Below are 72,089 nucleotides of genomic sequence, written 5' to 3' on the forward strand. Positions count from 1 at the left end.
CTCAACTTAGCAAACCTACCTATTTTAGGGCACCTATTTGAGTGAATCCTCTCAACAACTTATCCAATTGGCAACGTATGTTTATCACAAAATTATCAATTCTAACCTTGTTTTCAATTTATCTTCCCTAGGGAACCCGTTTGAGTGAATCCTCTCAACAGCTTATCCAATTTATAGTATATTTTCATCACAAAACTATCAATTTTGGCCTTTTAAGACATAGACACGATTTTGTTGATTCCTCTTGAGTCAGTCTTTTTCTTGCGTGACCTTGTCATCCTGTCTTGTCAGTCATTTCTAGCCTTTCTTTCTTATTGAGAGATTGTTTGTGATCTTTTCAAACATTTTCATCCAATCTCTCGAGGGGGCATATCATTCCCATCATGGGGCTTTGTATCAATTTATCTTATCTTCTTTGAGCCAACGCGACAAGCTGCATTGTCTCAAAGAGGGGAAAAATGTAGACACCTAAAATTGTCATGTCTAATTAAATAAATATTTTTATTTATTTAATTATTTTATCCTAAGTCTTCTATTAATTAAATAAATCAATATTTATTTGAATAATTCATTAATCCTCTTCTAAGTCTTTCCTCATTTAAATAAATACTTTTATTTATTTAAATTGTCATTTTCCTAAATTAAATAAATATTTTATTTATTTAGTTGATCTCACTTCCTCCATTAATTAAATAAATCTTTATTTATTTAATCAATTCACTACCTTTTTTTTACCATGACACATATCATTCATCTCTTAATTATTCTCTTACCTGCCTCCTTTATCATTTAATTATTTCCTCTACCTACCCTTTAATCCTAGTTGACCATTTATCCTCTTCATCTTTTAATCTTATCCCTCCATTTCTTACAGTGTCTTCTATATAATAACTTATTTATTATCAACCCTAATAACCCTAATCATCAAATCTCTTATGCAATCAAGCCTTATTGTGATCAAGCTATCAACCACATTTCCATTCTTTGTTGAGCTCTTGTGCACATATAAATTTGAGAGCAAATATATCAAACAAGATCAATGGAGATAGGAAGAAATGGATATTGAAACCCTACTTGAAATGTGAATGGATTGCTTTATTTTGTTGATTTGCACAATCTCAGGTATCTTCATTTGTGTATGGTGGATGCTTTTCATTATTAGGCTAGGGTTTTGTGGTTGGATCTTTGTTAGCATTTCAATATTATTGTTTTCATCATCCATTTTCACCATATACAAATGTCAATAAGGTAATTGAATTAATTTGTTCTTAAAGATTGATTTAATCTAATAAATGATTGTATTTTAACTAATGGTATGATTTTAACCTAAGCTATACTAATGAGTAATTCCTTCTGTATTATTAGTGGCTTGAGGGGAATAATGATTATTTTCTTATACCATTCATATGCATCCTCTTGATACCCCTTAAGCCATTCTCTTAAAACTTCTTAAGAAATCATCTTTCCTAGGTTTTGAAACCATACTTTAATCTAATTTGTTGAGTTGTGCATTTACCCTAGATCCTTAAACCATCCTTTAATCCCCTTAAGCCATCATCTAAATCCCAGGTCCTTAAACCATCATATAATCCCCTTAATCCATAATCTTAAAAATCTCCTTAATCCATGATAAATATGACCTATTGTAATACAAATTAAAAATCTCAAGCCCTACTTGTATCCATTCTCCTTCTTTGTAACCAATTGGGTCATGGTCTTTGTAGATGTAAGTGATATTGAGTATTTTTTGTATGGAAATGGCTCAAGGTTCAAATGACAATTTAAATTTAGTGACCTGGGTTGATTTGTATTTGGAGCTCTATCGCCCTTTGATTGTCTCTTATAAAATCATTACTAAATCTCTATGCTATATACACACCTAGTTTCAAGTCACAGTTTCTAGATTTCATTTTGGTCAAGTCCTTTACTCCTTGATTTGTGGGCATGCCTTTGCAGTGTGCATCATTCAAAGGGAAATATTACTACTATTTTTTCCTCTACCCTATATGTAATTTTCACATGTTTGTGGTTTTTTCTTTTATAATATGACAAGCTCAATGCACACCTACTAAATATTACAAACATATGTAGCACACACTTGTTTCAATTGGCCTATCTTCTAGGTTCTAAAAAATCTATTTTTAAAATTTATTTATTGATAATTTTCCTACCTTGGTATGATTATTAATACAAATTTCCACACACATCAAAGTGGGAAAAAATGTAGAGGACAAAGTGCATGTACCTTACACCTTAATTATCATTTTATGCTATTTTGTGTGGTTGTATTAACATACGGTTATAGCACCCAATTTGACTTTTTGGACACACACTATTTAACCTTAATATTAAGCCCATCACTTTGTTGTACCAAATCCTTTATTTTTTATTTACATTGGTCTTTTTCCCAAGATTGCCTTCCTAGATATTGATATGTTTACATTTTCTACAAGGCTTGATTATTGTCGAGGGACTTGATTCTCATTGACAACTCCATGTGCTCACTTCTATCTTCTACATAATGTTGGTAATGATATTTCAATTAGTTATTGTTCTTGTTTGAACAATATTCTAACTCTTATTTACCATTTCCTTTTGCATTTCTATTGAAAAAATATTGGTGAAGTTATCACCACACTTTATCCTTTTTGATACACTTAGTTTATCAATCCTTGTAGACCTAGGATTGGATAGTCAAAGCTTTATTTTGATTTGAAATTCTTATTCCTAGATGTACATAGGATAAGATCACACAACATTATGATCTCTATTATATATATAACTATCTATGGAGGTTGAAATGCAAAATTAGGGGCTTGACCATTTGTAGTAAGCTCCAAAGTATTCGAGAAACCAATTTTATTTTTCTAAATGATATTTGGAAGACTAAAACTATATGGACACTTCAATCTCTCTCTTCCTTTCTCTTACATTTTTTTTTTTTCATTTTATATACTTAGTTTAACTTTATTTCTAAATTGTTTGGCCTTATTGGTTTGTTGTGTTTATTGTCTCGATTCTTATTGTGTGGGTGGATTTGGAATTTGGTGAAAGTTTTAATGTTTTTAAAATTTCAAGATAATATCACAAGGCTAGGATGATGGTGCACATGTTAATCCATTTTTATTATTTATTGTTTTTAATTCAATTTATTGATTCTATATTCTAGTCTCTTTTAAATTAACATTTGCAACCCAAATCACATATAATGTAAGGTGGAATTTAAAAACCTAATTTCACCTTTAGAAAAACGAACCATAAAACTTTTATTTTTTATTTAAAATAAAAAAGAAAATACAAAAAATAGAAACAAAAGCAGAAAAAACTAACCTAAAGTAGTTGGTGGTTGGATTGAGCACTACCAATCGGGATCCCATTTGCTTTCTCAATCATTGTTGGAAGAAAATGACCTCGTAGTCATTAATACTTTTTTGAAATGGGATTTATTTAGTAGCAAATGGGATCTCGTTCGTACTGAAAAGGATCTTGTTTTGTACTAAATGAGATCTTGTTTCGTAATCTTTGGCTCAATATCCTGCCACAAAACAAGATCCCGTTTTAAATTTTGACTTGTGATATCAAAGGGAAATGGGACCTTGTTTCATAAAAAGTGGGATCCTATTTTGTACAGCCCGATTAGGAGTTTTTGCATAAGTTTGAAACTTCCATGCTAAGTGAACTCAACTTTGTGCATTTACCCTAGGTATATATTTTACGAGTTTAATCAAGAATCCTATTACATGCATAAATTTGGGGGATGTATAATACAAGTAGCCTTTTAATTGAAAAGAATGTGCATAAGAGAGAATAATCAACCCACTCCATCAACAAATCAATAAGATTATAATTTTATTATTCTAAAACAAAAATTTCAACCATTTTAACTCCACAAACCAAAATTTGAAATGGCTAAATCCATTAATAACTACTAAAATAAACAACAAACATTTCCTTCATTAAAATGAAGAAAAATGATGAGCTTTGGGCTATATGACAATGATCTTTGACAATTTAGCGTTTGGGAGCTTGATCTCAACAAGAGAGTCTATTTTTCTTTATATTCTTCATACTATAAAAATTGAAGTACACCTTAGGTCAATTTCTAGGTGATTTACTAGTACTTTATAACGATCATTGAACAATTCAAGTAGAGTGATTAAGCTAGCTACTCTAACAACTAGATATATGTGTGAAACACCTCCAAACCTCTTATAACTCTTCCGAGTATTTATAACAGTAAGCTAGTTATTCCCTTTGCTCTTAACTCATTTGAATTTCTTGACAAAGTGAAGTAATCTTCTCTAATACGAGAGCATCCAAGGGTGTAGTGCAATCATGCATTTCCTTGGAAAAATATTGGTATTTTTATTCTTTATTATGATTGGGTGGTTAAAAATAAATGATAGCATTTATGGGTCTCCATGTACTTGGGAAAGTATCTAAGGGGGCATAGGGAGTTGAAAATGTTCAATATTTGTAACCTACGTGTAAAGGCAATCGTAATTTAAAAAAAGGGACACCTTTTTCTATCATTTATAATGATGAAATCATAAAAATACCCTTTCGGACATGGGAACAAGGAAGGGGATGAGTCATGCACTCATATTTATTGAATTGTTACATAAAAAAAGAGGGAAAAGACACCTTTTTAGCCCACATAGGAAAATTCAAATGATACCTCTTAGAAGCCCTCCCAAGGAAGTTGAAGATTTATCTATTGGTTATGTGTTTCATTTATTAATTGTCAAATTTTGTTCATCAAGGAGGGGAGTGGGATTTCCAATATGCACAAGAATGTTATAAGAGGGTTGCTTGGGCTAGTTGTTTAATCATCCAAAACTGAGTGGATTATTGAGAGTTGATCCAAGGTTGAAGCATCATATAGAGAGGTGTGGATCATTTGAAGTGGAGTGATAATTTGAATTTGAGAAGAATTATTTTTCATTTGAGAGTTGAATTGTAGTTTTGCTTGCATGATTGGTAAATCCCATGAGGCCAAGCATTGTAATTTCTAAAAAATTGTGTTTCTTTATATTGAAGAAATATAAAATCAATTATTTCTATTCTTGTAATTTCTATGCAATTTTATTTGTTATGCTATACATGAATCTTGGGTGGAGTAGCCCTCATATAGTGTAAAAGAGCATGTTTTTTTGGTGTGTTGGGAGAGTCTCCTAAATCAATGGTATCAAAGCTAGAGATCTTGAGTGTGTAGATAGATCATCAAATGTGAGGCAATCTACACAAAGAACTTGGGTTAGATGAAATGTGTATGAAAGTATGTTGGTTGTCCTCCAATCTAGAGATTGAATATGGGTAGAAGGTGCACATAGTTCCTCCACTAAGAGAGAGGGGGTAGAGGAAGTGAGACGTGTGTCTTTTAGAAATATTTGTTGGGTAGAGGCTAGGTGTGAATGTGAGTTTTGTTGTAGGTTGGAAATTGTATTTGAAGATGAAAAAGAGGAAGAGTTTGGGGTTGGTTGTGGTAAATCCCTTAGGAATTTCAGTCTTTATTAAGAGAGAGAGAATGTACAAAACTGAAATGAGGAGCATGGTAAAAAGTTTAAGGGAAACAAGAGAAACAATAGAAAAGAGAAGAGAATATGAAAATGTGGGTATGAGGGAGTCCCATTATTTTCCTAACAAAGATGCATTTATAAATGAATTTAAGTACAGAAGTGTGGAGGAAAGAGGAAAGATTACAACAATATTCCCTAATAATGGCATGGAGAAAGAGATAAAAGGTGAATATGTAGAGGTTGAGGATGAGAAAGAGGAGAATGCAACAATACATGAGAGTCCTTTGGAGGACATAAAAGTATTTGAAAGTCCGACTGAGAGAAAAGAAGATGTTGCATCAATGATAGAGAAACAGTAACAAAGATGAGGATGTCATATTAGAGAAGATTCAAAGAATAAATAGCTTCTTAGAAGCTGAATATGAGAATAAGGTGGAAGAGATCGCAACAAAGACAAGTCTTTGTGAAGGCTTAAAAATATTGATAGAAAACGAGGAAGGTGAAGAAAAAGTTGTAGAGATGGATGATATTTCAGTACTCAAGGAAGTATGTCTCACTTTGATTGAAGATAAAGGAGCATGTCTTTGGGAAGGCATGAAATAATAAAAGAAAGAGGTTGCAACTATGGATGGTGTTGTGAAAGATGAAGATGTAACAAAAGTTGAGAAATGTCCTTTGGAGGACATGCAAATGATGGAAAGTGTGGAGGAACCAAGCAAATAGAGGTTGTTCGTGAAGAGAGAGGATGCTAGAGAGATGTATGTTGAGGTGGTGAGTGTAGAAGAGGTTGAAAAATTCATTTGGTGGTGGTGGTCGAATGTTAGTGGGTTAAAATCCACAAAGAAGAGAAGAGGAATTTTGAGCGGTGAGATGAAGAGTAATGTTGAGTGGAGAAACATTTGGTGGATGAGGCCGAGTTATGGTGGAGCTAATTCCACATCGAGGAAGACAAGAACATAGAACAATTATCAAAGGATGATGCTCGTTACAACTAGGTTTTGTAAGAGGAGAAAGAAGAACTAGTTGGAGGTACCAGTTGCATTGATGAAGTTTAGTGAAAATTGTTGGCAATATGAAAGGGTAGTGTATACACCTAAAAATGGTCTGAAGATAGTTAATTAAATACATGGTTATTTGATTATTTCCCCTTCCCAATTAATTGAATTCACAAGCAATTTAATTAATTTATCTATTCATCTACTAGTAAATAAATCTAAATGATTTATTTATATAGTTCATTTCATATCCCCCTTTGATTAATTAATTCTAAATTAATTAATGTCTCCCCTTATTAATCAGTTCTTCTAATCTCTAATTAAGATTAACAAACTCAAGTTTGTTGAGATTAATTACCATTTTCCAATTATTTGAATTTCTAAATTCAAATGAGCACATGGCTCCTAACTTTTAACCACCTAACCTAACCATCCCCTAACTTAACCCATTCAATCTAATATTGGGTCTAACTAACCCTATCCCATCTTGCACATTCTAACCTCCTTATCCTAACCTCCCATGGTGTGGATATTCTCTCCTTGAGACACATGGCACTTTTGTCACATGTCTCCTCCCTTGGACACTTGCCCTCTCATGAGCAAGGCTCCTTGACACTTGTCACCATAGAGATGACAAGTGTCCCTTCCTCCAACCTCTTCTCCAACTTCCTCAATCTTGCCCCTTGATATCTTCAGATCAGATCTAGATCGTCGATTCCTGCCACCTCAGCTTTTGCCTTGGAATTCCTATAAATATCCCCCATTTTGGAGTAATAAGGATCTCCATCTCATATCAATTTAGGCATCATTACTACAGGCAATTTGCATTTCCAATTATCTAGTAATTAGCTTTTGGATTAATCATAGCATGTTAATCTAGTTTCTTAAATCATGCATTTCATATAATCTTCGTAGCCAATCATGATCAAGTAGCTACTCAACTCTTGAGTTGTCGCTTTGGAGGTCATTGCTCCGTTGAGAGCCCATCAATCCAACACCTTCAAGGTCCTCAAGAATAGAGGAAAATGTGACATTTCAAGGAAGGCTTATGGTTTGCATTTCTAATTTAGTTTTCAATCAAACTTTTCAATTACATTTTATTGTCTCATTATATGTGTATGCCTCCTATATACCACATTTTTAGCATCACAGGTAGTTCTACCATCCAACTCCATTTTGTGAGACCAAGCTCACAATATTTTCCTACCCCAAGTGTTTGATGTAGGAGCATTTAGGGGTGTAGGGCAATCCCACAACTCCCAAAAATATTATTATTTTATTTTCTATTATGATTAGGGGGTTAAAATTAAATGCAATCATTTATTGGTCTCCATGTACCCATGAAAGTATCCAAGGGGGCATAGGAAGTTGGAAATATTCAATATTTGTGGCCTTTGTGTAAAAGAAATTTTCAATAAAGGAAAATTTGTTTTTGTCATTTATAATGCTAAAATCATAAAAATAACCTTTTGGATGTGGGAAAAAGGAAGGGGAAGATTAATGCACTTATATTTATTGAACGGTTACATAAAAAATGGAAAAATACACCTTTTTAGGAACCTAGTTAGGAAATTTGAAAAGACACCTCTTAAGTACTTTGGAGAAGTTAAAGAGTCATCTATTAGCTATGCATTTCATTTCTTAAATTACCATGTGTTGTACATCAAGAGGGAGAGTGGGATTTCTTATAGGCACAAGAATGTTATAAAAGGGAGGTTTGGGCTAATTTTTTAATTTTTAAGAGTTGAGTGGATCATTGAGAGTTGATCTAGAAGGTTGAGTAGATATTTAGAGCGATGTGGATCATTCAAAGTGGAATGATAATTTGAAGTTGAGAAGAATTCTCCTTCATTTGGGAGTTGAGTTGTAGTCTTTCTTCTAGGATCGGTAAAGCACACGAGGCTACGCATTGTAATTTTTTAGTATTTGTGTTTCTTTATATTGAAATGATAGAAAATCAGTTATTACTATCATTGCAATTTCCATGCAATTTTATTTGTTATTCTATGTATGTATCTTAGGTGGAGTAACCCCCATATGGTGTAAAAAAACATGTTTTTGGTTGGGTTAGGAGAGCTTCCTACATCATAATTATATGGTTTTGAAACCAACACTGTTTAAAACACCTATTTATATATTTTAAATTCTTGATAATAGTCAAGAACTTTCATTATAAATTATCTTTGATTGGAATCTCAATTGTGTTTGACATTAATATTGGCCTTCCCCTTAAGTCCAAGCACACCCAAGGTTACCATTCTAATGGTGTCACTACTAGTTATTTTGAATATATTTTTAAGTTTTCTCTTTATTATTGTCCTAGCATATCGATAATCCTTGAATCATTGCTTCACGTCTTTTACCATCTATTATTCCCATCAAATTATATGGACAATCATCTTAACCTATAATCAACAAATTCACCAAGAGAATAAAGATTGAAGAGATTTCTAATAATGACAATGACCCCTTCGTCTATTTCAAAGGAATAAGAGGATTTATCTTTGTCCAAATGTCTTATTAAATTGAAATGATTTCACAATTAATGGATTTTTTTTGTAAGAATTCAATATCGATTTCATTATAATAATTTTAATGTACTTTAGGATCCCTAAAGGATTTTTGATGCTAATTCCAAAACATCATTGCTTTAGTATCTAGGAATTCACCTCTTGATGCAATCCAAAACTAGAAGTGGGAGGAATTAATCTCAAATGTCTACATAATTGCTTATAGTCACAAATAGAGAAAATTGGCCACTTCAATTATTTGCAAGAAGTTCTTTTTATTCATTGTATTATCTAAAAAAGTGTTAAGACTCCATGTCTTTGAATTTGACTTGTGACTTTACTTTAGAATGTAGTTAATTTTCTAACTCAAGTGCATTATTTAATCATTGCATTAATTTGCATCATCGAGTCCCCCTCCATCACATTTTTCTTTATTAAATTTTCAACATATAATTTGAATCCTTTTGTTAGAGCCAACACTTATGCTTCATCATTGGTTGCTTTCAACAAAAAGAATTCATCTTATCTAAAACAACCATTTTCTTTTCTAGAATACAAATCAAATTGAAGAAACCATTTGAAGGTATTCTCATCCACTTTTAACCTTTTTAGTCTATTACCATATTATTAGAGACAAGTATGACAACTTTATGCTACTCCAATTCTATGAGAAAACTAATGTGTCACTTTACATGACACACATTAATTGAAGCATATATATACAATAACAAGGGGATTTTGTATTGATTGAAACATTGAGGTCATGATACACGATTTCATCTCTCTCCTTATAGTGAAGTGGATGAAGAAAAGAAGTAGGAAAACGACAACACTATATTACATGGTTCATTATGACTTATGAGCATTGCAAAAAAGCATAAATAAGGGTTGAAAAGAACTAGAGATAAAAGACTGTCGTAGCTCAACGAAGGATTAACTCCCAAATGCCCATATGTGGGACATGCAAATGAATGATACATAAGGAAGAGTAGGAAGAGAGGGTTTATATTTTTTTCATCACAAGAATGGTAGAAAATGAGGAACATTTCATCATCTAACATCCAAGATATGTTAGTATCCCAATTTAATAAAAAAAACACGAAGAATTGTTTCTTTTGTAAAATTATTTAAACAAATATATGAAAAAAATTGCTAACTCAAAAAAACAAAAAACAAAACAACATTTAAAAAAATATTCCTTGGTTTGTTGGTGAAGTCAATAGGCCCTTGGTCAGTTGGTGAAGTTGAATGGTTCTAATTGAACCCACCAGAGATCAAGTCTTGCTAAGTGCAAGACCCCGCATCATAAGGGATGAGGTTGATATTGTGCCTTCTTTTTCAAATAGAATTTGAAATTGATATATAAAACCCCCCATTAAAAAAAACAAAACACCCATTCTATGAACCCTTAATTGATTAAAATTATCACAATCTCAATAAATCCCCTAATCCCTTAAAACTTAAGATTAAATGGATGACACATCTAATCTATGAGAACCCCACAAAATAAGCACCATGGAAAAATTCCATGACAATGGAGAGCTATCTCGATTCATCTTTCTATAAAATGATAAGGTATTTCACACTGCTTGTAAAGAGAAGTAAAAGACCTACACATGTATACAACATTTTAATCTTTTTTCATCAAATTTGAAATACATAACCGCAATGGATAATTGTTGTAAACTGATTTACATGTCAAGGGGCTTCCTATGTATATTCTTTTAAAACCCTTATTTGAGGTATATTATACTTATATGGATTTAGTCACCCCTTTTAAAAGTCCAAGCACACCCAAGGTTACCATTCTAATGGTGCCACTACTATTTATTTTTGAATATATTTTCAAGCCTTCTCTTTACTGTTGCCCTAATGTATGGAGAGTCTTTGAACTCTTGCTTCACATATTTTACCATCTATTATTTCCATCAAATTATACAAACAATCATCTTAAACGTATAATGTTACTTCAACATATCTACAAAAAAATAAAAGATTGAAGAGAACCTTCTAATAATGTCAGTGAGCTTCATCATCTATGTCAAAGTAACAAGGGGATTGATCTTTGACCATATATCTCATCAATACATTAGTTAGCATGTGAGATATAAACTTAAAACGAATTCACAACTAATGGATTATTTAAAAATTGGAAGAAAGCAATATCAAATTCATTACAATAATGCTAATGTACTCCGTGATCACTAAAGGGTTTCTAAAAGGATTTGTTATGCTAAAGCCAAAACATCAATGCTTTAGTAGTTAGGAATTCACCTCTTGTTGTAATCCAAAATCAGAATTGGGAGGAATCCATCTAAATATTTACCTAATTTTTTATAATTACAAAAAAGAAAATTGGCCAATTGCATTATTTGCAAGAAGTTCTCCTTATTCGCTGTATTATCTAAAAAGTGTTATAATTTCAAGTCTTTGAATTTGACTTTTGCCTTACTTAGAATGTTGCTAAATTTGTAGCTCAAGTACCTCCTTTAACCATGACATCAATTAGCATAATTGAGTCCCCTCCATCATAATTTTCTTTATTATATTTCCAATAGACAATTTGAATATTTTCATTAGAACCAACACTTATGCTTTTGTTGGTTGTTTTCACCAAGAAGAATGCACATTCTCAAAATAAGCCATTTGATTTACCACTCCAACACAACTCAAATTGAAGAAACCAGTTGAGGGTATTCCCATCCACTTTTAACCTTTCCAGAAATGATTACCCCTATTATGAGAGACAAGTCAAATAACTTTCTATTACTTCAATTCTACTAGAAAACTCGCGTTGTTTACACATGACACACATTACCATAACAAGTGAATTTTGTATTGATTGAAACATTCAGGTCACAATACATGATTCATCTGGCTCTTGAAAAAATAAACACAAAGACATTTAATTTTATGTGAATTAAAAGTTTAGAATAGTGAAGTGGATGAAGAAAACAAGTAGGAAATGGTAACACTATATTACATTGTTCAATATGACTTAAGAGCATTGCGAAAAAACATATATAAGGGTTGAAAAACTAGAGAGAAAAATTGTGATAGCTCAACTAAGGCTTAGCTCCCAAATATCCATATATGAGACATACACATGAATGCTACTTAAGGAAGGGAATATTTGTATTTTTGGCATAATTAAAATGGTACTTTCATCCTTCAACGTCCAAGATTTGTTGACATCCTAATCAAATATAGAAAAACACTAAGAATTAATTCTTTTGTAAAATTATTTGAACATATATTAAAAAATTTAAGAAATCTGCTAAAAAAAATAAAAATCCTAAAAATATCTCTTGGTTTTCTAGTGAAGTCAATGGACCCTTGGTCTTCCGTTAGAATTGAATGGTTTTGATAAAGCCTAATAGAAATCAAATCTTGAATTGACATCATAATAAGATCCAAATTGTATGATGGGATGGATACTCCTTGAGTCTTTACTAAAAAAATTTAACTGAAATTCATCTAAATTTAATATAAAACCCTACATAAATTAAAAAATAAATAAAAATCAATCATAATATCAATAAATCCCCTAATCCCTAAAAATTGAGATTAAACGGTCGATATTTCTGATCTCTCAAAACCCCACAAAATAAGCACCATGAAAAAATTCCAGGACAATGGAGAGCTGTCTCAATTCAACTCTCAATTAAAATGATAAGGTATCTCAAACTGCTTGTAAAGAGAAGTAAAAGACCTACACGTGTATCTAAAATTTTCTGATCCTTTTTCGTCAAATTTCAGAGACATAACCTCGATCGATAAATGCTGTAAACCTATTTACGTGTCAAGGGGCTTCTATGTGTATCACTCTAAAACCCTCATTTGAGGTATATTCATTGTGTATCCATCCTCCATTCATTTACACACGCAGATAACAGGTACAGACAGGCAGGACCGATTGAATCCTTGACGGAAGCGATGGCTAATTTCAGAGGCGCTCCTACGCGTTATGGTTTCTTCCACTCGGTAAGGGCTGAAACCCTAATTTCAAGATATGTAAACATTGTATATTCCCATGCCCATGGAGTCCAACATTCATTCTGTTAGTCTTATTTTTGATATTTATTCACCATACCTATCTCGTTTTTGCATATATTCGTTGTGCGTACTCTCATTTTGACCTAAAATCACTCTGGCTGCGCCCATTTCGATCTTTTTTAGCTGTCTATTCTCACACATATTCAATGTATTTACTCATATCTTTATTTGTCTTGTATGCACCCGTTTACGATGTACATCATGTCATATACTATCCGTTAGCTTAATTTTACATCCTTTCTGCGTTGACGCATATTGGTTGCGTATACACACATTTCTGACATGTTTATTTGCATTGCCCTCTATTTGACATATATTCGTTGCATAGACTCATTTTGCTTAATTTTACATTTTTTCTGTGTTGTAGGCGTCGCCGCCAATGAGTGGAGGGTTTATGGATCAGGGCCCCCGCCAAATGAAGGGGGAGGAGGAAGAATCTCCGCCATCGCAGAATTTGTGGGTGGGCAATGTGTCCGCCGACGTTACGGAGACTATGCTGAAGGAAACTTTCGCAAAATTTGGAGATATTGATAACATAACGGCGTATCCTCAACGGAACTATGCGTTTGTGTATTTTAAGCATATCGAGCATGCAATAGCTGCAAAGGAGGGCCTGCAAGGTGTCCCTCTGGGCGGCAGCAATCTAAAAATCGAGTTTTCTCGGGCTGTAAGTCAATCAAACCCTAATTTGAATATGAATTACTCTGAGCCTTGTCTTGGGAAGAGAATTATTTTTTAATGTACATATATCTTTGCTTGCCTGGAGAATCAAATTTTTTAAAGATCTTTTAGTAACCTTTACCAAGTGCTTTCTGAAACATTATTTTTCTCCGAATTAAACGTCCAATTTATTTTCTGTTTGTGCTTTGGTAGATTATTATAGTTGTGTACCCTTTGGCTTAAAAGATGCTACAGATGGGTATCTCAACAAAGTTGTCCGAAACGTTCACTAAGGCTTTTATGTCGTACCCAGCAAGTAGGGTTTGGTAATTAAGGCTATAGTACGTTATCGTACTTAAGGCTATTTTAGTAATCTATCATCTTTTAGGGATTTAAACGTGGTGTTACACTATTTTGATACTTACAATATGGCATCAGGGGTTTGAACCCTGGAATCCACCATAATGTTCTCTATCATTTGGTTCCTTTAAAATCAACTTTGATCTAGTGTTCTTATTTAATTAATTTTAAGCCTCTGTTACCAGGTTGTGTTGGAACCTTCACCTAACTTGGTTGGTCGTGACCAGTTATGGATATCGGTTTGGGTTGGGGCTTGTGGATTTGGTCCAGGTACATGACCCTGGATGAACCTGGACTGGGTATGGATCTTGCTCCAGGTCTGCAGTTGCATGGATTTTCCAAGTTCAGCTGCACTGATATAGGCCATTTTGTTTTAATATAATCATTTGACAATTGACATGAATTATCAATATTCAGTTGCTGTCTGTATTTCATTCTGTACTTTATGTGCAAATTATGTAATAACTATAATATATATACATATGCAGATATATGTATATATATTTATTATTTGTGTATAATATTAATGGCCAAACGCATTTGTACGAAACCAAGGATTTGTTTGGGAAAGTGCAACCCAATCCTGAGCTGGCATCTTAGCTTTAAACTTTAGTTTGGCTAGGGAAATGTGTTAAAACTCTGGAATATGTGGTGTATCTTGGTGATTGTTTAGCCTTGCAAACCCTAATTTGTACGAGGAAATTCACTAATTTACTTTTGAATTGCTACCCTTTTTAGTATCTTTGAATTAATTTTATTCATTAAATCTTTTTTTGCCTGTTTTGCTTGTAGATCTTTGCTTTCTTTTGCTTGGTAGAACTGGGTTGATGTTATGGACAACTTTAATGAGTTGGTAGGCAGGCTTTGGCTATAATCATAAGATTTGTAAACATGGAAAATGTTTGAATGTCCCAATTATCACATCCTAAATATCTGTAAGCAATTTTATGTATTGAGTAACCCCTTAAGATTTGTAAAAATAACGTATGCTCAAGTTTACACCAGAATCTATTATTTTAGTTTTTTTATAAATGGATTAGTTTTAATTTTGAAACTTATCATTATGTGATAACCTTGTGACATGTGCACTGGACTATGATCCCACCATATATGGGGACTGGATTTGAATATGGTTCATGTTCTATGAGTTTGCCCATCAAAATTATGCTAAAGCATCCCTGGACTGTTGAATCTGAGTCTGAGTAAATTTATTTCAATTGTTATGCTGAAAGATAAATGTTATTGTTTGCAGTTACTCGAAGTGTTCTCAGGACAAACCCATACTTATGGTTTTTCTCTGTCATTTTAACTTAAAAACAAAATAATGATAATGAATGTTTTGATTTTCAGCTTGACTGGCATTTGCTATTACCATGCTAACTGATATCTTTGGTTTTTTGATGATTTAAGTGTCGTGCAACAGCATAGATAGGTTTTTAGAAGTATGGGAATTTGCTCGTGGGTTCTTAAGATGATGTGATTGTTTGGAGATGTTATGAAATTTTGTGATCTAGATCTTGATATAGTGAAGGAGAATTATAAAACAATATTCTGATATATAAAGGTGTTTGTTATGGAAAGACAAGTTATCTTTAAGTGTCACCTTCAAACTGACTTAACAATTTTAAAACTAACTGAACTAACTTACCCAGATAAAAAATTCTGCTATTAGTCAGATGGAAACAGAACCGTATTGAACTGGTATATCCAACCGAATCAGAGACGAGGTTGCCTCTATCGTTACCATGGTTTGCAGGAGTATCCAACTTGATGCAAAGGGTTCATGCAGGTGTGGAAGGTCATTTAGGAAATATTTAGTATATACAAATGAGAATCATAGAAAAATATTGGGAAGGTATGGATGTACATGAATTTGTGGAACATCCTGCAAGTACATTCTCTTAGGTGGACAACAGAACCTTTGACTAAAACCTCTTCCAAAACAAGATTGTTGAATTGGTCGGGTAGTAGAGAATGCTTGTGCATGCCATTTGAAAGTTGTATTTGGTATTTGACATTTGTAGAATGAGGTTGTTGAATGAAGTCTATAAGTATAAATATAACTTGTAAAGAAGGGTTCAGATCAGACAAGCCTGCAAGAATAAATTTAACTTGTAAAGAAAGGTTAAGATCAGACATGCCCGTGAGAATGTTGGCAATGGTATTTGTAGCTAATTTTGTCATCATCAAGTTGAAATTGAGTGGAAGATGTTTGACTAGGAGAAATTTGAAATATGACAACTATGTCTTATAAAATTATTTTTATCAACATCAAGTTGAAATCGATTGGAAGAAATTGGTTTATGAGTATTTGTTGAAATATGATGATTAGGTAATGTAAAAATAAACAGAGTCCAAAGGAAAATGGTTTAAGTAGCTTGCTTTTCACTTTTTAGGAGATTTGATAGATTGCTTTCTTGGTTAATGGTAAAGGCATTTAAAATATAGACTTCGAAGACATGCATTTTCAATGCCTTCACAACAGCTAATTTTTTTTAGTTTCTTTCATGCATAATAAATTGTAAGTGTAGTATGGTTACAACTTAGAATTAGTTTTGTTATGCCGAAGGTGTGTTATACTTACATATGGATGCAAAAATGTGATGTGACATGTTTGTGACACTTAAATGTATGAAAAGCAAAAAAACCTTTTTATTATAATTTTTTTAATTTCAATTTGTTTATCTATGCAATCAATTAACTTTGTAATTATCTCAATCTAATATTATTAATCGTGGGGGATTGAAATTGTCCCTAATAAAGTCCACTTTTTTTCTCAAGAATAAAGATAAGAAGGAATATAAAATAAAAATATAATAATAATAATTTGGTAGTATAAAAATAATAATATATTAAAACATAATATTATAGCCATATCTTAATAATAATTTAATATTAATCATAACATCATAATATAATAATAATAATTTAATATTAATTACAATATGATAATATAATAAATTTTTAAGTGGAATAATGAACAAATATGATATCTTTTGATGTACTTATATTTCTCTAAAGTTAGGTATGGTAGTTATAGTTATTAGTGTTGAAATATGTAGCTAGAATCGGATTCTAGTTTAAGTTATTCATGTAATTGGGCTGGGCCCCATTGTAACTTATAATAATAGGGCAGGCCCTATTTGGGCGTTCAACTTATGTATTATGTAATTGTTATGGGGCAAGACCTATCAAATATGTAGCTTGTAATTAGACCTTGACCTATATAGTTGTAACGTGTAAAACTCTTGGCATAATATTCTTGCAAGCCGACTTGGGAAAGTTAAAGGGCTAAGTCGCCTATAAATACAAGGCATCAATCATTATTCACATACATCATCTCTCACTCAGCGAATATATCCTATCAGTGAACTACTTCTGAGATCAGCGAAGTACAAGCAAGGTCAGCGAACTGTTGCATATACAAGTGAATTATATCTGCACTGGCAAAACCGTCTAAGGCAGCGAATTGGAGTTCTCAAGCTGGGCGATCATCCTCAAGGTTGAGCGAATACCATCATAGGCTGCCGAACTTGTTCAAGGGCTTGTGAAGTATGTCAAGGCTGCCGAATTCTGTCTCAGATTGACAGTGACCTGCATATACACTTTGTCTTCCAGATTGAGATAAGTTTTGATATATGCTCTAGAAGGGTTAAATTGTAATCTGGTTCTGCACCTATTAGTAATCGGATCTGAGTTATTCTTGCTGGGTTTTTCATCTCCAAGAGGGAGGTTTTCCCAGGGTACTGCTGTGTTCTTGTGTGTTATGCTGTTATGTGCTTGCTTTACCTTGCATTCTTATTTTCTGCTAATTTCTGCTAATCTGATTACCAAAAACTAACAATTAGAATAATTAATTCTTTTAGTCAGTCACCTTTTTAGTGGTTCTATTAATGGTCATTTAGTTAGTCATTTAGCTTTTTAGTTTGTTATCTTAGTTGTCGACTTATTTAGCTTTTTAGTTCGTTTAGTCTCTTAAGTGCAACTATTGTTTCTTTTATAAGAACGCATAGTTTGCTTTTTAGTGTTTAGCTTTTTAGCTTTATTTAGCGTTTTAAGCGTTTTAGCTTCATGTTGAAGCGTTAGATTAACAGTTCGTTCTTTTTAGAACACCGTCTTGTAATTCCTTTATATACGGTTCTATATTCGTGATTAATTTATCCGATTATTCAAACTTCAAAGGTCATTCAATTATTTTTCGTGGTATTAGAGCAAGTCGATGGGCTTTTTCAAAGTTTGGCATAGCCTCTTTACTTGGATATTATTTCCATAATTTTTTTTAAGAGATTTTTTTATGAAAAATATCTGAATTGAAGAGAAAATTGCGAGCTAGGGTTTTGGTATTTTTTTGCAGATCGTGGGCGGATTTTTTTGAGCCGCGAGCTAGGTTCGGGAGGATCTCTACGTTTTTTTATCTGAATTCTTGTTCGAGGGTTTTCTCTTTCAAAAATCACAGGTTTAGGTTACTATTTTTTCCATTGGCGGTGCGACAATCATCAAGGTTTTTCTGAGATTTCGTGGTGCCATTTTTTGGCTTTTCATGGGTTTGTAGTGTCGACATTTTTTGGCGTCACCTGAGAGATTTTTTTGTCATGATTTTTTCCTCGTTTTTGGTAGCTGAGCAATTTTGTAGGTCAGTTTTTTTTGGCGCCATGTTTTGCGCGATTTTCACGTTTTTCTTGAGCGCGACTGTCTGCTTCTTGCGATTTTCTTTTGACTAGGGTTTTCCAATTTTTTTTTCCCTCTGTGACTACACGATGAGATTTTCAATTTTTTTCCAGGCACAGAGCTCAATCTGCGCAACACGACAATCCTCTTCGTGATTTTCGTGATTTTTTTGTTGAATTTTGGCGTGCTGAGCGATGGAATTGCACGTTGGAAAGTTAGCTATGTGCCTATTTTTTTCTGACTTGCGTGACGGCTTTGTATTTCTGGCATTTTTTCTGGATTTTGTTGCGGCTTCCTATGCCCGTGTATGTTTTTAGACACTTGAGGGTGTTCTCTGTTTTGAGAGAGAAACTCTCGATCTGGCTTATTCTCTTCCACGTTTGTAGATTGAGGGGTGTTTATTTCTCTAGCGATTGGAAGAACCTTGTTCGCGATGGGTTTTGAGTGGATTTTATTACATGCTTTGTGGTCCCTGTTGGCTAGGGTTTTGGTAATTTTTTTTTCCTCAATTTTTTTTAATGGGTTTTTGTAACTTTACTCTTCAAAATTATTTTGGGTTTTGTTAATTTTTTACACAAAAAATCATCAGAGGGTTTTGCTTGATTTTCCCCTCAAAAATCAATGTTTTGCCGTACAACATTTTAGTGTTTTCATAATTTTTTCCTCAAAAATTGTTTTCTAGTTTTTACGATTTTTTCCTCAAAAATTGTTTGCAGGGTTTTTCAAAAATTGTTTGTTAGGTTCTCACGATTTTTTTCCTCAAAAATTGTTCATAGGGTTTATAATTTTTCCTTAAAAATTATGATATGTAATCTTGTAATTTCTTTATATACAGTTGTATATTTGTAATTAATTCATTTGATTATTCAACATCATTCAATTATTTTTCAATAGTTATATATATCATAATATAATATATATTACTGATTATAAAGTAATTAATAATGGAAAATAAAGTTTATCAAGATTTGTGTACTTGAGAGTAGAAATGTGTGAGGTGAAGAATTTTGATGAACACAACAACATCTATAGTACTCAAATTTAAATGAAATTGAAACCAAATGAGTTTCAAACAAAGCAATATTTTGCATTGTATTGGGATCCCCATGACATGGTTTGTAAGCATTTGAGGCCAAGTTAATTACATGTGGCAATGGCCTTGGTATTTTATGCTATCGATGAAAGAATGGTAGAAGGAAAAGAATAAGCATATTTGGAGTATGCGTTGAAGCGAAAATGGGACATTAATTTTGCATTGCATTTGTTAGGGTTAGAACATGGTTTTCCCTCTATCTTTGTGAAGAAGAATTTATGATATTTGTTTTCAATGTGGATTGATATTGTGTAATTTGAGGTATTTTTTTGTGAATATGATGACTGTGTTAGAGGTGTGTGGTATGCATCTCCCTTTGCAATGGCAAGTGAAAATAATGCAACTGACACATGTGATAAATGAGGCAATCGCAGTTACACAGAGGATACCAATGATGGAAAATACAACGATGTGGAATGGCGAAAAGCAATGAATGGATGAGATTTACAATCATCTTGCATTACTTCTCCTTAGCTTTTAACCCATTGATTTTAAATAATAGGTTGTTTGTTTCATATAGGGAACACCTTTGGTGTAAATATATAATAATGTTTACAAATGAAAGTACTAAAAAATAACATGTAAGTTTATAATATTTATCACACTTTTCATTGTTTTCAAATAGAAACAAAACAAAAGAATTAATGAAATAATGTACGATAGTTTTTCCAAAAGTAAAATAATGCATCAAATGAAAACAAATTAAATAATGCTGATAAAATAAATTAATTCTTAACCAAAAATTAAATTTTTTTCCCGTGTGTGTATGAAGTAATAAAATGGTTATAACAGTAAAATAAAATAGATCAAAACTAATATTTCTTGGAATTTTTTAGACATGTATTAAAGATATCTAGACCTTGGATTTCTTTCTAAGCTCTTTGAAGTCATTCTTAAGGTCACCATAGAATTGTGTTTAGGTCCATTTGTTGATCCATAAATAGGGTGCATACTCCATGTTCTAGTGCGCTTCAACATTGATCCTATTCATTATTCAACCTCAAGGTAAGTTGATTAAAAAAGTTATGATATTGTTATGAAAGTGTAGAAAAACAATCATATGGTAGCATGTCCAGCCGTATAAGTGTGCTTAGAATGCAATTAAGTATATAATGACAATTAAATAAGCATAAAAGTAAGAAACAACAACATGGACCCAAGAAGCTCAATTTGGGTGAGAATTGCAAAAGACTTAGTGTTAAAACTATACAAGTCACTATCTAAAGAGTTGTTACAAATGGTTCACCGTATTTTCAATTCCTTCATGATCACTCTCTCGCAAGAAAAGAAATGTCCAAACATGATGCAATTCCTCAGTCTGTTGTGACACTTTATCAATCACACTAACACCTCACTCTGATTGATAGGATGAAGCAGCAATAGATCGACCCAACCAATTTTGCAAGAACAATAAGAAATGTATTGCCATGTTTTTAACAAAATGACTTGCTTTGGAGGCTTATAATTATATAAAAAAGAGAAGGAAGGGGATGTAGAGAAGCAGCCAAAAAGATTTTGGAAATTGAAACCGAGGAATTAGGAATGCTTCAGCTTCCCAAAGCATCACATAATCTCTCGTTGTCCAGTCTAGGGTGGCAATAACAATATTTGAACCCATAAAGATATTAGAGTTTTAAGATTCTTCGATGTGTTGTCCCTCTTCAAATATGGCATTTTATTTTTCTGAGGGTTATGAGTTAGACCATCATGTTGTATGTTAGTTGCTGGTTTTGGCCTTTCAATACACTTGTTGTGGGTTGATTGTAATATCAGATTTTGATTTAATTTGTGCATCTTAAATCAACATAAATTTTCGATTTGAATAGGTAAATATAACATAATTGTATTGCAAGAATGTGTAGAAATGGTTATTTCTGCTAGTAATGTCTTGTCTTCAATTATGTTCATCACACTTCTCTTTTGTTAATTTCGATTCTTTTACCTGTGGTTGTTAGTTGGATGCATTTGGCTTTTGTGCACTTGGATGCATGTGTCTAGCCAAAGCTTTTGTCAACATATCAACTAATATGTTTCTGTTGGATTATTCCTTTTCAAATTTCTCTAGACCATTGTACACATAATTGGGTTCAACTCAAACGTGGGGGACCAATAACTTTTGACTCAACAAAAACTCGACGACTTAAAAATTACTTAAATTTATTTAAAACACAAAATTTATACAAATTTCAGTTACAAAATGTATCTAATGAATATCCAAAACATTGGGGAAGTCTTTTCTATTAGATTTGAATACAAATGAAGTCTGAAATTACATCATCGTGTGGATAGTATAGCTACCTAATAATTATTTTGAACCTATGATGATTGTTTTTGAAAATTATCATCATAAATTGCATATTTAGGTAGTTAAAATTACAAGGTAGTCTTGAAGGATCACCACAATCTGCTGCTGCTACTAAGTCTTCTTCATTTTGCTAGTCTGCAATCTTCTGCTTCAGCAGTTGGATTACTATTTTCTACTTCTCCAATGCTTGATGATCTGCAATTTTGCTGGATGTCCTGATTGGGTTGGTTCTATAGTCAGGATCATACTACAAGTGCACTTGCCGCATAACAAAGGTCAATTGCAGTGACTCTTAAGTGTTTTGTATTGCTGCAAGTTTCTAGTCAGGCACATGTTGCAAGTGCAGTTGCAGAAAAGAGGTCATTTGTATTGATTCTTAAGAGTATTTTGTATTATTGCAAGTGCACTTGCATCGAAGAAAAATCCCTCGACAGTATTGCAAGCATGTTGTTTGCCGCTGCAGGTGAATTGGTAACATTCTGATGGATATTTGGAATTTGTAATGCTCTGCCAAGCAACCCAAGAGGATATGAGCAAATTACACTAGGAAAACATGGAAATATTTTTTTTTTAAAAGTAATTAAGTGTGAACATTCATAACATAAGTAAGAATTAAGCTCTAACTTAAGATAAGGTCGGTTGATAAACGATTACACACAAGTGGAAGGCTTCAACATCTGAAAAGCCAAAGGACAAGGGTAGAGGTCTACCAAGCGCTAAGGAAGGGTCTAAGAGGTTTTTTTTAATCTAGCAATCTATATTATTTTGGGCAATTATGATTGCTGCCCATGAAACGCCTGTAAAAATAGTGTCTATTAAGTTTCCCATTAAAAAGCCTTCTTGTGGGATGTTTGTCATGCCAGGCAATTTAGAATCCCTAAGCCCAAAATGTGGTTGGCAAAGGATATTGTGAATTATTCACGTATTACTCATTTTTGAGATTTGATTTTGTCATGCCAGGCAATTTAGAATCCCTAAACCCAAAATGTGGTTGGCAAATGATATTGTGAATTAGTCACGTATTACTCATTTTTGAGATTTGATTGCACGTTTTATTTTTTTCAATTCTTACATCTTTGTCAGTTATTTAAATTATTCTAGTAATTTCATATGTTCAATTCACAAGTTATCTGTTGATTTGGTGTACTTTCCCCCTTGCACAACCTTTTTTGGTGGTGTTGGTTGAGCGGTTTTGTTGCTTGGTATATATTTTTTATGCATATGATCTTGGGGAGGGTTCATTTGTCTGTTTGTGGCCATGCTCTTGGCCTCTGCTGATACCTGAAATTGTTTTTGGGAACGGAACCAGGTTGTCTTGCCTTTTTTTTCCTCTCGTGTATAAATTTTGATCTACACCATTTCTTCTATTATTCTTTGATCCATCTTTTTTAAGCCTATGTAATGTCCCCTTTTTAAAATGGGATTATAATAATAAAAAAATAGAAAATAAAAATAAATATAAAGTAAAAATAAATATAAAATGTAATATAATTATAAAATTTAAAATTAAAGTAATTTTATCAAAAGTCAAGGGTCATGTGAATTGACTGTATATAAGAGACACCAAACAAGGAGAATTAATCACCATACGAATAATACATCTTTATTATCTGATTATTACTTATTTGTAGCAAGGAACTGGCGTCATGTCTCTGCAAATAAAAGGAATTGCAACTATATAAATAGGGTTGCAGCCACAAAACTCGGGTGATGACAGCAGGGCCTAGCCAAAAAAAAAAGAAAAAAAAAAGAGTACAAGAGCATTTCAATATGGGTAGTCAACCTGGATTAATGGAATTAAAAGTTGTAGCAGTTTAATTCAAAGTGTTGACTGAGATAAAGTGGGGGCAACATTTATCAAATAGCATATTAATTAAATAAACCAAGCAGTGGTTAGGGAGGAGCATTGACTCATTATGAAGGGCAGTTATTTCCTATGGAAGAATGCATCCATTTGAAAGAAAGGGATATGATCCCCTAGTGATAGACGGTATAAAAGGAAAGGAGTTTCGTTTGTGGAAGGCATTCAATAATGGATGGATCATGCATAAATGAAGAAAGAATGAAGGAATCAGAATTGAGTAAGAGCAGAAATAAATATATTATAGCAGCAACTAGATCAAAAGATAAATCTGTGAATATAGAATTATAGGCATATTTTTATATGTTCATGCCATAGAGATACTTGCAGATATTTTTGATCTTTATGAGCAATCTAAATGTTTCTTATTATTATAACATGTAATGGAAGATATGTATGGTAATCCATTCTGAATTTAGAGAAATAGATTGTAAATAGGAAGGATGGCCAGCTTTCAGAGTTCACAAGAGGTGAAGGAAGACTGGCTATCATGCTCTTATCGAGTATGCCACCCCAAGATGTAATGGATGACCAGTCTTGCATTCTCGTGGGCCAGGAGGTGGAATGGAAGAATGACCTTCCATGCTCTTGGGTTTGATTGAGGAGGACGGTCAGCCTCCAAGGTGACTGACAGATGGAAGGGCGACCCACCTTCCATGGTCTCGCAGTAGGTTGACTAACCTTGAGATTGTGGTTTGCAAAGGTTTCAACGAATTCCTAATGAGATATTATAGGAATCCACATTGGAATGGCTATAGATTTTAATATGAATAATGTTTATATGATATCATGATGCATACTAATGTTTAGTCAAAATAGAGGTTATCTTGGCCCATGAGTTAATATCAATTTCCAGTGACCAAGACCTAGACTGGGATTTCAATAATAATGGTAAATTTATACTTTTAAATGTATTTCTCTTCTTATTTTAATTAGAATTGTGGTTTTAGGGCGAAATTTAGGAATATCCGAAAAGGGGACATTACAACTTTGGTTCATTTAACCTTGAGGTCAAAACTCCTCATGGCAGGAATTGAAGGATGGAAACTCACAATTTCTCAACAGTGATTTCACACAGAAATTACCATTGTGCTATGTTGACTGATCTTCTAGTGGGTATTATTAAAATTTCAATTTAATAAATTTGTTATTTATCACTAAATCTGATCTCTATCTTTAAGAAAGATATTTAATTGTGCAAATTCGATTATTCACTAGAAATACCAAGCAGGAAAAAGTATATTTTTCTAGTGTATATATTATTTTACAGAAATTAAAAATTCAAACAGGATATTATAGCTTATAATTCAAACAGGATATAGGATAGGTATTAAGAATTCAAACAGGATATTATAGCTTATAATTTTACATCCAGTGCCCATTTTTTGAATAGTTGCTTAGTTACCAGAATTGTGATCAGCTTCGTATGTTTATAGTTTTGAAAGGGTGGTGAGGATTGCCTTGAAGGTATGAAATAGTGGTTTATGTCTTCATTATCCATCCTTTTAAGACGAGCACCAAATATTACTTCTCAACAATTTTTGATTGAAGGAAATTAAAATTTGACATTTGTTATTTTTGCACTACCACAAGGGATTCTGATTTTATAACTTATTAGTTTCTGCAGTCCAACTTATTTGTCAAAGATCATATTGAAATCCCAATCAGGTTTTGAAAGTCATGCCAACATTGTTCTTATTCACCTCTTTTATATGCTGCAGGCCAAACCTAGTAAGCACCTATGGATAGGAGGTATAAGTCAAACTGTTCCAAAAGAACAGATAGAAGCTGAGTTTCTGAAGTTTGGTCCTCTTGAAGATTTCAAGCTATTGCGTGATCGGAACTCTGCACTTGTTGAATATTCAAATTTAGAGGATGCCGTGTCAGCTGTCAAGTTTTTAAATGGAAAACAGCTTTGTGGTGATTCCCTTCGAGTTGATTATCTGAGGTCTCAACCAGTAAAGCGAGTATGTAACTGTTTGATTCTATTTAAGGGCATTTCTCTAAAAGAACAATGGTCTATTATGACTGGGTATACAATAATATCTATTTTTTACAATTCCATGCGATTAGTGATGTTGGCTTTAACTATTTGGGTGGCTAGGATTCATGAATATTTATTCTGCTTAATTTTTTTAACTTGTTTAACTTGTTTGTTATTAGGAAAGTGTTACAAACTCTCATATGCATACAATAGAGGTAAGGAATGGCCGCTTCAATGACCAGAGAACATTTATGGGGTCTACAGATCTAGGACGAAGGAACTTTGACATGTTGATTTGTCCACCTGAACCTCCCCAAAGCATCTTGCCTAAAGTACAGGTGGTTCTTATATACAAGAGATTCAATTTTGCTGTTTTGTTAAGAATGTGCTAATGGTTTTGTGGCTCCAGGACATCAACCTTTCCGTTAATTGAATAATAGGTTGTCATTCAAAATTCTCATGTCAATGTTTATATAAGCCTCGACCATGATTTTGTTGTATTTAGGTGTTTTTTGTTTTACAGTGTCATACATTGTTTCAGTTTTCTGACTTTCTATTTGCACTGTTTGTGTTCCTCTTTATTCTGGGGAAGACTGCACATGGACATGATGGTGGAAGAAATCAAGGTGGCCAAAGCAATGTTTTATGGATAGGTTTCCCTCCCTCTGTTAAAGTTGATGATCAAAGGCTTCATAATGCTCTGATACTTTTTGGTGAGATAGAACGGATACAAAGTTTTCCATCAAGGCACCATGCATTTGTCGAATTTAGAAGTGTTGATGAAGCTAGGCGTGCTAAAGATGGGCTTCAAGGAAGGCTCTTCAATGATCCTAGGATACAAATTCTTTATTCAAACAGTGAGTTTATGCCTGTAGAAAGTACTAAAGACAGCGCAACATTAATGACTCCATCAAGAGGAATGCTCCCCCCTGATACTCTTTATAGGAATAGTTCACAATTTGGTTCAAATGAAAGCTTGCGACCCATTAATCCTAGTAATGCTCAAGGAATAAACATGCACGCACGTCCTGTTGGTCCATGGGGTTTTCCTGAGCAGCACACAATTGAGAGCAGAATTCCTTTGTCAAGGTCAGAGCCTTTTCACAAATTTTCAAATACTAACATAAATAGTCCTAGACTTGGTGGTGGTTGGAATAGACCACCCTCTCATATGGCTTCAGGTTTGAGGCCTCTTGGGCCCCTGCCAGGTGCTCGGGATGGATTTGATGGAAATGCTTCACTAAGGGAATCAAAGAGGCCGAGAGTCGATGAGGCTTATCCAGTAGCAGGACATTTAGATATTAGAAAACTGGACAATGATGCTACAGGGGCTCTTCCTGGTTATCATGGGACACAACCTGATAGAATAATCTCAAATTATATAAATACGAGAAACAATGAAGGTAATATGGGCTTCAGAGAAAGTCAAGGATCACCTGTAAATGGTAGCAAACAGGTTGTAGCAGGTCCAGGTCGTATGCAACCTCCACCTCCTTCAGCTAGAGCCGGGAACTCTGGAGGCCATGGAGAGCATTATGAAGTTGTAAGTGAGGATTGGCCATGGCAAGGTATAATAGCTAAAGGTGGAACTCCTGTTTGCCGTGCACGGTCCATATCTATAGGCAAAGGCATTGATGCTAAATTGTAAGTGGGGAACTTATATTTGTGTATTAGACATTATTGTTGTGTTGGATATTGAAGCTAAATCTGAATTTTGTTTATTTCTGCAGTCCTGAAGTAGTGAATTGCTCTGCAAGAACAGGTCTGGATAAACTCGCTGAACACTTTTCACAAGCAAGTGATTTTGGGTTGGTATGTTTTCTACCTGCAGGAGGCCAAGATGTACATACTTATCAAGAGTTTCTGTACTATCTTGGTTCAAAGCATCGGGCCGGTGTGGCTAAATTTAGTGATGGTACAACATTGTTTTTGGTGCCTCCATCAGACTTTTCAGAGAATTATTTGAAAGTTCGTGGTACTGATCGTCTTTTTGGTGTTGTACTTAAATTTCATCAGCTACCAAGCAATTCTATGTATCAAAATCAATCTCTCAGATTCCCGCAGGAACCTTCACAGCAGCTTGTCCAAAGACAGCATTTTCCCATCTCACATGTAGATCATGGCACAATGGCCTTAAAAGAGGATCAAACTGAATATAACACAGACATTCCCAGATCATTTTCGCCTGTGCACACAGGACAAATTGCAACTCTGCAAAGTACAAATGACTTGTCTGCTCCACAGTCACAGTCCACTGTTGCTCTGACACCTGAGCTGATCGCGACAATAAGCTCCCTTATTCCAAATGCCTTTCAAGCTTCTGGTGCAGGTTCTGGTTCATTGGTTCAAGCTTCTTCAATGAAGCAAGGTACATATGATTATAATGGCAGTAATGATGCCTCAAACAGCAGATGGCAGGTATCTTCTCCAAGATCATCAGAAATTTGGAGGCAACATCAGCAGGTGCCACCATTACCTTCACATCAATTAATATCAGAGCAAGGTACTTATCAGCACCCTACTCAACTTAAATATCAATCGTCCTTTTCACCAGTTGCCACCGTTTCAATGCCAAGTTCTAATAACACAACTGAACAAAGTGGACAAGGGGCTGAAGTAAACCCATCATTCCAAGATCCCAATACAAAGGTGCATCAATCTTCTATGATGTATCAAACCACTACAAATGAGCTTGCACATTTGGCATCAGATCCAGGTAAAAGTATGGATCTGCAGAGTGAACAGCTTGCAATGCCTTGTGGACAGGAAAGGTATCAACAAGAAGCTCCCTTAAATTCTCAGACATCTTATGCCCATATGCTCTCAACTGGGACATCTGAAAATATTCAATCATTAGTTTCACCACAGCAGAAGACAATGACATCTAGGTCGTCTGACCAGTATCAGGCAGGAGGTGGGTCCCAAATATTGCCAAGTATGCAGGTAGGACACGATGAAATGAGCTCAGAACTATCTAGTCAGGTGCAACAACTTCAAGGTATCGGGGCTGCTTTGCTGGGCCATAACCAAGAGAGTTCGGAAAGTGAGGCTGAAAAAAATCTGAGATATCAGTCAACATTGCAATTTGCTGCCAACCTCTTACAACAACTTCAACAGAAACAAGTGGCAAATAAAAGTGCTATGGGAGGTACTCAGCATCGGCAATAAAGACGCGCATCTACCAGGTATGGCTTTTCCTCTAAATAGGTTTTTAATAAATTGCAAGGCAAATCGTGATTCTTAATTTTTTGTAAGTGTGGGGGGACTTTTGTAGTGGAGTCCGAGTAATACTTAGTATTATGGTTTTTTTTTGATTTTCGGTACATGGAAATATTATTAATACTCAAGTCATCACTATGATGATTATTTTCCACAAGTTAAAAACAGGTGAGAGAGTTGACTATCAGTGGGAAATAATCATCATGGTGATGACTCGAGCATTAAAAATAAGCCCATGTGGTAAAAATTCCCCCAGATAAATAATAAAATGGGTTTTATTTCTTGTTTTCGCTATGACGATTTGTATGCCACTTTGGATAGAATACTTGTTAGGATGCTTAATGCAGGCAAAGAGGTTAACTTCAAGCCCAGTAAGCAGAATATAAAAGAATTGCAAGCAATTGGTCTTTATATTATAAACTGCTTTATTGTAGACGCTAGTAATCTATTATATTATTTTATTAGTTTTGATAGCTGACAATACTGTTCCCCTTGAAATGTCAAGTTGCTTAGTTTATGGTAGTTTCATGCAAATTTGTTCTAGATTTTCTCTGGCTAACTCTCTAAAAAACTTTATCAAGAAATAGATGAAGAATGCAAATTCACTTTACAAGTGGCATTAAATATAGTATTTGTCTGTTTCTTTTACTGGGAGGTTTAGTTTCCTCAATAGCTTGGCAGCATCAAATGTATTGGATAGATTGTATAAAGCTAGCGCTATTGACATGCCTGCTTCTGATCATTTTAAATGAATTCATTTAAGGCAAGAACCAAGGCCCCATAGTTATCAAGCAAAGATGTTCCATGTTTTAAATAAGAATTGGTTTAGGTAATCCGATTTCTTACCAAATAAAAAAATTGGACATCCTTCTGGAAAAGACATAATAAAAAATCTGTGTTGATTATGGATCGTTAACATGCCAGTAGGAATAAACTTAAAGTCACAACATCAATCTTATTGTGCATGGGAAATGAATCTTAACATGTTTCGTCAAATTATCAAATTAACCCACGAAATAGGTCAATACAAGAATAAGAGACAAAAGGATATGATATGCATTCCAAGTAAAGTGTAATCATCCCAATTATGGTTTGGAAGCAATTTGCTAGTCTGATTGTAACAACTGCAGCGTGACACAGAATGTTCCTAATAATAATAATAATAATAATAATAATAATAATAATAATAATAGTATATATACATAAAGCTCAATCGTAATGATTATATATTAGAACTTTTAAAATGTCCTTGAGATTGCCTGTGATGCGTGACTTCTTATGATAAACCCATAAAACAAGGCAAGCAATATCTTGCTGTTGTGTGATGCTCGCTGAGGGAGGAGATAATACTTCTAAGAAAAGTACATTGACATTTTATCTTGCCTCTATAATTTATACATTAACTATTTATTATCCTTTATTTTTTTGAACATTGAAACAAATTGCCACGCTTAGAGTCATTCTTTGTCAGCAGTTTCACACTTAAGATTGTCTTTTTGTGCGAAAAGTTGCTCAGCTGCCTTTCACCACACATCCTTTTTTGTGTCTGACCTGTTGCCAAAACAAGTTTGATCCTTTCCAGTGTTGTTTTGTAGCCTGTTGCCTAGAAGCAATATGGCATGCCTTGTTTAATTGTTTTAAAACTAGTGATATATGGGACAGGGGATGCAGTTCTGTAATATTAACTCTTTAAATCATCGAACATATTCTCGTCTGATACACCATCTTGTTAATGTTTGAAATACGGTTATTATAAAATGAAATACCACAATTTCATTCAATTGAACAAGACATCAAATATAGCTGGCTGTTTCCAGTGTCAAATCTAATTTTGTTGCTGGTTGCCTCTAAGATATTTGGTATTTTGACTAACATCTTCCCCTAAATTATTTCTTTTTTTAACTCCTGTTACACTCTTCAGGGCACACAGCCCTGTAGTATCTTTGGCAACATACTAATTTTTCAAAATTTAAAAAATAAATCCTTTGAGCTTTTTATTGATATCCGATACAATTATTTTGTTAAACACTATCATCAATAATGTATTAATTTAATCTGGATATTAATATCCATATGCTGCTAAGAATGATCAATGGAATTGTTAAAAAGAACGTAGCTCAAAATGTAGGTGAGTAGTTTTTACACAAAAAAGCATAAATCGTTTGGGGAATTAATCGGCAAACCGAAAGTAAAAGTTTTTTTTTTGGAAAAATGAAGAAAAAAACAGATTTACAAAAAAAAAAAAAAGAAAAAAAGATATCGAGAGCAAATAAAATATAGAGTTCAACCCTTAAATTGTAGAAAATAGAGTTTTGTTATTTATATTCATATTGCCGATTATATTGCACAAAACATACCACAACAACATAAATAATAACTGTCAAAATGCCAATTCCAATATAGTTTGTGACTAGCTCGTTCAACAAATGGAAGCTTGTGTTGCCTAGACAATTTTTTCGGTTGTACTAATGTTTGCCGAAGTCCTAATTTTAGATTATTATTCAATTTTTATTTTTTTAATTTTTTATAATATCTTGTTACTTTGTTTATTTATTATTATTAATTTAGACTTCAAAAAATAAATTTAATTACATATTTATATGAAATAACATTTAAGTATTTAAAATGTTTATATTTTTAAAATTTTATTTAAAAAAATTAAATTTAAACCGGTTTGTATTCTAATGTTGTTCAAAATTGTATAGCTTTAAATTAGATTGCAGGATTTAATAACGTAATTTAAAATTATATATATATTTTTTGTTGCAATCAAAAATATAATTCAAATAATTTTATTAAATAAATATTAATTTATAAATTAATTATTAAATAAATAAATACATTCTCATCCAATAAATTTTTTCCTTTCAAATAATTAATTTTTTTTGAAACATTCAACACCAGTCATGGAATACATGAAATGATAGAGAACCATCGATGCATAAAAAGTTCAGATTTGAGTTTTGCATGAAAATTTAGACACTCGTGAATGATGGAAGCTCCCAAAAATCGTAACTGATCTCCTGTTTTTTGCGCTGCTGCAATGCCCTAAGATGAAGGTATTCGAAGCCTTTTTTATTTCATATTTCATAGGCTTTGGGGTTTTCATGATATTTTTTTGAGTGTTGATTTTATGGTGTTGTTATGGACGTTTAACTGTGCGATTAATCGCTAAAAATCGTGGAAAATCGTTGACTGATTTTTCCACGATTTTTTTGGGGAAAAATTCGGCATCACTCACGATTGCCGATTAATTGCGATTAGTTGCAATTTTTTCACGACTATTGCTTCGTTGGTTTTTAGTGGGTCTACATTGCAAGTGTCCAGTTATATCTCAACGGGAGTGCTTTGCATCTCTATCAAAGTGATCCAAAGCACAAGATGTAATTGCAGTTCTCTTTTGGGTTGTTAAATTTTTTGTTTAGAGAAATATTGAAGTTTATGTTGTGTCTTACACAATGTGGACTTATCTTTTTTAATAAATACAAGTACATAAAACATTCTTATCACAATATATTTCTTTAGTGGAATTTATATTTATCATTACATTATAAAGTTCATACAAAAAGAAGTTTTTATAAATACGATTCTATATACTAGTGCTTGTGCTTTTTATTTTGGTTAGGATTATAGTAAAAGTTAGTGAAATCGAAGTTGAAAGTCTTGGTGGTTATTTAGATGAGAATATTGATAGATAGTTGATATCAGGAGGCCCCTAGATGAAATTATTTAATTTAAGTCCAATTTATTTGAGTTTGTTGCAACTTGAAGTTCAAGTTTGCCAAAATCTTGTAATATTTATATTAGTGGATGTAATGCATAATATTTTGTTAGTGTTCTAATAACCCCCACCTCAAATAATTTTATAGCTTGGGTGAAAGCCAATAGAAATCTACACTAAATTAAAAACATGGCAAAAACATTATAGAATTGATGCCATGAAACAATTAGCACTAGCATCTAATTCAAGTGTAATGGGCCTAGGGCTATATGTAAAATTAATATGAAGATAAATACAAATGATATGGACTAATATGCAAAACAAATAGGTCTAGAAACTTGTAATCTTTTGGCATTGGTGCTTCAACTTGAAGAAGGTCAATTGTCTTGAATTTGGATTATAAAGTAGTCAATTTCATTGGGAGTAGAATTTGTCACTTTGATATGTTCAAATCATGGTAATTCAATTCATTAAGGGATGATAAAAGGAATTTATAGTGGCATATCCTTGTGATCAATTTATGAGCTATGGCAAATTGTCTCACTCCTCAAATAAATCCTAGTAAGAATTTGATGGGCTCATAGTGTATTTTTAGGTCATCTGCAAGATTTAACAGTTTGAATTGGGATCTAGCAACTATTATCACGTTAATAGTTTGTGTGCCACACTTACTGACATTCGATACCAACATTGTATCGTTCCACTTGATATATTCATACAAAGTTAAATTTAGTTAATAACAACATAATCTTTAGAATGGGGATATAAGATCCATGCCATTGTGATAATTTGATGAGTGTTGATTGAAATAAATTTTAGGTATCTTTAGGAGTATGGAAGTTTTTACAATGAATTGTTTGTTAAATTGGGATATAACAATGTTCCTTATATGATTTTTCTTCTCTTTTTCTCCTTTTAGAAGACCTCTTGAGCAGTATTGACATGATTTTTTTTTGGAATTAGGAACAAGCTTTGTAGGGATTTGATTTGTAGTCTAAGTTGCAAAATATTCATAGCATCTCTTTTGATGTGGTCAAAGAAGAAAATATGGCTTTCTAGGTTATAATGGTTACATGATGGTCTTTTGTAGGATATATTAATAATAGTGGCAGAGACTTTTACCTATAAAACATAGGTGTAATTTTAAGAGAGTAACAATGTTTTTAAAACACCATGTAGTTGCGCTGTTACACTTGGGGCTTGAGAATCAATAATTCTTTAATATTTAAATAACCCACCTCTAGGACACATCTATTTTATGCATGGGAAGCAATTTGAAGCAACAATTTAGTGGGTTTAGTTAGCTTTTAGTGACCTAGATATGTAATGTGTTATAGATGCATAACATAAGCATTACTTAATGAGCTTGAAGTAGTTGATGCAAAAAATTGCATTAGCATGGCAATTCATTTTGATATTAGTTTGCCCTTTTTACACTACATGTGACAATTCATAGGAAGAGGCCAACCTTTTATGGATATGCACTTTTAGTTCTATTAATTGTGGTCTTGGATTAGTTCGAACCTTGTCTATTTACGAAGAACGCTAATGATTTGTTCTTTGCTCTTTAAATAAAAGATTTAAATTATCTTTTTAAATTGGTAGACTAAATCATATTAAAATTATTTTGACAATCTTAGGTCGGGCTTTACCATTTGTTTACTTTACAATCCTACTTTATTTTACATTATATATTTTTGAGAATGGTTTAGTCGTTCTAGGATTTTGAGGAGTTTGAATCTTGCAAAATGATGAAGTTCAGCTCTCATCATATATTGTTATTCTATATTTTTTTAACATGGTCAAGTTCTTTGCAATTATAAAAGCTTCAATATTTTTATGTAAAAAATTATAATTATTAATTTTTCTTCACATTACAAGTAGATAGATGGCTTATAGTGAAAAATCAGCCAAATAAAATAACTTGTTTATGGTAACCCATTAAATCTTGACTAGATAAAATTATCATGATTAATCATGTAGTTGAAATGACATACGATGTGGAGTGGTGAGGGTTTGAACTACCACATGCTCTTGACATCATATTGAAACACATGCTCTTGACATCATATTGAAAGAGCATGGTGCTAGTGACTGATTCCACCCATGAGTTATGTTAAAGCGCTAGTGGAAGATTTCATCCCTCATTTACGATGAAGTGATTAAAGACCATAAGTTCTGTTTTCTTGTGCGTTTTTTTTGTTGTGGCATGATTGCAGAGATGATGTCAAACGAGGGGCTTCATTACAAGTAGTTGTGTTAAATGTTTGGGGCTTTGTTCCATGGTTCCCATTAAGATCTTTAGAAAAATGTTACTCTTTATGTTTTTTCGTCTAACAAATAACTTATTTATACATTTAAAGTAGTTACATAAAGAATAAATGAAGAATGTTAGTAAAATTATAGTACAAATTTAATGTTCAAGTATGAAAAATAAGAGATGAGAATGCACCATCGATAATAAAAGTGGCACAATGTTCAAATTGAAGAAAATAAATCCTTTTAAAATCTTTAGATATGTAAAAAAATTATTTACTATAATAGTGAAGATTAACTAAGACACATGTAGAGTTCAATAAAAAATTAAAAGATGATTTGAGAGGATCGTGTATTTAAAATATTGATTGTGAGCATCAATTGCCATTTGGGGTGATTCAGCTAATAGTGTAAGAGTCTCCAAACCCAAACAATTTTGTCTGTTTGTTTGTATAAACGTTTGTTAGGAATCGATAGACTTTACATCGATATCCCTCTTCTCTCATCGATTTAGACATAGGTTTGATTAGTTTTGACTTAGTAATAGTTGTCATTTAGCATTGGATGATGTTAGTTAAGAACTTATTATTAAGTCTAACAGAAGAATAGATTGTTTTTAGTTCTACTAGTTTAGAGGTTTCATATTTCTTGTTATCTTTTTTTACAACATTTTGTGACACTATTCAATTGCTATAATGCTTTCTCATGGTAGTTGACCACACTTTGTGTTAAATATCCATGCAAATGAAGTCACATGATTTCTTGTGAAAATTGGTTATTTGTTTCTCCCTTGATTTGACTGGTGGAGGTTCGGTTTAAGTCAATAAATATGGTTTACTCAAATTAATGTCAATATTTTTATGTCCAATGGCTAGGGAAAATTTCATTCTTTTTATGGAATTGACTCTTGTGGACCTCTGTAGATAGCTGCACCAATAGTATTTAGAAATGCTTCCTTTGAGCAATATCCTCAAGTTGATATTATTTGGCTTGAGACACCAAATTGTTGTCTGTGACATTTCATGTTGTGTGAATTGGTGCAATGACAACAAAACCATTTGTCACCTTGCTATTATATCTTACCCTTGTATTGCTTTTTCACAATTGAGGTTGATTGGTTGGAATTTGACATGTAAGGTTAAAGTTTTGGGTTATCTTTTTGACAAGAGTTTTACATCTATGGAGAGCACTTTGGAGTCAATTTTTGTGTGGAAAGCATCTAGTAAACCTTGAATCTTGGATGCATTGTGGAACAACTATCCTAATGTTTTTGAAGTTAGGAACTTCACTTTGGTCTGAATGGAAGGTGATACATATTTGATTTATTTGAGCACTTTGTATTGCTCTGTGAAGGTCACATCCAAAGCGGTAGAATAGTCATGGAACTCAACGTATTCGACTCCTTACTCTTTATGTTGTCAAAACTATTTGATATCTATTTTCAACATTCATGCTAACTTAAACAACTTCATTGGTCGGGAGGCTTAGTAGGCTTGGACTTGACAAAGTAAATAGGTTTGTGAATTCCATTTGATTAACATATTTCTTTTCAAAAGTTTAATGATCTCTATGGTTTATGTGGTGCACCTGCCCAAAGTCTTTTCTTGATGGTGTGCTTTGTCAATAGTAAGACACAAACAATGCTACACCATATTTTTATTGACACCATGTATGTGTGGACATTCATGTGTGTAAACACTTTAGTGTCATATCAAGCTATGCATTTGTTTTTGCATTGTCAAGTCCAAGAATAGGAAGCACCATATCAAAGGCTGAGAGAATCTATTAGCATGGATTTCAAGAAAATGTCACTATTTAAGGTGTTGCAAATTATAATCTTTTAATGTGTTCGCCTTGATGATGGTTTGGAAAGTGATTGAAATGTCGATATCGTAATAACTCAACTAGTTAAATTAGGAATTCTCTAATCTATAATTGGATAGTTATTTTATTGTATTGATTTAGGTGAGCAAGTTTGATATCTCTACATTGATTGCATTCATGCTAGTCTTAATATTAATCATCTTTTTTGCAAAGAGTCAAAAGCCATTCTATCTATAGGATAATGGATTGATTCTCTAACCTTTTGTTTACTTGCAAGCTGTGTGTTTAGTTTTCTAGAGTGGTTGTGGATCATGTGGCTAGTTGATGACGAGAACTGATTGCCAAGCTTGTTAAAATGGTGAGTTGTAAAGTGATGGTGGTGATAAGCAACATGCACAACCTTACTTTGGTTACTAATTTTGAGTTGCATGATCTCTTAATATGAACAAAAGAGATGTAGCAATTGTTGGCCTATAAGTGTTGAGTTTGTTGATAGTTGAGGAACAACTTATTTTATCTATTTTCTATGCTTGTAGTGATTCTTTAATTCCGTCTATCTCATAATAGGCAATAGGTACAATCTTAGTGATGCAATAAAACCTATAATTAGGTTATCAATTCATTAGATATGGGTGTAGGTGCAATCAACGTTAAAGTGCAATGAACACTAACTACTATGATATAGTGGCGATGATACACTAATACACAAATCTTGGTAATATACACATAGATATGCTCTATGGGTAATATATACAAACACATGAAATGGGTGCGAAACGATTGCGATTATAATATATTATGTTGTAAGATAGGTTTTGGGTAATATATCTAAATTTTTAGAATTAGCAAGGATATTATATAGTGACAATATAAGGAATTTGAATTTGAATTTCTTATAGACTAAATTAGTATTTTAGACCCAATAGAGCATTGCCACCAATGCAACTTGATTTGTTTCATCTTTGCAAAGTGTGATCTAGTTGTCATCTTTGTCGATGACAACCTTCAAAATCATCGACATGGCAAACATACTGGTGGAATTAGGGGCACATTGTCTATAATGTGCTTAACAATGTTTTCCATACATCTTCGAATGAGGAGAAATCCTTCCATCCTTATCAATTATAGTGTACAAGACGTGTAAGGTTTGTGTAGTGTGTAATTGACATTGACAATCTTTAAAATATTGTGAATCCACTTAAGTAAACCCAAGTAAAGCATGTTAATCAGTTGTTCACGTATAATATACCTAATAACATTTTCATTAATCATATAATGATGACATAAAACCCTCAATTTGTCTCAATTATTGTTTATAGAATGCATACAGTTCTAGTGATTTGACATTGTCAATGTTTTGGTGAAAATGTGAAACCTTTTCACCAAACCTAATGGAAAATTGAGTAAAGCACAAGATTATTGAAAAAAATTTTAGGCTAGTTTTGTTTGCAATGCAACATTGACATTTTCTAACAAAAAAGTGAGTTAAGTGGAAATAGGAAAACAATAACCATATTAAACAATTCGAAGATAGTTTGTTTGGCATTATTATACGAGTATAGTATGTAATTGAACTAAAATTGAATTAGATTTTTTCTCGAATATCTAGTCGTGTTTAGTTTGTATGTACAACTAAAAATATAGGTCACATGGACCTAAGCTAACCCTTGAATATGCATGTCGAGAACTATTTCCTCAGTACACATCTATTTGAATGTTGAATTGACCCCACAATTTTGGCAATTGATGCTACGTGGTAGGTTGTGAACCCACAACTAAGATTCTCACCTATCGATGTTCAAACTCACCGCAATACTTGGATTGGGTGGGAGGAGATATATCCAATCGGTTTCGCCATCTCCTTCGTTTGACTTGTGTATCTATGATTCTGAAGACAAGCTCCTTATTTGATAAAAAAGCATAATTGAGGTTGAAGTAGCAAAATGTTGATAATTCGTATTATTTACAAGCATCTTTTACAACTTTCTATTTCTTGTCTACATTAAAATTAATGGTGGATTGAAGAATTACTTAGTTGTGAAAACAATCCTAAAATGCACATTTATAGGTGTATTTAGCTTGGGAAAGACATTAATAAGAAGCTTTTAAGGGGATTTTTTTTTTCAAGTTATACACGAAGAGAGGGAAGGTTGAGCAAGTATACACACTAATTCACAAGCAAATAACCAATTGACCATTATGTAAATAGAATTAACACTTTTGTTGTCGCATCAACCCTATTGGCATTATGATAATCATATATTGGATCATAAATGTTGTAGGCCAAGCCTTTCAACCATTTTATTAAATAAATTTGTTCTACTTGAAACTATTAATATACAATCTGGAAATGAGGATACTCCTTTTCTAGGAAAATAAATTAAATATGAACCTTTACTCAATTTTAGACGAGGAAATATTGTGTCTTTCTTGGTTTTTGTGGTGGTTCTAACATTACGTTGAACTAATAATCTCTTTTGATAAAGAGAACATTAGAGGGATTGTATTGTGTTAGAATATATTTTGTAGAGTTGCTTCTCTCCTACCTGTACATTGTTCTCAAACTTTTCATTATATGCATTTAGTGATTGCATTGTACAAACTTCACCCTATTGTTATTAATACCACATTTTGATACATCTATGCCATCGAATCAATATAATAATGACTTTATAAAAGTTGAGTCTTCCTATCAATAGAGAAGCCATTGAAGGTCAATAGGGATTTTATTACCTATCATCGTGAGCCGTATCTTTTATTTGGCCCTGAAAGTAGAGAATTAGCATATGTTAAGACATATTAAAATAATTAGGTGCCAGTCACAATAATAGTCAATAGATATTAGATATATATTGAGGGATTTATACTATTAAATAATTAAATTAAACTCTTCATAAATGTAACAAAAAAATTAATTTGTATTGTTAGCAATGTATTACTTTTGTTATAACATTTATATTCCTGCACATGCAACCATGCACATGTGCTTCGTCATTTGATATTGCACACATTCATCCACCCACACCAATGGTTGTTTGGGTGGTTGTGGGTTGTAATATGAAGATTAGAGGCCACTTTGGAAGTTACATAGGTTGATGAAATATTTGTAAAATTTCTAAAATAAGTTAGCTTTAGCCTCCAAGACTTGAGTACTTCACAATTTGATATTATATTTTTGTCTAAAATACTTATGTGACAACCCATTAGTTAAGATTACGATTACACAGATTGTTGTACACCACAAGTATAGTAGTTGGAGTGTTTCTAATGTCAGATGTAACTCCATTATGACTAATATACTTATGTGTGTTCAAGTTTGAGTTTTGTAATGAAAAAAATTCCCTTGTTAAGACAAGGTTGAGTTTTGTAATGAAAAATTGCCTTGTTAAGACAATGTATTGATGAAATGGTCTCCTTTTATTGAGCATGATTAAAATATAGAGGAGCAAAGTTCAATCGCTTAGAAGGTAGAGTAGAGTGTTGTTAGAAGCTTAGGTGGATTGGTTAGGGTTGATTTATTGTAGGCTTGGATTGATGTTTAAAACTTAAGTAATACAATGTTGAATATTATACAATATAAATGGTAAATTAAATTTGTAGGATTTTACAATGGTGCTTGATATGCTAATTGTGCAATTTAAAATTGTAAAAGTGATTTTGTTTTGTTTAATAGTAAGCAATTAAACTAGTCTCGCCTTTACCATGTATGAAGAGATGAAGAGTCCTCGTGTTGTAACATAGAGGCCAAATGAACTATCCCCATGAACTATCCCCATATATAATCTTATGGGGTTTAAATTCAATCTTTTGGACACTTTGATTTTGGAAATCGTTAATACAATATACATCTAAAATTGGTAGTTAAAGATATGACATCAATATACATAATGAAATTGTATTTAAAGTCCTAACTCTAGGTACATAGGCTAAAACATCAGATCAATATTTCGATTAAAGTTTTGCTAATTGCTTTTATAGAGTATCCATCCAGATTAATATATCTTCAACTTCTTGCATTATTTAAGTGCTTATATAGAAAACCAAAACTTTATAAGCATATTAATCAACATTTAATCCTTATATTTAGAAGTGGTGCCCTATTAGCAATATCTATAAATAAGACGACTTAAAAAGTATGAATTAATACTTTATTTTTTCACTAAATCATCGTAGTTTTTTATTTATTTTTGTTTTTTTAAATTTCTTTCTAGAGTTACTAGAACCATTGGCTTGACATGAATAATCATAAGCTATATCGAAGATGCAAGAAGTTGGTCGTTAGGAACTTGATTTAGGTGTCCATTGTTTGAGATGGGTTAATTTCCTTGGTTTGAAATGGATTAGGATTACCTCTAACAATATTAGTAAAATTGAGTAGTGAAAGGCTTCTTCCTACACAACATTGTGGTTGCTAAACAAGGCTTTTCCAAATACTCTTCATTATAATAGTTGCTAACTGTATACACTTCTTCAATGATTTATCTTCCCTTCACCAAATCACGCCATAAGTTTTAGACCGTTATTTTTTTTAGTTGGCACGTTTTCAAGATTTTATGAACCTTCTATATGTGGACTTTTTTGACTTGCATTTAATGTAATGAAATCTTTTAAATTATGTGTCTTTTTGTATTTTGTTGTTCTATATAATTTTTTTCTTAATTAAGAGGTAGTTATTGAAATTTAATAATATTCTATCGATAATGTTAGTATTTAGCCATTGAGCATTCTAGATTATTGAAACTATTATATGCACAATGTTCATAAATATGGTTCAAGTTGCATGGTATTTTTTAATAGAGATGATAAAATTTTGAAGTAACATTATGGAGTAAATTTAACAATATTGAGGGAAAACAAATTAATTCTTCAAATATACGTTTTTCTTTTGCAATCTACTTAACTAAAAACTCATTCTAAGGAACTATATGTCAATTATATATTGTTGTCAATGATTCTTGTTTATAACACGTACTACAATTTATTCCACAATAAGATTGGTAATTAAGGTATTAAACTACACATGGTATGAATGGATTAGGTGGTTGACCGTTTTGTTGACAATTTAATTGTATGTATATACAAGCGGGGATAACTTTAAATAATTTATTCATAATTTACTTCGCTATGATACTTTGTAAAAGTTTATAAATTGTAACATAGATAATACATTCTAACAATATTTTATAATGTATATCAAATTGTTTAAGTACAAGTCGGGAGATTTTTCTTTTGCCACGAGTCTTTCAAAAGATTACAAATCTTATAATACCATTTACAATACATTTTAACAATGTTTATAATGTAGAAAATTTAAGCTATTTTTTAAATTTTATTGAAAATCGCAAATGTTGAACATCATTATTAATTTACCAGCTTTAGTAATTAATTTGTGAGTTTTATGCCATCTTATTTCATCTATTATATAACTTCATTATATATTAATCTTTCTTGATTGGTAAATTGAGGGAATACGTTGGGGCCCTCGTAGAAACAAAGGAATCCAAGAACAATTAAAATGTATTTTTGATTCTATTATAATAATAAAGAACCAAATCAAGCAAAAAATATTAAGTAAAATTTTTACAACTAATCAAACCCAACCAAAACAAGCGAAACATACAAGAAAAATGATCTAATCATCATGTGAATTTGCTATTCCACTTAAAGGGAGCGAAGAACAATCAAAATAAATTCTTGGTTTTGTCATGATAACAAACTACCCAAGCATCTTGAAATATGTAGGAAGTACGAATAATACAATCAATGAAACAAAACTAGAGTAAACCAATCCTCCAAGAAAAAGAACATAATAATGATGTGAAGCCATCCCTATATTCAAGGAAATAAGGGCCGTAGTTCGACATATAGAATTCACTTTCTATATGTTAAACTTTATTTTTTAATCTTTGAAGCTCTAGTTTTGGCTATTGCACATAATTGTAGAAGCACACTTTGGTGATAGTGTCAAGTCTTTTAGTTTGTGAAATAGGAAGTTTTTTGTGGACATGAATGCTACTTATCTTTCATGTAGCTTCTCTGCGACCATGCTCATGTAATTAAACTCTTAAACATAATAGTTGGGACTTCTTTATGAAACTCTTAAACATAATAGTTGGGACCACTCTATGAAACTATTCGAAATAATAGTTGGGACCGCATTATGAAACTCTTCAACATAATTGTGGGGGTAGATAGTAATAAGTAGATCAAAAGTTGTAGGTGGAGATGACATACTAATGATTAATTGAGCCTTTGGAAATTTTATGCATTTAGAGGTGAGGAATGCTCAATTAAGAACATTACATGAATATGATACAAAGTCTTCAATTTGTTCGTTGGGTTTTGATTTTAATTTTGAAGTTTGAAAGGCTTGGTAGTTGAATGGAATCTTCAAGAAGCAATTTGTTAGTTTGCTTGCTAGTGGATTGCAACAAACAGCCTAAAAGTAAGCCTTAATTGGAGGAATTGAGTGCATGAAAAATGCAAAGGGTTTTTTTAATGAAATGATAGGAGGTTAAGAGAGATTAATCAATACAAAACCTTCACAAAACAACTAGAAATTTCTGGAGTTTCCTCATCTATTTTAATGAAGGTACTAACCTCCTCGATTAATTGATAAGTAAGAGTTGGATTTTTTTGTTAAACCAATCACAGTTAAACAATCCTCTTTGCAATTGTGATATGGTCACAACGACAAGTTTAAATAATGGAGTCCAAGGGCTTAATTGTTCAGGTTTAAATAAAGGAATGCAATGGCTACACATTGTGTATTGCAACGATTTGGTTTATATGCAACAACTCTTAAGTGTATCCAAACAACCAAAATTTGACCTATCAGTTTTGGGAATAAAGCTTCTTTTTCTTGAATGAAATTAATTTATATATGGAAATGTGAAATTATTTTTGAATGTTTTAAATTGGGTTTCAATCCATGTTATAGGATTCTATATAACCTTTATTGATATCATTGGAACGAGTTTCCTATATTTGTGCTAACTCTCCTTCTGTTGAAAACAATTAGTGTTTTAAGAAATTTTGCTTTGTCTCAAGTTGAACTCACCATGCTTTTTAGATATAAAAAATAGTTTTACTAATAGTTTGTACTATTGCAACCTCCTTATGATGAATCAAATGATAACTAGTTAATGCTATGGTTTTACTAAAATGTTCAATTAGCAAATTAATAACAAATATCCAAAGTGATTAGAAAAAATCGTCAAAAAATAACCATCATAAAGTATTGGCCATGTTTACAACAATTATAGAGTTTTCTACATAATGCCCTTGACTACTTCAGCCAAATGTGTGAAAAAAAACTACCAAAAATTGGATTTGTAGGTTACCTTGAGTTGATTGTATCTTTGTCAATATTTCCATTGTTCCATATGATGATTGCTTTTTAGAAAGCTTTCAAAATTCCTACTGAATATTTCCAAGCTATCCTCAAATTAGATTGTACTTGTAAGGAGAATGACATTCCATAAGGTACATTGCTTTTCTTTAAAAAAACAAAGAAAATCTATTCCCGCTTTACCCTAATTGATGGATTGATATACGTGTATTGGAAATGACAAATGAAGATTAATAAAATAAATATGCAAATAAGATTACCTCTATAAAATGAGTGAAATAAGTGTACGCCAATCTTTTTAGGTTAAGCCATGTTGATGAAATAGCTTGTCAAAAGTTTGGCAAGAAAAACATAAATTACAATATGGTGATGGTAAATTATTTACTAGTTCTTATACATTACATTTTTGAGGAATAATAATCCATTAATCACTGTAAATATGTTATTGCTTTGATTATTAAGTTTAAGAACTAACAAATAATTATGTAAATAAATGTGTGCTTAGATAGACCATGACAATTAAATACATTCAGTGCACTAAAGGTGTAGTATTTACACGTTGGAGTAAATATTAATCCTTCAAAGAGTCTTTAATGTTGCTATAACCAATATTACTGAACAATCGTATATGTGTACGGTAGCTCTTTAGCATTTACTAACATATATTACACAACCTATTATAACTAATGTATATCACACAACCATCTAAATAATAGATTGAAAGTGGGATATGATTTGGTGATAGATGGGTACCTTATAATAATAATATTTCCTAAATTCTAATCTTAAATTAATGGATCATCAAACAAGTTGATGATGGTGAAGTTAGTCTACTATTGTTGAAGTAGTTGTTGCTGCTAAGAAGATATCGATTAGTGATGAAATAAAACTGTTGAAGTTGTTGTTGCTGATAAGAAGATGCTATTGAAGTTTTAATGCACCTATTGTTTTTTTGGAAACTTTAGTACATTATTTTAAGGAAGATATTTTATAAGATTTCGTTTGTAAACTAGGCACTTATTTTAGAAGATAGTTTTCATTTTGAGTACTTTTGTTTGGAATCTTTTTTTTTGTCATCCAATTTTGTTGTGTTTTATTATTTGATTTTAGGGTATTCAAAATTTGTATTAGATTTTTTTTTCCTAGTGTGTGATTTTATTATTTCCCTTATCGCATATGAAATTTCCAAACATGGTATCCATGCTTATCATTGTAGGTGTTTATTAGTGTAGGTAAGAATTACATTGAACAAGTTCAAATATGAAGCTCCTTCATGAAAGTTCAGTGTATTGGAGAGATAGTCCGAAGTTTGTTTGGTTCACTATAATGACTACTAGCAATTGTATAATTGCATTTTGACAATTTAAAGGTGAGAATTTTGACTGTTGGAGTGATTGGTTGAAGAAGTTATATGGGATAAAGTAGCAAATGGAAATGTTAAACATCAACATTGGAATGCAAGGAACACAAGACAAAATAGTTTTGGAAAGTTCATATTGACAAAATTGTAGGTATCAAAAAATTACAAAGGCATGAATAGTTTTGGAAAGTTCATATTGAGGTACATGCTAGGTAAGGATTGCAAGCTTCAAAGCCTAATAATGATATTTGAGAATATAAGTATGAAAGATAGTGAAAAATTTGAAGATTATTGTGTTAGAATAACATATATAGTAAATAAGATTAAGACACATGGGAAGCTCTTGAAATCAATGTGGTTTTGAGGAATATCTAATGTCCTACAATCAAATGGATGCATATTATTATTATTTTAGAACAATACAATGTTTTTAATAGTGTAATTGTTTTTGATTAAGGAAAAACAAGTTTTTAAGGGACCAGAAACCCTTTACAAGACATGTTTTAGAAGGACTAGCAACTTGAACCGGAAGATAAACTTGAAAGACCACTCAAAGAAACATAACACAAAAGAGATTTGGCCCAGCCAATCAAAAGAAGGGGAACAACATTAACCCCCACCAAAAACCTATAGGCTGCAAAAAACCAGCAACCCTAACCCAACCAGGAAGGATCAAGAATTTGACCTACCCTTATGGGATCGAAGGGTCGTATCAAAAGAGGATTAGGACAATTTAGATTTTTTATTTTTAACAGTAATCCATCCCTCCTCAACCCTAGCAGCAGCGTTTTGCCAAGAGGATGTGTCCAGAATAGAGGACCTCCCCTCACCAGGAGGAACAGAGCCAACATCCAGAGAGGCAGAGACAACAATAACAATCTGAGATGCGGGAGGGTCATCCATTGAAAAGGAAGATCCATCATTTTTCAAACGATCACTTGGGATGCCACGACAGGCATCCACACATTCCTGAGGCAAGGCAACACCAGAAACAAGAGGCGAACCTTCAGTTTGAGGATCCTGTGCCACCACCTGGGAGAAGCTTTTCTTTTTAACAAAATAGTGTTCAAAGGATGCACCCTTCCACCAAGAATCTTTTTTTCTTTTTATCTGTTTCACACCCTGCAACAACATGTCCAGTCTAGAAGCACTTTCAACATCTAAAGGGGATACCTTCAAAGTTGAGTGGTTGGACCCAAGATCCCAAAGAAGATTCAATCTCTAACTCAGCTGGAAGCCCTTTAGAGACATCAATGTTAACCAAAATACGAGCATAAGTAGAATGATAAATTTGGTAAGATTCCTTATCAATCATTAGGAATTCGCCTAAAGCCTCCCCCACTTCCTCTAGCAGAGAGTCTGTCCATAGATGAAGGGGAAGGTTGGGGAGCCTAACTCAAATAGGAATCTCATTAAATAAATCAGTCGATGGGTTAAAGCCTGAGAACCAAGGTTTAACCATCAAAACATATTTGTATTCCCAGCTGAAAGGATTAATCCCTAAAATTTTCGATCTGTCCTCTGCATATTCAAATTTAGCAAATTTAATAGTGTAATTGTTTTGGATTAATGTAAAAACAGGTTTTGAAGGGGCCTCAAAACTCTTTACAAAGGAGATTCTAAGAGATTTAGAATCCACAAAGCAAAAGACGGAAGAGAAGTTGTCGTGAAATTAAAACACTAAGTAAACAGACAACCAAAAGACAAGAGGCTCCCAGAGCCAAAACCTAGAACAAGAGCTAAAACAAGAACAACCAACAACCAGCCAAAAACCAGCCCATCGAGATTTACCTTTAACTTTGCTCTTGTGGGAATGAAGAGTCATATCAAAAGAGGATGAAGAACACTTAGATTTCTTTCCCTGAACAGTGATCCATCCCTCCTCCACTTGTGCAACTTTACTTTGCCAATCTGCAGAACCACCCTCAACCTGAGAGGGAAAACTAGTAGCACCAGTATCACAATCTCTCCCAGCAGACAAGCCAATATGACCCAATTCACCGGGAATGGACGCTTGAAGCCCATTCCCACTATTAAAAGGGGACTCAACTTGAGTCTCCTTCTGAGGCATGCAACACACATTAGTACTAGCAACTCCAACATTAGTCTCCATAGCACCTCGAGGAGAAGCAATAACATGTTGAGATTCCAGCCCAAAAATCTCACGTGGAGAATCCAGCACAACCTCCAGAGAAACCACATGTTGCCTAGAATTTCTCTTGATTGTATAGTGTTGAATTAATGCACCTTTCCACCATGAAGCTGCCAAAGAGCTCTTCTCAGCCCCACAATGAGCAGCCACATGACTTGTATTGAAACATTTCTTTATCCCTGAAGGGGATCCCTTCATAGTCTAAAGGTTGAACCTAGCAACCCGTAGAAGTAATAAGCAAAATCTCAGCATGAAGACCTTTAGAAACATCTATATCAACCAAGATACGAGCAAAAATGGAATGAAAGATATCAGAAGAATCATTATCAACTATCAAAAAATCCCCAAGCGCATCACCTAGCTCCTCAAAGAGAGGATCCACTCATAGGTGAAGAGGAAGATTAGGGAGCCGCACCTCGGTAGGGATCTTATTAAATGTTTTCGAAGCAGGGTTGAAATCAAAATGCCATGGTTTGATCATCAACACAAATTTATCTTCCCAGCTAAAAACATTATTGCATAAAATCAATCTTCTATATTCCGCCTTCTCAAACTTAGTTATAAAAAACCCTTTAGCCATAGGGTAAATATGTACCTTATCGGAAATGAGCATCCCCCAATGTTTAGAAATCCAGGCATGTAGGTTAGGAAGATTGGGCCAAAAACCCTTGAACCTACAAATCACTCTATGAGAAGAGATGGTAGACTCAGTAAGATCTATCTCATTCTCTGTCTCCTTAGGGTGGGGTCCCATGGGAGGGGCTTGGGCTCTATTTTTATGGAAAAAGTGGTCTCATGGAAAAAAAAAATTTGGCCTTTAGGATCATTTGGAATCTTCCCCTAAAAAATAGAAGCTCCTACTTTTTAGATTTTCATTTTTGAGTGGGTGAAAAAGGGGTGGGGCTAGGATTAGCCCTTACAGCTTAGAGATAATTTATGCCACTTGTCGATTATTTTTCGTTTCCCACCAAAAAATATTTAATAAATCCCGCCAATAAAAAAATTAGAAGGAAATCAGAATTTTTGTTTAAATTTTTAAGCTGAATTACGTTCATGGGACCACCAGATCCTTCAAGACCACCCGCTTTAAAAAATTCCTAAAAAATCTCTGCATCACCCGCTCTATTTTTTAGGAAGCCCCCCTCCATGGGACCCCAGCCTTACACAACTTAATCGAAATGGCAGAAGAAACTGGGACAAACCCTCGCACCCTAGGCAGTCCGTGCTGACCACGAGCAGCAATGGTAGAGCCGGAGAAACAAATCGTTGTATTTCTCCTTCCAACACGAGCCTCCAAAGAACCCCGCAAACCATTCACCGCAACATCTCCTGTCGAAGCAAGCAAAGGACGATCCACATCCGCGCCTGCATTAGACGTCGTTGCAGACACAACGGCCGCAAACGAGGAGGAAGGGCGAGTAGAACCCCTACCAATCCCCGCAGAGGCCGCACCCAGGCCAGGAGAAGCCGTGCACACTGCAAGCAAAGCAGAGGCGGGAGTCGAGGCGACAACCGCACGCATAGCTGAAGCGGGAGCCATCTCGATTCAAATTTCTTTTATACGTTTTTAATAGTGTAATTGTTGAAGGGGTGCTTGGATCATTAACTACTCATGAAGATTAATACTAGGTTTCTTTAAGGTGATAAGGGATCGTGCTCATATCAAGAGCTTGGTTCTAACTCGAAAGATGGAGAACATAGTAGAAGTTGTGGGTTTTCAACATGTAGAGTTACGTTAAATGTAGGGAGTTTGCTAGTATAGTGTTTTTGATTAAAATATTGAGTCAAGGAATAGTTTGGGGTCAAGAAGGAAATGTTTAAATTATAAGATTTACAAAAGGTTCAAGTGATGTTTGTAACAAAGTACCAAGCTAATGCAAGTACATTTGGTTTGTCAAAATTTTTGAAAGAAGATTAACGTGCCATGAAGTTAGAGAAAACAATGAAGATGAGGGATTTGTTAATTATGGGTCTATTAAAATATTTTGGTGGAACCCGCTATGTTGAAGTAATTGAAAATAAAGAGTACATTAAAGTAACTAACACATATTAATGCAAATTAAAGAAATAAAGCTTGTAAGTTGTAAATTTACCAAAAAAAAAGAGAGGAATTTATAGGAACTAAATGAGTTTACATGATAAAGCATAAAAGTGGTGCGATCATTGAAGGATGGAAAGCTAGATTGGTCGGAAAAGGATATGCTTAGAGGTTTGGTAAAAATTATGTAGAGATTTGATTTTTGCAAGGCATAACACAATGAAACTGATATTATCATTGTAACAAAGATATGATGAAAATTACACTAATTAGATGTGAAGAGTACATTTTTGAATGGATTCATTAAAGAGGAAGGATACGTGGATTACTAAAAGTATCCAAAGGAATACACAAGGAAGGATATGTGTATAAGTTGAAGAAAGTGCTATGTGATTTGAAATAAGCACTAAGAGTATGGTATTGAAGTATTGATACATGGCTTTGAGTAATTGGATAAATGTAAAATAGGTTTGAGATTGCAATATATTTCAAGAAGGAACATAATTAAATAATTTATGCATATCTATATGTTGATTATCTAAGCTACACGATAAGCATAAATATAACGAAGAAAGAATATTGCATCAATTGGAGTCTCATGTCAATTTTTTGATAAAAAGTAGCTATTTTTATTTACATGGTTATTACTTGAATCTATCTAATCTAATATTTTCTTGGCATAAAGGCGAAAGCCAATCTCATGGTAAATAAATTAATTGAATTTAGGGAAAAATTATAAAATAAGATGGACCATTCATATTTGAAAAGAAATGTAGAAGTATTGTTGAAAGCTTAATGTACTTAACAACTACAAGATTGAATATTATGTTTGCAATTTTATTTATTTCAAGGGAAATGTAGTCTATGAGAGTTAACTCTTACAAAGTAATATGCGTTTTCCATGAAAATAAATCTTATAGGGTACACACAGGAATGTTTTGTTGATAAACAACTAGATTTATCCTTTTATTACAATTATAGTAAAACTAAAAACTTCAAAACCTAGGTAAAGATGAAATAGTAGAGAGATAATAGAATGAAGTCACTAGAACACGTTTTTCTCCAAACATGAAATTTGTACATAAAGGAGGATAATATATTTGGTTGGTTGTTTGAGGGGCTTGAGTCAATCAAACCTTTGTTTCGACATTTCTACCTCCATGACAAATAGGATTTTTAAACAATATAGAGATGTGATAGTGATTGCTTCATAATGAATGTAATTTGTAAGAAGGTAATACTCCAATCCTCATTGGGATTGTGATTTTTTTTTGGGATGCCTTCATATATACACATGTTCATGTGTAGTGCTTGTTCAAAAAATTTGAACTCAGAGTTGAGGACATCATAAAATTGCTAGGAAAATAATATTTTGGTGTTACCTTTTTGTAATAGAATATTTTATATCAAAGGTTAGAGGGGAGGTTATGCAGTGTGAAATTGTAAGAGTATGCGAGTGAAATTATAGAAAGACATATATAGAAGTCCAAGATCATCATATGGTAGAAAAATAATGCATCAAAATGTTTTACAATAGAAGTGGATTGATTGCATGAAGTTTAGAGGAACAAATATCATTGCATTATCCAATAAAGAAGTAGAGTATGTTATATTATCAAGCATCCAAGTGATTTTGTTAAGAAGAGTTTTCAAAGATCTAGGAGAACATAGAACAATGATTTTTTGACAACATAAAAGCATTCCAATTAAATAAGAAGATATCATTTCATGTAAGGAAAAGAATACATAGAACATAAACACCATTATGTGAGATGAAAGTTAGTGTTATAGGTTTAGGAAAACAATTGATATATATAATAAATTAAGGACTAGAGATGCTTATACACTCATATTGAAGACATAGTCATAGGTACATCGTCAGATGGGGATAATGAAAATTTGATGTCAAATCAACAAAATGTGGATGAAGTTGACTTGTAGCTATTAAAGTTGTAATTGTTGTTGATGTAGTCCTAGCTATTGATGACGACAACAATTGTTGATGAAGTTCTATGCTACTCAAAAAGCTTCATGTGATCTACAACTCATTGTAAGTTTTGACTTACACATTTTTGGGATATATTTTATAAGATTTTATTTATAAAGCAATCACTTCTTTTAGAAGTTAGTTCTTTTGATTAGATAAAGTAGGAAGGGTTCAAACCCATTACAAAAATAACTATCAAGGCAATAAGGATGGATCTTGCGAGTGGTTTGGATAATAAATCAAACCGGACAAACAAAGCTAGGAATTGACTGGAAACAAGTGTCTTGGCCCTAAACAAATAACTTCTCTTTCTTTACATGAGAAAGTGGGAGAGTAAAAGAAACATGACCTCTCATTCATCTACAAACAACAGTCCAAGTGGTGTTATCATCCAAAATCCCATGAGGGGAGAAAATAGGAGGCCTCCTCACAAGACAACAAAGAACAAACGAAAGGGGGACACCAAAGGGAGAACGCAAAAGGCGGTGGCCAATATCCACCAAAGAAGATTAGACCAACACGTAAGTGGATGGAGAAGCAGGAAGAGAGCACATATAAGGAAGAACCACAATAGGGTTGTCAAGACACAACAAGGCTATCCCAAAAGGTAAATACTCATTAGAACATTGAGAGGATTCATTTGTCAAAAGAGACACAATCCTCAATAGCCAAATGAGCATTAGAAGCATTCTTCCACCAAGTGTTAGAACCCTTATGGCACCTTGATAACAATTTGAAGCCAAAATGACCATTAGGGAAGCACAATGACATCAAGAAGGGATGTCCTCATAATCAAATGGTTGAGTTTAAGGCTTGTCCCCAACAATTAGATCCACGTCTCCATGGAGAGGCATGGGGAGTTTGTCTGCAAAAAAACAAGCGAAGGTAGAATTCCTTGTGGAGGAAGTGGATTCAGCAACCTTCAATAACCAACCAATAGAGGTTCCAATGGCTTAACAACATGACACATCATAGGGTTGGAGGGTAGATTTGGAAATTGCATCTACATTGGACACTCATTAAGTGGTTTAGAAAGGGGGTTGAACATTTTAGTCCATGACTTAAGAGAGAGAATTCTCTCTTGAAGTCCTTAAGCACCCCAAGATCAAAATCCTGTTCTCCATAGAAACAAAGGGAACAATGAAAAATGCTTTAGCACTTGGGTAAATTTCCATCTTACCAACCTCTAGGGGCTGCCAAGATCCAAGACTTTAGAGGTTAGTTGTTGTCCATAGGAAAAATATTTTGTTTGAGAGAAGTTATTTTTAATGGCTTGTGATTATGACCCACATTTGTGGAAGTAGCAAAAACTCAAATTTTGAAATGTGAAGGTTGCCAATTTAATTTCTTGCAAGGAAAAACACATGAAACATAAACACCATTATGGAAGATGAAATTTAGTTTTATAAGTTGGGAATACAATAGGTATATATCATTACTGGAGGACTAGGAAAGATTTTACACATAGTTGAAGACAAAGTTGTCTATACATAAATTTGTCATGAATGGGGAGGGATTATTTGATGTCAAATCAACAAGATGAATTTGAATTGTAGTTATTAGCGGTGTAAATCTTGTTGACGTGGTCGTAGTTATTGATAAAGGTGTGAATTGGCGATGAAGTCCTATGTTACTTAAAACGTCTAAATGTGATCTATAACTGATTCAAATTTTCACTTAACATTTTTTGAAAGATATTTATAGGATTTTATTTATTAAGTAATCACTGATTTTAGATGTTAGTTGTTGTCCATAGGATAGGAATTTTATTTATTGAAAGTTGTTTTTAATGGATATTGATGGGACCCAAATTTGTGAAGGTTGCAAAAACTCAAAATTTTGAATGTGAAGGTTATCAATTAAATTCAAGGACTAGGTAGAATGTTAAGATTTTGAATTTTCCCCTTTTATTGTGCCTTTCCTCTAATATTTGCCATTTCCCCTACCATGTTGGGATTTTGAATATTCTCATCCTAGTGTCCTAATATATTTTTACTCCAATCCTCACACTTTAACACAGTGTGCATGCGATATTTGAATACATGCATGTTATTTTTGAAATTTGCATAGTGTGCATGCTTTAGGAAATAAGGCTAGGATGTCCAAGAAGTTTAAAGGTGACATAAGTAAAGGATACAAATGCTTGTTATAGATCACGAATGCACCCTATGGTAACAAGTGCATTGAAGGATGACATGTTCATCTCGTTGTTGATAATCATGTTCAACATTGCATCCAATCTGATACATGATTCTCTTGGATTATTAACACCTTGGTATTGTCCTTGTTAAAATTGTTGTTGCAACCTCTTGAATGTTAATGCATCTAATGCATTTACCTTCCCACTCAAACTTTCCCCCTAGCATTTATTTTGTGCTTTACTTAGTGACAACCTTTTTCTCAAGCTTTGTTTGAATTATACTTGAGTGTTCAACTTATTTCCTTCATTCAATCATTACTCTCTATAAGTGGGCTCGATTGATTAAAATTTTAAGAACAAGAATTAATATTTTGTTGTTTAATATGTATTCTATGATTCTAACTTCTAAGACAGGCATTTGGATTACATGCATTTATAACTCCTTGAGGTGTAATTTTCTTCATAATTAGATAATAATAAAAGCTTTATTGTTCTCACAAAATCCTAATTGTAGGCTCTACAAGAAAAAAAATTGTAATCTCCCTAACCCGATTGAAAATTTAGTAAAATCCCCAAAACCCTTGGGGGATGTAGTTTTCCCCGCTTTTAGTTGTGATTTTATTATTATCAAATTATGAAGAAAATCACACCTCAAGGAGTTACAAATGCATGTAATCCAAATGCCTATCTTAGAAGTTAGAATCATAGAATACATATTAAACAACAAAATATTAATTCTTGTTCGATAAATAATATTTATGATGATGGTGATTATTTTTTACATCCTTGAGATGAATTGGTGTATAAGACGTTTTAAAAATGCTTTATTTAGGTATATACTTCAACATATCTTAGACTTCATTATACATAATATTGTTGGAGTTATTCTTTATACTATTACTATCCCTTCAATTATCTTGCATTTTTGTTAATGATTAAACAATCTTAACACACCTAATATGGGTAGCTAGGTTGACTTGATGACATGTACAAGTGTCTGAGAGGGTTGAATAATAGATTGATTTTTTCTTTCTTAGGGTTCTTTGGAATATTTTGACCCAAGTAAAATATCACAACTTTATAATAGATGTCTATTTTCAATGTATATAATTTTTACCTAGCTAACATAAGCCTGCTTATTTAATGTAAAATGATAAAAGTAAATTTGATAATAATTTCAAGCACATAAGATTGAGGTGACATGGAATAGTTTTTTAATTTATAACCGCTCCTTCATATGGGTCCACAAATTGGGAATCAAGGCAAAGTGTGACACACAATTCACAATTTCCCCACAAAATTCTCTTTCTAATCACTTGGATGGCTAGTTATCGCCTTAATATGGCAAGTCAAGTCCACATATCTAGGTTACAATTTTGAAAGGGAAAATGAGCCAAAAGATTTAGTCAATAAACAAAAATTGAAAAAAATGTATATTTATGGATAATGTTGGTTGCTCAATTCCCTAAGACACTCTTGCATCATACACCTAGAGTAAGAAAGTGTGAGCTACTACTAACATGGTGGTTTGTAATATCTCAAGCCTTCTTTATTTGCCTACTCTAATTTGTAGATAGGCTATGTCTCATCTTGTTTTGCCAATATCCACTCTCCAGTTCTACTTTTAGAGGTCTATGCCTATGAAAATTTGCCCTCCTTTAGATTCTCATTTGCTTCCTAGTTAAAAAATTGAATCCATTTACTTCAATTTTTTGGTTCTCTTTTCCCTCATACATATTTCTTTTGTATAGTATGTATTCCCATGTTTGCGAACCATGCTATCTATATATCCACTCATAATTTGATCAATGTTTTTGATTAGGATAAGCAACAAAACAAGGGTGTTGGCCCTTTTATACAACCCATATGCAACAAAAAGAAAGGCAACAAAACAAGGGTGCTGACCCAAAACAAATCAAGGTCAGACAAGCCTTTAACAACAAGCCATAAGTCCACTGTTAGAAGCCTGCCAAGGCAACAACAACCCAAAACCCAACTTAAGAGCGGGGTGAAACACCCAAAACTGACACAAAGGGGTTTGGTGGGGGTGGGGGGAGAGGATTTCCCCTTTTGCCCGTGACAAACAATAGTCTACGCAATACTACTATTAGGGACATCAAAAGAAGAATCAAGCGGGGAGGTCCCCACAAAGTTTTTGGCTGCAATAACAACAGATTGCTGCAAAACAACATCCATAGCAGATTCACTAGGAGTAGGTTGATGTTGCAGAATAGAGCAGTAGGTGTAGGAGCCTTAGGGTTAGAGGAGCCCACATTAGCACAACCTCATTTTGGGAGTAGCCACCATCCTTTTATGAGGAGTCATCATAATCAAAATTAGAAGCTTTGGCAGTCAAGTTGTTAAATGTTTTTCCTAGCATTTTTTAAAGTTGAAAGGTCTTCTTGTTGTAACATCTCAATTTTTATGATGGATTTAAACAATTCATCCATGAATGCTAGTTGGCTCCTTGATTCACTTGCCTTTATTGACATTAGTGCTCAAATTGCATGGGGACACTAATCTTCCTAAAACATGCTCAAGTGTTTTCAGCATTTGATAAGCCTAGTGTGCACTCATCTCCTCCACATTCAATACCACCTTACTACCCTTTGATCGACACTTTCTTTAGTTGTTCTTTTTGATCAACAATTTGCACCTCTATCGTTCATCTTGAGTATTCTTCGTTTAATGCTTTGCATGCACACTTCCTTTTGCTCAAGCCCATCTAGTAAAATCTCAATAGCAATCATATCTTTTGTTTGATCATCCACAAGACTTTCTCCACCTCTTCTTTTGGATAAAAAATTCACACCTCTATCCTGCATCTCAAGTATTCATTATTACATGCTTTGCATGAGCTCCTCTTCCTACTCAAATGCATCCAAGAAAAGACTTCCATTTTTGGAAATTTTATAGCTTTGCCTAATGGTTTCTCCTTCACAAGATCTGATCTCTTGTCTATTCTCTTATTGTTGCTAGCTCTTCACCCATTGAGAACTCTCAACCTCTTCAACGAGTTCTAAATAAAATGTCAAACCATGGTTTTCTTCTTTCAATCTCATGATGGAATCTCTCAATATAATGTCAATTTAGGCGAGGTTGCGTAACCTCCTCCATTTCTAGATAACAATTTTAATTTTTTTATAACATCACTTTTTTAAATATATATTTTTAATATCAACTTTTAAAATACGCTCAATATTATTTTAAACTTTTATCATTGACCTATTGTAGATGATAATTTAATATAGAAACAATGTCAAACTAAACTTTTTTTAACAAATAAAAATCAAAATAGAAATAAATATTACTAGGACTATTCCAAAATAATTTAAAAGTCTTATTTTAATTTATTTTATTACAATTTAATCTAATAATAATTAAGTTTACAAGATTTAGTTGATAAGATTTTGGCAGTACTTTCAAATTTCATTTCCTGACTTAAAAATTGTATTTTTCTTGCAGGTGGGAAAGTGATGAAATTAATGGAGCATTTTTGTTTCTTTGTAGGTAATAAAGCAATGATATAGAGTCCAAGTAAGATATTATGTATACTTGTCCCATAAATATAAGTAGGTTTTGTAAAGTTATCATTTGCACATTTTAGTCTATGGGAAAATTATAAAATGAGCTTTATAGAGTTTATCTAGTTAATAGATAATTTTTGTATTTAACTCGGAAAACTTGAAAGCTTATTTATAATTTTTTTAAACGATATTTTTTAGAGAATTAATTTTCATTTAAAAGTTTGTTGAAAATATGATATAAATTTTATATATTTGTAATGATTCTGTATATTTAATATTATTTTTTTAACTTTTAAATAATTCAATTTTATTATTGATATCATAAAGGAAGAATCAATGTGAACATTTATTTATGTTATATTTTGTAAATTAATTTTTATTGAAACTATTGATATTTTTACATTGTAAAGGTTTTGAATATAATATTAAAATTATTATTAATTTAAAAGTTAATTTTAGAATATTTTTTTGTAAAAATATATATATTTTTAAGAAAATTTAATATTGTATTTAAATAAAGGGTAATTTTATTCTTTTTAATTTTTTAATATATTAACATAATTCTTAGAATTTAATAATCTATATAAAAATTATTAGTCAATTTTAAATCTTTCCATCTTTAGTGGTGAAAAAATATAGTTATTCAAAATGAAATTAAAATGTGATTAAAATTATAATTATACTTATTTATTGCGTAAAATTAATAAATTTATTAATATTAATAAAAAATTAAAGTATTATTATTATTATTATTATTAATTTTTTAGTTTCAAATGTGAGATTTTGTTTATAATAAATATTAAAAGTATGTTTCATAATTGATTTTCAAATATTGGAATTAATTTGTTTAAATGGTCTAAATTATATTTAAAAAATATGTTTTATATGCTAACGATAGAGAAAAGTTTTACAAGATAGATATACAAATTTTCTTTTAATTTGCATATTTTTTACAAGTTTTTTTTAAATGTTGAATTATTAGAATATTAATAAAATTCATTTGAAATTGAATCAATACCCTTCTTTTCATCTTAGTTTTTTTAATAAAATGTAAAATTAGTTGCATAATAAAATTTTATGGAAATTATTTTTAAAGACTTCATTATTCATTCTTTAGTAGTATGTTAATTTTATCCTTATAGTTATTACAAATATGGTTTAAGTGCATTTCTATTTTTTAGGTTTATTCTTTTTTAACAATTATGTAAATTGTTTTTGATAATAAAAGTAGCAAAACAAGGGTGTTGACCATGTATGCAAACAACTCGTAGGTATCAGAAAAGAAAAGACAACAAAATAAGGGTGCTAACCGTATACAAACTCAGGTTAGAAGACTATTGGTAAAAGATCCAACAAACTATCAACAACACAATAGCAAAAAGCTAGGATCCCAACTCGAGAGTGGGAAGAATCACCCACAACTCGACATGAAAGAGTTTGGGGTTGGGGAGGAGAGGGAGAGGGAGGGAGGTAGGGAAGAATTACCTTTTCGCCTATGACAAAGAACAATTTAGGCAATACTACTATTAGGAACATCATTGCAAGTTATACCATTTGCTAACTATAATTTTAGAGGTTTATATATGAAATGTCAATGCAATTATATTAGATAAAACTAAATTATTAGCAATAGAGACTTAAATGGAGCAAATAACAATATATCCTTTCTACCAAATCTATAGTCTAGAAAATTCCATGGAAAGTACATCTCCTAGTTCATATAGAAGTTTTAGACAACCTTACCAAAATATGAATATATATTCAAATAAACATGAATTATGGATTCATATAGTTGCAGATCTTCTGAGTTGAGATAAGAGCGTAATTGATCATATCATTAGAGTTTTCTTGTTGTCTAGTCTTTATAGACAATCTTTAGTCTAGGTAGAGAGCCCCACCTTCAAGCAAAAAATAACCATGATTAGATAATCACCCTAACAACTTAGAAAACATTATACATTGAAATCTGCTAAGAAAAATGAACTACATATATAACTCTTTGAGGGGAACCTATTATAACTTCCATTCTTTGGGACATGCGTAACTTTCACGAGAGGAATTAGGAGACCTTTACCACGAATTGCACCATGGAGATTTATACCTTGGATAATTTTTGACCATCTCAAGGTCCTCATAAGCATCTCTTTCTTGAGCAATGGCATATCTACTTGTTAGGTTGAATTTACAATTATAAAAACAGATGACTATACTGAAACACCATCTTAAGATTCTACAAGAGTGCTTATAAAATTTGATTATCAACATGCATTTCATGGATATCATCTTGATGTTTGTAAACGTTTGTATATACTTTCCTTGAAGATTCCTTCATTTGCTTACAAATATTAGAATGTTGGTTGATACTTTGCAATCCCATTTCTTCCTTCTTTCCATCCTCCTCTAGGACTAGCACTTATAATAAACAATCTCTAACCTCTTTAATCATTACAACCATCTTTAACTTGTAGTTGTATTCAACCAATAATAATTGTTTTTGATTAAAAGAAGCGACAAAACAAGGGTGCTGGCCCTATGTACAAACAACTCATAGGCGACATAAAAGAAAGGCAACAAAAGAAGGGTGCTGACCCTAAACAAGCTCAAGTCGGACAAGCCTTTAATAACAAGTCAAAAGACCACTGTTAAAGGCTTGCCAAACTAGCAACAACCTAAAAGGACTCAACTTAAGAGGGGAGAAACACCCAAACATGACACAAATGAGTTTGGAGGGGGGGAAGATTTACCTTTCCGCATGTGACAAACAACAATCCAGGCAATACTATTATTGGGAACACCATAAGAAGGATCAAGTAGGAAGATCCCCTCAATGTTTCTGTCCGCTACAGGAGCAGACTATTTGGGGAAGCGAACCCATACTAGATGCATATCGAGTGGTTTGGTGAGAGGGTTAAAAGAAGGTGTCTAGGTTTGATGGAGAGAGAGTTAACTCCCTAAGCCCACAACTTGCCCAACACCAAGTCACGATCATCAAAAGAAGTAAATGAAGCAATGAAAAAAACTTTAGCACAGGGATAAAGCTCAATGCTTTCAACAACGAAAGACTTTTAAGAATCACTCACCCAACGGAGTAGGTTAGGGAGAGAAGGCTAGAACCCAACAAATCTACTCACCAACCCACAACGTTGGTAGAAACCAATATTTTCTACCACATCTTGGCCACAAACTGCCATAGGGGAAGTCTTGGCATAAGGGAGAGGATGAGATTTCCCCTTGGGAGGATGAGTAGCAACAAATCTAACCACATGAGCAAAGCTTTGCCCACCAGCAGTCGAAAAAGGTCCAAAGAGGGACCTCAACACCCTTAGTAGCCTTGGCTAGACCACCAACATTTGAACCATGGCCACCATTCCAAGCAACGAGAGCAATAACACCATCCCCCAATAACAAAGAGGATATTGGCCCAGACCTAGCCCCACTTGGAAGGGACATGCTGGGCAAAGCAAGTCTAAAAAAATTGCTGTAGGAGTGGACATCACAGTCGCAGAGGGAGGAAACGACTGGGAACCAATACCAACCACTATAGCAGAAGGCGTAATAAAGGGCACAACCATAGCAGAAGCCCCGTTTGAAATCGGCAAACAGTCAAGAGTTTCACAACTCATGGTTTGTGATTAATAATGATACAATGGGTCCCTAGATGATTCTTGACACAACATATCTATTGAAAAATCACACAAACAAGTAAGAAGAGTCTTGCAATAAAAGCTTTAATCTTCCATATACTACGACCTGGTAAAATTACAAAAAAGGCTATAAAGAAACCCACCTTTGCTTGTTACCATACATAAACTTAGCCCACATGCATCAATATGAAAACTAATTTGTTTAGAACATGGAAGAAATATATCTTTTTACTCATCCAACAACATTTACAATTAAGATGATCAATTATCCTTTATTATAGATTTGAACATATTCTAATCTTTAACCTCTTGGCTCTTAAATAGTGACAGTTCCAACCAATGAACATATTATTTAATGAAGAAATCAACACATTTTTTAGATCTATAATACTAAATATCTTAATCTAATTGAACTTAAATTTTTTACTCAAAAACAATTTATAGAATCACTTTTGATTTCCAATCCAAACAATTTCTCTTAATAATTTTATGAATAACTATTTATGAATCTACCACATTCTCCAACTCTCTAATAAAACCACCCTTATATTTATCTTTACTTTATACATTATTAATTGTTTTCACAACTAAAAACTTCAAGCCTTCTAAAATAATGTACTCTCTTTATTTTTGACACATAAAATGTGTCTACTTACTTTGAGACACACTATTAGAATCCAACTTAAACATACTAACAAGTGCTGCAATGCAGCATAGTGCCTGCTATACTTGACAGAACAATTTTGTTGGGGTGATCTTCTAGGCAATAAACTTTTTCTAGACAATGCAAATTGTATGTAGATTTAGGTAAATAATTGAATGGAAACAATTTAAATGAATTTTGCAATAACAAAACATAATATTCATATACTATTGATATGTATATTGTTACATAATATATAGAGATATATTGTAACACTAATAAAACTGTCAATACATAAAGTTAAAATATTAACGTGTATAGTCATAACATTCAACTATAATTTTACACAAAGTTAAAATATTAACGTGTATAACCATAACACTTAACTATAATTTTACACAAAGTTAAAATATTAACGTGTATAGTCTTAACACTCAACTATAATTTTTTGAACTCCTAAACTAGATATTGTAACAAAAACTTTCCATTAAATTTTTTTTTTGGTAAACTCTACATTCTCACTGCATCATATAATGTTGAGGGGCTAAGAATCAAATCCATCACCAAACATGGTATATAAGCTAGTTACAGAGGAGATAATCCTCCAACAGATCTCCCTTTTTTCTTTATGTAGTAAAAGGGTATCTCCGTTATCTATTTTACTTAAAATGATGAGGTAGATCAACATGCCCTTAACAATAGTTATCCACAGATGGAATGGGAGAAGAGTTGGAAATTATACGTTGTTGGGTACTGAGAAATAGACTGAATGGTGAATTTTTTTTTAATTTCAAACCCTGGTTGAAGGGAAGAAGCAGACTGAAACAATGGCATGATCCGTGGATACTTTTTATTGAGGGATTTTTATTTTCTCAAGCATTTTTGCTTGTGTAAATGTCCATATAATCCCACACCATAAATATTAAGAGAGAATCCATTCACAATTTACATAAGCTCATAATATCTGACATGTTTGAGCCATGCCATTAATGTGCGTTATCTCCCCTTGGAAACTGCTGTCGATATGCAGAGGCTAATAACAGGCTGACAAATTCATCTTTTAATTTCTTTTATAATTGATTGCCTAGGTTGCTCAATTTTTGAAAAAAATATTATAAAACTGTTTTACTGATACCTAGTTTTGTAAAGTTGCAAACGACATTAATTCTCTGCTTAAAAATTCACGCGTTCTCTTGTCTTGATTTTAGAAATGCTCCTCTGCAATAGTTCCTGACATTAATCACAGTTTAAAAATGCTCCTCTGCAATAGTTCCTGACATGGTAGGAACTAATGAAATCCTACCACTGTAAGTCCTCCTTACTAATAAACTGTTATTAATCCTTAAGTGAGGTCAAACTCTACCCCATCATAACTGAACATTTCTTATTTAATAATACAACAATTTTAAAGTTGAGTTTGTAGGTGTCTAAAAATGGTCAACGCTTGCCGCATCATGTTTTTTCTCTGGCTTTAGAATCAAGTCTTTTCAATACCATCTTTGAATTACAATCATTGGTCATGATTAATTTGTCATATCAGTTGGACATCGTCAATCCTAATCTATGTCGAATTAGGGTTTTTTCCTAGATCTTCAACATTTTCAATTAATTATCAATCATCTTTCATCAATTTGTCAATCAATTTGGATCATTTTGGATCTCTCTTCAATCATCAATTATCAGTCTCCTTGTCAATTTCGATCATTTCGTCATCAGTCTTCATCAAGTTGATCTTTTTATCAATCTTTGATTGGTTCATCATTGATCTCTATCAATCATCAATTTTCATCAATTTTGGATCGATTAGTCATTGGTCCTCATCAATTGTCGTCTATCAATTTGATCCTTTTGTCAATTTTGATCAATTTGTCATTTGTCTTCATCAATCAATATTGGCTTCATATTAATTATTGAGCCTTTATCATTTTATTTATTGATCATGATTGGCTTTATATCAATTGTTTCAATCTTGTCTTGGCCTAATTCATTTCTAATCCATTTCCTAGGGTTTTGTGATTTAATCATTTAATCCTATTAACATTTTCTTCTCTTTAGGTTAAGTGAATTAATTCATTTATCCTAAGTCTCCTATGTCACAAAATTAGATAAATCATTTAATTGGCTAATTTGGTTGTGGACTCATTAATAAATGAGATTTATTAATTTAAATGTGTCATCTAATTTTCTAAATTCCCAATTTCCTAATTTTCCCTTTTTCCACCTTATTTGCTAATTTTCGAATTTCAAATTCTCTCTAATTATCCCCCCCCTAACCAGCTCCCCTTTTTGTGCTCAATCATGCCATAATTTATGAAGCTATTTTCTCTCCAATTTTGTCATCAATCATGAAGCAAAATTTGTTGGTAATTTGTCATAAATCATGTAGCTATTTTCCCTCCTAATCATGTCATAATTGATGAGCACAAATTGCTCTCAATTTGTCATATTTGCACATGGAAACTTGTCATCCAATTTGTCATTCAATCATGTCAATTTGTGAATCACTTGCCCTTTTTCGATTTGGAGACTCTTGTCCTATAAATTGAGCACTCTTCTCATTCAATTTTAACCACACTTCTTGTATCCTTACACTATTGATTTCACTTTGCAATCTTGCTTTCAATCACACTTTGCATTCTTGTAGGTGAGATCCATAAAATCCCATTTGAAGGATAAAGAAAAACAATGAAGGAGCTATGAAGGAGATTCCTGCACTTTAGTTTGTGTTTCTTTGTGAATTTCATCTTCATTTCCTTTATTGAATGTATTAGGACTCATTTTCATAGATTGTTAGTTTTTGTGGTTAGCTAACTCATATGTTATGAATCTTATGCCTGATTTCCTAGCTACATAGTTCACTTTTTAATACTATAGTTATACTTGTTTAAAATGTTTTCTTATATTGAACTTTTCTTTGTTAGGATATAATTCTATTAATACTTATTACATTAACTATTAATGTAAAAAAACTATTATCTTTTATTCTATTATGTGTTCACTGGTAGAATTAAATCTTTGAATTTCAAATTTTTAATAGAAAATAAAAATGAAATAGATGTTTTTTAATATTGTAAGAGTTAATTTTTTTCTTAGTATTATGAAGTATTCTTATATTTATGAGAGATTGATTTTGAATTGAAAATTTAAGCTTAAATAATTCATTTATTAATAAATGAAGTTAATTACAAATGATAAGTAGTAGTCATTGAATTTTGCTGGAGAGTATGCTTCCATATGGGTGCTCAAACCATAGAGAAAGTCCATATGTGTAAATATCCTACTAGTTGACACAACATTCTAAATGAGAGTTGGGTGGCCAACCATACATTAACGGACAACAATTACACTACTAAACTAATCCTCAAAAACCTAAAAATATAATTCTTAATACTTATTCTCCTTTAGTTATTTCCCTCAAATATTAAGAACACAAATAGTTAAATATTTTCATGTTGTTGTAGGAAACAATCTTGTGGTAGAAGACATAATTTTGGCTGATGCATTTAATTTTTTTTATTAAACATTAACTAAGTATTGTTTAATCTCATTAAAAGGATTATGGTTGTTGCTTGATAGATTAAATGTATATTTTCATTGAAGTGTTCTTAAAATGCACAAATAAATTAATTGCATTGGAGAACATACCAAACTAAATCTTCTTACCTTGAGTTATTTGATCTTTGCAGTGTTAAGCATTTCTGTTATCTTATACTTTAATATGATATGAATGATTATATTATAGATTAAATGGTTATTTCTTAATTTTCATAGGTCATGGTTTCACATATAATTATGCCTTTTATTTAGATGCATAGAAAAAACTCATTAATATTTTCTCATTAAATATATTTTCTTTGAATTATAATGATTGACTGTTTTTCATGGTTTTGAGTGACACTTCTGAGTTAGTACCAAAAATTTACATATGTTTAATGGGAAAGACATGCATTCCATGAAATACATACCTATTTAAATTTAAAGTAGATCAAGATAGTACACTATGTTAAGAAATATATTAGACAAATGCTAAACAATATGATAAGGTTGTTAGCATAAACCAAGAAGGAAAACTCAGAGGGGGGAGGGTGAATCAATTTTCATCGAATTAGACTAATTAAGCACAATCTCAGATCTCAATAACTGTAGCAAGAATAAAGATAAACATAATAGCACCAAAACACATAACACCAAAATTTTGATGTGGAAAACCCGGTTAAGGGAAAAACCACGATGGGAACCTACTCACAATAAGATGATACTCTGTAGTAGTATGTGTAAATATTACAATGGGGAATGCACATGCATTCAGGTACACTGCTAGAGCTCACTGTTCAAAATAAGATGACCCAGAAGGCTCCAACCATCAGGGAAGGCTCACTACCTTACAATAAGATTCAGACTACAATCTGGATAACATGAACTGTAAATATAACATCTGCTAATGCTTGATTACAGTTCCAATTAACCATATTTGTCTGCCCTGAAACAATCTCTACTCAATACACCACATCAAAGGATAAATTCACTTAAGAACACATACACCACACTTTGATAATGCAGACACCACAAAAACACCCAAATCACATGACTATACCATCTATTATACAATTCATTAACCTTGACTACAAGGTCGGCCAAACCTTCAAACCTAAATTACAGAATTACATCACATGATACATATATGAACCACCAGATCAATATAATGATACACATGACATAACATGGACCTAAATCAAATCTCTAAACACGCATCACCACCAGAAATCTTGCCAAGATCAACCGCAACATGCTACACCACCAAGAATACCACATAATACGAAGAATATAACCAGATCAACAAAATCACCAAGAACGCGCACAAGGATCAATGCAAACCATCAAGACAAATATGACATGATTAAGAAACACCAACAAGCACATTAGAACCATCCTCAATAGCTGCACCAACACCACTTATGCAAAATCTTCATCGATGAACACACTAACTCACATGAACACTCAACAACAACAATTCGGACTAGAAAGATAACTTGCAGAGCACCAAATCACAAACCATCTGAATTGAAGATACACATGAACATCCAATTTTTTTTTCCAAATCCACAACCAAAGATATAATCATACCGGAGCTCACCGGATCAAACACCAAACTCTACCAACCACTACACAAAAAGACCGAACTATAAACTAGATCAAATAATATGATCAAGCAGTCTTCTGGATCATTGAAACCAATAAGGAATGAAGTATTTCAAAATCCAAAACAAATAAATCATCCATACCAATTCAATGCAATCATCGAAACACCAAACAAGTCACAACAACATCACAACACAAGAATATGTTGACATCAATTATAACAACATATCCTAGTAGCAACAATATCCAACAATCTCCCCCTTTGGCATTGATGGCAACATATGAATGTGAAAAACAATCAATTCAAAGGAAATAGATCAACACCAACAATCTGCAACAAACTCCCCCAAAGATCATGCACAACAAAGATCCCCAAATAAAGCATTTTTTCACATGACTCTCTCCCCCTTTGACAAAAATGCCAAAGATATAATAAAAATCATGCTCTCTCCCCCAAAAATCATCCTCTAAGAAGGAAAATCTACCCCTTAGGATAAAGCCACAACTGAACATCAAAATCACACACTGACTATTCTGGCTGAATAACAACACTAACTCATCAACCTAAATAAAAATATAAGGCTTTGAAATCCACCAGATTGATGCAAATCCACCCATCTAGTTTTCAACAGGAGGGGCAAAGACCCCTAACTTGAATCTCAAATAGACAAATGTATCTACAGGCAAAGTCTTAGTGAAAATATCTACAATCTAATCCTTTGTAGATACATAATCCAATCTGACTTCTTCATCACTGACTTTATCCCTCAAGAAATGATACTTTATGGACACATGCTTTATTTTAGAATGCAACACCAGATTCTTTGAAATATTGATAACACTTGAATTATAACAATATATAATAGTAGGCTCATCATAAATCACTTTGATATTCTTCAACATCTGCTTCATCTAGATTACCTAAGTACAGTTGCTAGCAACAACAATGTATTCAACTTCAATAGTAGATAAAGCTACAACATCTTGTTTCTTACTAGACAATGAAATCAACTTCTTTCCCAAAAAGAATGCTCCACCGTTAGTGCTTTTTGGTCATCAACATTACCAGCCCAATCAACATTAGTATAGGCACATAGCAGGAATCATCATTCTTCGGATACCATAGACCATAGTCAACAGTCCCCTTCAAATATCTGAAAATCCTTTTTACAACATTAACATATGTCTCTTTGGGATCTAATTGAAATCTAGCACAAAGACAAACGACATGCATAATACCTGGTCTAGTCTGAGTTAAGTTCAATAATCCACCAACCATAGATCTGCACAAAGTCTAATTAACTTTTTGTGATTCATCATTCTTAGACAATTTGCAACCAGTCAACATAGGAGTTCCAACTAGTTAAGAATCAACTAATCCAAACTTTTTCAACAATTCCTTCACATACTTAGATTGCGAAATGAAAATACCTTTGCTGGTTTGAGTAATCTGGAATCCTAAGAAGAATTTCATTTCACCTATCATAGACATCTCAAATTCTTTTTGCATATCATAAGCAAACTTCATACTCAAATCATCATCTCCTCCAAAAATGATATCATCAACAAAGATTTCAACAATCAAAATGTTATCATTCTCAACTTTAAAGTATAAATGACTATCAACAGTACCTTTATAGAAACCCAACTTCAACAAATACTTATCCAATCTAGCATACCAGGCTCTAGGGGCTTGCTCCAGTCCATACAAAGCTTTCTTCAATTTACATACCATATCTCCTTCATGTAATAAAGAAAATCCATCCGGTTGCTTAATGTATACTTCCTCTTCCAAATCACCATTCAAAAAGGCTGACTTGACATCCGTCTGATATACCTTAAAATTCTTTAAGCACCATATGCAAGCAACAATTTGACAACTTCAATTCTAGCTATAAGAGCAAATGTCTCCTCATAATCTATACCTTCCATCTGAGAACACCCTTTACATACCAATCTTGCTTTGTTTCTTACAAATTCACTGACTTCATTTAGTTTATTCCGGAACACCCATTTAGTACCAATTACATTCTTGTCTTTAGGTCTCGGAACAAGCTCCCAAGTGTTATTCTTTTCAATCTGATTCATCTCTTTTTCCATTGCTTTTAACCAATTTTCATCTTTACAAGCTTCTGCAACATCTTTAGGTTCAATATTTAAAATCAAGCACATCTCTTTAGCAACAATCCTTCTCCTAGTCATCATACCTTTATTTTTATCACCAACAATTTAATTTTCTGAATGATTCAATCTTACATACCTCAAAGTCTTCTAATTGTTCTGATTTTTCAAGTTCTTGCACTCCTTCATCGAGAGCAACTATATCTGGATTACCTGTCTCCACCAGATCAATCTATTTCAAGATCTCTGTCTGCATTGGCTTAGCAACAACATCTTCATCATCAAAATCATAACTACATACTCTCATCTGCTTTCCAAGACATTCATCTACCTTTACATTTGCACTTTCCATTATCTTCCTCATTCTCTTATTGTAACACTAGTAGGCCTAGATTTTAGTACAATATCCCGAGAAGATTCCTTCATCACATCTTGCATTAAACTTTCCTATATCCTCATCTCTCTTGATATAACATTTACTTACAAAAAATCTGAAATATCTAACTATAGGAACATGACCAAACCATAGCTAATAAGGAGTCTTACCAGAATCATGTTTAATGTGCACTTGGTTGAATGTGTAAACAACAGTGCTAACAAATTCTGTCCAAAAGTTCTGTGGAAAATTTCCTTCAATCAACATAGTCCTTGCAACATCCAAGATAGTTCCGTTTTTATTTTCAACAACTCCATTTTGTTGATGGTTTCTAGGAGTAGAAAACTATCATCTAATTCCATTCCTCTCACAGAATGTATCAAACTCTCCTGATGTAAATTCTCCTCCTCTTTGAGTTGTCAGGCACTTCAGCTTCAATCAATTCTCAGTCTCCACTCTGGCTTTGAATATCTTGAATTTCTCAAACGCGTTTGATTTTTCTCTTAAGAAGGTAACCCACATCATCCTTGAATAGTCATCAATCAACAACATGAAATATCTATCACCTTGCATGCTGCTTACTCTAGAAGGACCACATAAGTCAATATGAACCAGATCTAACAATCCATTAGATGAATACAACTTACTCTTAAATCAAATTTTTGTTTGCTTTCCCATCTGGCATTCCTTACATACCGGATTAGCAAGCTTTACAATCTTAGGCATATCTCTAACAACTTGAGTAGAACTTATCCTTACCATGTAGTCAAAATTAACATGACACATTCTCTTATGCCACACCCAAATTTCATCAATTTGAGCAATCAAACAACTTTTCTCACCATCATTCAAGTGAAGGATATTACCTTTAGTCTTAGTCCCTGATGCAATCTCTATACCAGAGACATTTAGGAACTTACATTTACCATTATTGAATTGCAAATCATATTCCTTTTCAACCATCTTTCCAACACTCAAAATATTATGCTTCAATCCTTCAACATACAAGACATCATCAATATTATGTTTACCATTGAAAGATATAGAACCTCTACCACTAATCACACATCCTTTGTCATCTCCAAATATCACTATTCCACCATCATACCTTTACATACTTACAAATTTTCTCTTATCACCTGTCATATGATGTGAACAATTCTTGTCAATCACCCATTCATCTTTTTCTTCAATCTTAGTAGCTAAAGCTTTCTCTTCAACAATGTAACTTGTAGAATTCACTGGTACTAGATCATCTTCCTTGATAGCAATGAATAAAAATTCATCTTCTGAATTCCCATTCTCTAATTCCTCATATGTCACACCTTCATCAACATCATAATAGCATCTCTTCTGATTTATGTACTTTCGGTAGGGCTTATCATGCTTCTCATATCTATCCTACTTGTCAGATCTATCACGTCTTTCAAATTTATCATGCTTATCATATCTAGACATTCTGTTAGGGCACCTAGAAGTAAAATGTTCTATCTTATTACAAGAGAAAATTTTCAAATGTAACTTCCCATCATACCTATCGGCCCCCTTAGGAAATCTCTGAGCAATAAGGGCTTCAAGCTCATCCTATTCTATTTCTCGTTCTTCCATCTATCTCTTCTCTCTTTCAAATCTGGATACCCAACAAGAACTTTCTCCTGCATCATACTTCTGCTTCCTAGATATAGAGGATCCGAATGCCGTCTCAGATTTACCGTGCGATTCTCCAAATTCTCTGAACTCAAATGCAGTTTGCTTCCCAACCAACATATCTCTAGTCACAGTGGTCACACTCCAGATCTCATCAATAGTAACTACCTTATGTTTATAAGTAGGAGGAAATAATCTCAGCACCTTAGCAACAATCTCATCTTCTTCAAGGGTTCCATCGACACATCTGATATTCATGACAAGATCATTCACCTTAGCCATAAAGGTTGATATGTTTTCGTCTTCTGCTATCTTGAATGCTTCATACTTCCCTTTCAAACTAGTACAGGTGGGAGTAACATCAATCAACAAACAAGTTATACTTAAATGAATTCAAGGTTCATTCCAATTACACTACTCGGATACATTGCTTCTTTGGTCTATTTCACACATGTCATCTAAACTTAAACAAGGAAATATAATAATATAAATGATAAAATAACCAAAATTACTTTGTAGGAGCCTTGTGCAAAAATGTAAAGAAGACTCTCACCAAGTTTGAGCCTTTTGGGATGATGCAATACAAAGATATAGTTTTCTTAATGCTTGTTGGAAACCCTAGTTTTATCACAGACCTGCTCTCACAAAAATGTCATAACTCATTCAAAAATTAATGAAATTGGATTAGATAAAAAGGAAATGAAACTATACTCATTTATCCACCTTTTTCCATTGATTTAACACCATTATTGTATCTCACCAATCTATACCATACATTTATTTCAAACTGTTACAGAAAAATCAGTCATTCAGGACAACCTTCACCAAAATCGTCATATCTTACACAAAAATCAATCAAATTTAATGAGAAAAAAAGATTTGGAAACTAGAAACAAATATATTTTCATCCATATATTACAATCCTAAATATTA

General features: G+C 32.7%; 1 protein-coding gene across 3 annotated transcripts; it reads left to right on the top strand.

The window, feature by feature from the left end:
- The first annotated feature begins 12,583 nt into the window (after positions 1–12,583).
- On the top strand, positions 12,584–57,774 carry LOC131049070 (flowering time control protein FPA). Of its 3 annotated transcripts, none has more exons than XM_057983083.2 (7): positions 12,584–13,008; positions 13,448–13,747; positions 25,749–25,994; positions 26,191–26,349; positions 26,604–27,655; positions 27,742–29,196; positions 45,615–46,095. In XM_057983083.2, the coding sequence occupies exons 1-6, from the start codon at positions 12,961–12,963 to the stop codon at positions 29,177–29,179; spliced, it is 3,243 nt and encodes a 1,080-aa protein (XP_057839066.2). In that variant the 5' UTR covers positions 12,584–12,960; the 3' UTR covers positions 29,180–29,196; positions 45,615–46,095. The 3 variants fall into 3 exon arrangements, with proteins under 3 accessions (XP_057839066.2, XP_057839064.2, XP_057839065.2); XM_057983081.2 differs by lacking the exon at positions 45,615–46,095 and adding an exon at positions 57,525–57,774 and having other exon boundaries at positions 12,585–13,008; XM_057983082.2 differs by having other exon boundaries at positions 12,585–13,008; positions 45,610–46,095.
- Positions 57,775–72,089: the final 14,315 nt, after the last annotated feature.

Source organism: Cryptomeria japonica, chromosome 4 (assembly GCF_030272615.1).
Source record: "Cryptomeria japonica chromosome 4, Sugi_1.0, whole genome shotgun sequence".
Taxonomy (NCBI): Eukaryota; Viridiplantae; Streptophyta; class Pinopsida; order Cupressales; family Cupressaceae; genus Cryptomeria; species Cryptomeria japonica.

Coding starts and splice junctions, on each gene's coding strand:
- LOC131049070 (XM_057983083.2), top strand. CDS start 12,961: ATGGCTAATTTCAGAGGCGCTCCTACGCGTTATGGTTTCTTCCACTCG. Junction 13,748..25,748: donor AAATCGAGTTTTCTCGGGCT/GTAAGTCAATCA, acceptor TATATGCTGCAG/GCCAAACCTAGTAAGCACCT. Junction 27,656..27,741: donor AAAGGCATTGATGCTAAATT/GTAAGTGGGGAA, acceptor TTATTTCTGCAG/TCCTGAAGTAGTGAATTGCT.